This window comes from Humulus lupulus, chromosome X (assembly GCF_963169125.1).
Source record: "Humulus lupulus chromosome X, drHumLupu1.1, whole genome shotgun sequence".
Taxonomy (NCBI): Eukaryota; Viridiplantae; Streptophyta; class Magnoliopsida; order Rosales; family Cannabaceae; genus Humulus; species Humulus lupulus.
The window spans coordinates 20,622,586-20,694,674 of NC_084802.1; the positions used below are offsets into that span (position 1 = coordinate 20,622,586).

The 72,089-nt window shown below is 40.1% G+C and overlaps 3 protein-coding genes across 3 annotated transcripts; 1 reads left to right on the top strand and 2 right to left on the bottom strand.

Annotated features, from left to right (window-relative positions):
* Window positions 1-28,039: 28,039 nt before the first annotated feature.
* LOC133806972 (transcriptional corepressor SEUSS) lies at window positions 28,040-36,189 on the top strand. Its single transcript, XM_062245067.1, has 10 exons — window positions 28,040-28,516; window positions 28,926-30,501; window positions 30,590-30,709; window positions 30,985-31,033; window positions 31,116-31,330; window positions 31,417-31,485; window positions 32,894-32,991; window positions 33,406-33,499; window positions 33,968-34,037; window positions 34,752-36,189. Exons 2-10 carry the CDS (start codon window positions 29,413-29,415, stop codon window positions 35,756-35,758), a joined length of 2,811 nt encoding a protein of 936 aa, XP_062101051.1. The 5' UTR covers window positions 28,040-28,516; window positions 28,926-29,412; the 3' UTR covers window positions 35,759-36,189.
* A 569-nt stretch (window positions 36,190-36,758) lies between these two features.
* LOC133806974 (thioredoxin M-type, chloroplastic-like) lies at window positions 36,759-37,973 on the bottom strand. The gene is made up of 2 exons (XM_062245068.1): window positions 37,615-37,973; window positions 36,759-37,222 (listed from the first exon to the last, which is right to left on the bottom strand). The coding sequence occupies exons 1-2, from the start codon at window positions 37,829-37,831 to the stop codon at window positions 36,903-36,905; spliced, it is 537 nt and encodes a 178-aa protein (XP_062101052.1). The 5' UTR covers window positions 37,832-37,973; the 3' UTR covers window positions 36,759-36,902.
* A 2,123-nt stretch (window positions 37,974-40,096) lies between these two features.
* LOC133805605 (uncharacterized) lies at window positions 40,097-40,684 on the bottom strand. The gene has a single exon (XM_062243784.1). It carries the CDS (start codon window positions 40,682-40,684, stop codon window positions 40,097-40,099), a length of 588 nt encoding a protein of 195 aa, XP_062099768.1.
* Between the last annotated feature and the right edge of the window lie 31,405 nt (window positions 40,685-72,089).

Here is a 72,089-nt window from a genome sequence, read left to right on the forward strand (position 1 = left end):
AAATTCAAGGATAGTTATGGCTGGTTTTGTGGGAATTCAGCTTGTGGGATTATAAGGCTTGACTTGGAGCTGGAAGCAAGGAAGCTAAAGGTTGGATTCTTCATTCAAGGTAAGGATTCTGTGTAATTGTAAAGTTGATTTTTGTTATGAGTTAGGGAATTTGAAGTGTTATTTGGGTTTGGGTTTAAGCTTTTAACTTTTTGGTTTGAATTACTAAGGCATGAAACTCAAGAGTGGATTTTTGGGTGTGATTGAGTAATTGAGCTAGGTTAAGATGTTTATAGGTTGTTGAAGGGTCTGTTTGGGGTTTTGAATTGGTTTTGGGGCTTAGGTGTGAGTTTGGGATGATTTGGGAGTGTCTTGGATCGGGGAAATGCAGGGGAAAAACCCAGATTTCTGGGTTCGCAAAGTTGCGCCGCGGCCCTATTCTTGGGCGCCGCAGCGCGAGGCTGTTTCTGGGCAGGGGAGGCTTTCTGACTTGCTGGGCGCCGCGGCCCTCTAGGGCAGCGCCGCGGTGCTAGGCTACTTTCAGAGCATGAGATTTTGCAATTTTGAGCTTTTGCTCCGGGGGTTCGGGGGATGTTTCCGCTGAATGGTTTTAGGAATTTGGGGATTCTGAGAGTGTGGGATTGATCCCGGGAAGTGGTTTTGGATTGATTAGTGATAAAGGATGTTTCATATGTGTTGTGACTAGGTCTTTGGAGAGGCTCGAGGTAGAGGACCGTGCTCGCGACTTTGGGGCATCGGAAGCTCGGGATACAGGTAAGAAAACTGTAGCACTCGTGTTGCAAGGCTTGGGCCCATTGAATTATTGCAGGGCGCAGCCCTAGATTGTATCATTGTTAGGTTATAGCTTAAAATGAATGATTGTCTATTTGACTGTTATTTGAGAATGCTAAATATGATAAAAGCATAATGAACGGCGAAGGGCCGGGAACGGCGAAGGGCCGAGAACGGCAGTGGGGCCGGGAATGCCACTTAGCACAAGGAGTGCTCGCAGCTAGGGTGAGACCCCAATGGATACATGGGATATCCTTACGGTGTAGACCGAGATCCCAGGTTCTGGTAACGCTTCTGGGATGGCATGGTTGTATATGTGTTAGATTATATGGATTGTCTGACTAGATTTGAGATATCTGCTGCAATGATTGTATATTATGCATATGTTATGTATATGTACTGTTTAAGTTTTCTTGCTGGGCTTCGGCTCACGGGTGCTCTGTGTTGCAGGTAAGGGCAAAGAGAAAGTCAACCAGCCATGAGTACGGAGAGCGTGGGGGCGGCGCGTACATGTTTGGCCTGCCCGACTGCTTTGGTTGGGGATATTTTTTAGGAATGGCTGTAAAAACCCTAGTTTTGATGGTTAATTACTTATAAACTTGTTTTGAGTTGTAAATATTTTATAAACTGAATTAAGGGATCCCAAATGTTAAACTCTTAAACTTTTAATGAAATAGAGTACTTTTTAAAGATTACAACCTGGACTTTCACTTAATCACACTTTTGTTTTCAAAACCTCGTTTAGCGAGTTGATTGCACATTTTAACCTCACTTAGTAACGACTCTAAGGTAGTAGGACGTTACATTGATTGTCTTCGTCGGTTCATTCTGGTCAAGTGGGACTTCCTCCAGGTTTTCAGTAGGTCTCACCCTAGTATCAAAGTCCCCAAAGCAAGGATCAATATTTTCTCCCTCGCTTTGACAAACTCCCTATTTGGAGCTGATTGCCTCTTATGATGAGGCATTACTTTGTTGGTCGATGTTTTTTATTCCCATCTCTGTTGTTGGCTTGCTATTCGTTGGTCTAGCAAATATCATGCTGGTTGTGGCCAAGCCTTTCTTAGCAGCTGTAATGGAAGAATTATAGAATTCCCGAGCTTCTCTCTCATTTCCTTTTGCACATCCGATCTCGGCATTGGTAGGAAATTTCATCATGAGATGAAACACCGATGTTATGGCTTGCAAGTCGATCAAGATTGGTCTTCCTAAGAGGCCATTGAAGGCAAAGGGAATATCGACCACAACAAATGTTGCCATAACCGTGCATTCGTACTGCTAACTTGATCGTTCCTGCTGGAGTCAACCCTTCTCCGGTAAAACCATACAAAGTTTGTGTGCATGGTTCTTGGTCTCGAGCATATAACTTCATTCTTTCAAGGGTTGTTTTGAACAGAATGTTCACTGAGGAACCATGATCCATCATCATTCGTTCCACGATCATGTTGGCAATCTGGGCGTCAATAACCAAAGGATCATAATGCAAAAATCTTACATGCGCAACATCATCCTCAGTGAATGTTATTGGCTTACATTCATAGCGAGGGGTTTTGGGAGTACGCTCCTCGACTGCCAATGCTTCATTCACTAGTTCGTGATGAAGTGTCCGAGCATATCGTTTGAAGGCTTTTCTACTTTCGCCTGCCAAGTGTGGTCTTCCGCATTTGGCGCTGCAGCTTGGGTTTGATAAGTAGGACGTCAAAAATACCTTCTCATGGCCTTATGGTTTTGGTGGATGAGAAATTAAATTTCATCTTTAAGCTGGTTACACTCGTTATTGTCATGTTCGTAGTCGTTGATAAGTCTACGTTAGGGTAGTTTTAGAGTGTGTTTTAGTCTTAGTTTCAAGTTAAATTGGGGTTTTGTGTGGTATTATACTTGTGTTTGTTTTGTTTTCAGATTTTTGCTATGAATTTGCGAATGGAGAGGAACACAGTGGATTTAGTGATGAAATTGGGTATTTTGGGAGCTTTTGACCATTTTGTGTGAGTTCGGGAGAGCCGGGAACATTCGAGAGAATCTGGTACTAAACGAAGGTTGAAAAGGCTGTGAAAGGACAAAGGATCCCAGAAGTCACGACTTGGACACTTGGGTCGCGACCCACATGGAGGCAGAGGCGAATCGGCAAAGGGGAGCAAAAAGACACGGGTCACAACTTGGTCTATCAAGTCGTGGTACCTGAACTTCCAGAGAAGGAATGAATTGCACGAAAATACATGGGTCGCGACTCAGGAATGAGCAAGTCATGACCCGCCTCACAAAAAAAGGGAAAACGTGTTTTCTAAGTGCGAATTTTAGGTCATTTGTGAAAGGTTTTTTTTCATGACGGGATTAGCAGCTGTTAAACTCTAATACTTTATTTTTCTTCAGTTTTATCTCAGTTTTTGGTAGTTTAATTCTATGTTTCTAAACATCTATTTTATTGTGTTAGTCATGTTTGTTATGAACTAAACATCTTTTTTAGGGTTTAGTGTAGTCACTTGGATATTTGTTAATTTTCTATGAAGTTCATATAATTTCTTTTTCGTCTATCATTTCTCTATATGATTTGTGCTTAATGCGTATGGATAATTGATCATTATTTACATGATTTATGATTTTGATTCGAGATCAAAGAGGGGAGAGTTGAATATTCTATAATCATATAGACATAAATTGCATATAGGACGAGAGTACTTGTATGGTTTATGTAGTGTTTAGGGTTTCTATGCTTCATGCCTGCTATATATCAAAACTTATCACAGATACGTAGAAAGTTTGCATATAGGTTGAGATCTTTTTATCTTGAAAAAGAATTAGGATTTTTTTAGTTAACCCCCTATTATGATAGAAATTGAAGAATTATATACGCTGATTAGTAAAATTAATAGGTTGAAAAGTTGATGAAGTTAATACCCTAGGTTTTTAATTATTGAATCAATTTTTATAATTGCACAATTTATTTCAATTTTAAGTTTTAGTTTAAACATCATTCTATTTTCGACAGCCAAATAGAAAGATAGAATTGATTATTGGTACTTGATCGATAGTCTCCGTGGGAATGATTCTTATTTACTATCTATATTACTTGAATCGATTGCGTATACTTGCGCATTATATTTTCGCTATCAGTCGTTATGGAAACGACAAAACTTGCTTATATTTCTCTTACTTATGTCTTTCATTATGGGATTAGGCATCCTATAAGGTACCTCGACTTGTGTGGCTTGAAAGACTTCTGCTCGTGACTCCAAGAGCGTAGAGTAAGTACTCTCGTGTCTTATCATTGGTTTTGGGCCTTTTGTTGTCTTTATTATTGCCACTGTTCGAGTTATTATTTCGTTTTCCACTTTTTTGTCCATTATTATTTCCATTACCATTACAATTGGTTGTCTGATTCTGGTTTGGAGCTCCATTTTCTTTGACTGGAATGACAGTACTGGTATGTGCCTGATTGGCTTAATCTACTCTTCTGATGGCCTCTTCTAGTTTAATGAACTCGTCTGTTTGATCTAAGAACTCTCTTATTGACTAGACGGTTTTCCTCCGTAAGTCAGACCATTGAGGACCCTTTATTTGGATTCCAACCATGATGACCATCAATTTTCCCTCGTCGTTGTCCGTCTTTGATCAGGTAGCCTCTTGCATGAACCTCTGTACGTAGTCCTTCAGAGGCTCATTTGGTCCTTGCTTAATGTCAACGAGGTCGTTGAGTTCAGCAAGTGAGATAAGAGAAACAAAGAATTGTGAGTAAAAGAGCCTCACAAATGTATCCCATGATGTAATGGTTCCTGGCTCCAGTTTGAAGAACCATTGTTGAGCAATATCGGATAAAGTGGCAGGAAAGATCCTACAACTAACATCGTCTCTAACCCCATGGAGATCCGTTTGTATCTCAAAATTGTTAACATGTGAGACAGGATCTTCCCTTCCAATGTACATCTTCCAAGTTGGCATCTTGAACTAGGGTGGTACTATCAGGGCATTGATCCAATCTGAGAAATGAGACCCTTTCTTTCTTTCTTTCTAGGTCAATGTCTGTAAGCTTCGGGGTTGTTAGTTCTCATACCATCTAAGTAAGAGCATCCAATTGCGACTAGATTGTAGGAGCAACTAGTGGCACAATAGTTGGTGCTGCAACAGGGATTGCAGTATCCCTTGCTTGCGATGCATGTGGGATTATCGGTGCGACGGGTCCAACAACATTTGACGTGTTGCCTTATCTAAGATGATTAAGGACATTGTGGAGATAAAGTTCTCTGTTTCTTAGTTTATTAATGACATTTCCCCCCCTTGGTCACCCCCAATATTTTGATTGTTTGCTCGAGGGGACCAAGATATGGTTTCGCGGGGCAGTTCGCTAGCTCTTGCTGCCTTGGTGGGACAAATGGTCCTTCAGGCTACACATTCCCCCTGGGTGGAATATCTTGAGGCCCAGGTGGTCTTGGCGGAACAAACTGTCCTCTTAGATTTTCGTCCTGTTGGTGGTCATTATACTATTGATGGTCACAAGGTTGGTAGTACCAACGTCCCATTCACCATCATCATAACCATCTTTGTAAGTTATTTGATAACTACTGCTAGCCTCTTGGTCATTTCTTCTACGATTATGACCATAGTTGTGTCCGGAAAAGTGAGGTGGTTGGCCTCGATTTTGGCTAGCGGGTCTCTCATCCCTTTGTTGCTGGTACTGAGGACCGACTTCAGAATTTAGAGGCTGCCCTCCTCTTGAGGCTACTTGCCTAGGGTGCACATTAGTAGGTCTTCCAGATCCAGACACTTGTCTGACACAACCCTGCTCCCTATTAGGAAGCACTTGTTCATCTTGGTGGAGCAGTTGCTGCACCCTTTGTTGAGTTCCCCTATGGGAGTGATGGCTCCTAGCAAGTTTAGGAGGGACCACTTAGTCACGAGACCGCGATCGCTGGGCAGGTTCTGCAGTTTGACCAGCTGGTCGCTGGGTTTCAGGATTCACCTGACCAATGTTCTCAGGCTAATGATCCATTGGTTGGGTTCTTGCTACTTGAATCTATGACAAGACGTCCTCTAGCAACCTTGCTACCTCAACATTACGATGATCAGCTTCCTCTTGGCGAGCTTCGAGGGTTCTCTGTCTCTGATCCATCCAGGCTTAAAAATCTTGTCGTTGTTTGTTGAGGGCTTCAAATATAGCCTTTTGATTACCTGTCTGATTTTCATGCATGGCAATGAATAGCTCCTGCATCTACCCCACGACCCCTTTCAGCTGTTCAAGGTCGGGATGCAGTTCTTCTCCTAAGTCCACATGGGGCTCATCATGCCTAAATGTGGCTGGTGGAGGCAGGTTTCCAGGAGGATGAAATGGATGAGCATAGCGCAAATGAGGGATCTGACTGCCCGATGGGCTGTCAGGTTGGGCAGTGTTAGGGTTCCCCCTGTGGCTCTTGACTCTGGCTTCTAATAGTGATAGCCATTGTTTCAGGTTGATCTAATAGAAAAATATCTTAAGTTCAACTCTTAATGAAAGCACCAAAATGTTGACCAGCGTTTTGGTCAACAACACTGAGTCACTTTATACGATAGAATAAGAATTAAACGAACTGAAATAAAGTAAACGACACAAACAATTTTATAGTGGTTCGACCCCAAGAGTTGGTAATGACCTACGTCCACTTGCACTTTTATTTATCAAAAAAGTGTCACACTTAAGATCAAGAAGAAATAGGGTTCAACTGAGTTTCTTAAGTTGACGAAAGAATACAATTCGAAGGATTTTGTATGTAAAGTGCTTACAAAAGAAATCTCTAGCTCTTTCTCTCCTCTTTTCCACTTAGGGTTAATGATTGAATAAATCCTTTATTTATAGAGAGTATTAATGGGCTATGGACCCTTAAAACAAATCTAGACCCTACACGTGTAGGTGTGGGATCAGTACATTCAGTTACATATTCAAATAATATAAGAATAATACAATTTAAATATGAGTTACATAAATATCTTGAAATATTTGATAGTGTCTCGTGAAACCCAGATCTTTGGGTAAATCGTACTGGTTATTAAGCAAGTCTTGTACTCCAAGCAGCTTCATGAGATGGCACTAATCTGCTCCATCATCGAGTAGGCTATTGGCTCTTTATGAAACAACCTTTTATACTCTGACATATGGTATGACGCCACATGTCTTCCCGAACAGCTACTCGACCAGCTTTCTAAATTTAATGTGGTATGACGCCACATGTCTTCTTCGTAGCAGCCACGTCATCCGGTAAAAATTGGGTTCAGCAGAAGGTTATTGACCCAAGGAAAGTTACTATGCTTAGTGATAGACATAATGGAATAGAAAAGACTTTACCTACAATTAGATCTTGTGTTAGGCATTTACATGCCAACTTTAAGAAGGAATTCCTAGATCTTCTTCTAAAATAGAAGTTATGGGCATGTGCAAAAGTCACAACACCAGAGGAATTCAAGAGAAAGATGGATGAGTTGAAATAAGTCAATAAGAAAGCCTACAATTGGTTAATGAAGAAGGCTCCAACTGAATGAAGCAAGTTACACTTTAGAGTGTTTGTGAAATGTGACATACTCCTGAACAATCTTTGTGAGAGCTTTAACTCTACTATATTGGACGCAAGAGAGAAGCCCATTATAACTTTGTTAGAAAAAATTCAATTCTGGTTGAAGTCTATACTATGCAAGAAAATGGAAAGTGTTTCCAAGTAGTTGCAACCTAAAGAAAATCGTATTGTGGATATAATAGAGAATAACAAGAAAGCAGCAAGATATTGTTCATGTATGAGATCAGATGCACACATCTCTCGGGTTACTTATCTTGGTACTGAGAGCTTTTCATGCAACCTAAGTACCAGGTCATGCACTTGTAGATCTTTTGAACTTATTGAGGTACCATGTGCACATGCATTGATATGTATATGGAGTTCCAACCTGAATGTCTATGATTTTATTGATTATGTCTACAAAAAATAAGCATTTAAAGCTCATATATGCAGGGGTTAGTAGGCCAATGCCTAGTCCTGACAAGTGGCCAGATCCTGCTTGAATCCAATTTACCCCCTCACTGAAACAAACCCACCTGGGAGACCAAAGAAGGCAAGGAGAAATGACCCTAATGAAGATGCATCAAATGCAACCAAAAAAGGAGGTTTGGACAATGGAACCATTGCAACAATTGTTACAAATCGGTGATTCAAGAGTAACTAGCAAGAATGCAACAATCACACATGTATTGCTTGTGATTTAAAAGATGTAGGTTTTCAATACTTATGATTCAACTATTTGACATGTGGGCATGCTTTTCTGTAAAGCCCTGGATACTCCAAGACCGTTACTGTGAGCTTTGAATCGTGCTTAACTCTCTAATCAAGTTCTTTGGTTATAAACATGCATCTAAGTGTTATTAATAGGTTAAGGTGAAAAACCAATCAAAATGAAATGATATATTTTATTTAAAACATAAAATTGTTCATGAGCCCATAAAAACTTTTACAAGTTATTTACAATACAAAATGGTCATTACAGTGTAAAATTTACAACCCGCCAACCTAAGCGGCAAAATAGGGTTAACCCCTACTCCTTCTGAGAAATTCCTTGGCCGTGGTGGTCAAGTAGCCGCATATGTACACATCGCCACCTAAGCTCTCCACTCAAGGCTAGGTGAGCTTTTCTTTCCCTTTACCTGCACCACATATCACCCATGAGCCAAGCCCAGCAAGAAAACTCAATACTGCATATATATAATATCAAATGATGATCATAATAATCATCCCGGACTTATAGCCCTAAACAGAGGAGTGACAGTGGTAAAAGTCACTACTGTGGGTTTTGTACCATTTACAAATGAGTGATCGAGTCACTAGCTTAAACAGGATATGTTACTGATGAGCAAGTCACCAATATAAATCAACTGAGTGACCATGGAGTCACTAATGTGGGTTCCGTACCCTTTAGCCATGTGACGATACAGTCACTTGGGCCTTCTGGCCCTGGCTCTGAGTAACTAGTCATGGAACTAGGCAAGCTCTTTTAGTTTTCATCGAACTTGGGGTCGGTCCGGCACTAATGCTCATGATGAGTCATTCAATGCTGATGTCGATTAGATCTAATCTTTTATCGGCTATGCGTTCATGACGCTTATGCCGCTCCTGACTCATAGGTCAGTAACATATGACCAGTGCTCAAAACTACTGTCGAACCTGACGAGTAAGTCACAGCTTCACAGCTAGTTCTGACACCGTTGCCGGTTCTGACTAGTAAGTCAGTGCCATTCACAAGTAAGCAAGATTTGCTATGCATTTGATATGCAATCAATGTCCACATTTAAACACTCAACATGCCTCAATAATAACCATGCATGTCACATATACGGTGCAGTTTTCTTACCTCTGGTTCAAGTGAGAAATAATAAAAGAACGACCCTTGAGAATGATCGACCTTTTGATTCCTTAGCGGTTACTTAGCCATAACCAATATAAACTCTCATCAATAAAATGAGTAATAAAAGGTTCCCGGACCAAGTCCTAGCCTCCGGGACATCAAATCCTACTAAACTGAGTAGTAGGAACGATCCCGAGGCCTAAGGTTTGAGTTCCCATGATCAAAACACTACTTCAGCCACAAAAACCCTCAAGCGTTGCGACCCCACCTCTCTGAGCTGCGACCCCCAGCCATGACAGAGGCGCCAGCCTGAGGCACCTGCACCAAGCGCCATGGCCCTCCTTCCCCAGCACTGCGGCCCCTAGGTCCTTCAGCTCCACCGCCCACCTGCACCAAGCTCGGGCCGCGGCGCCCAAGAACAGGGCCGTGATGTTGGATTAGCTTATACATGATCTTTATTTATTTTCCTGTATATCTAATATTAAACAAATTAATACGAGATAGCGTAAAACATGTTTCTAAAATTGAATTCAAAGAGAAACAAATAATATAATACTTACAGTATACGCAACGGAATTAAGAGTCCTTCCTTCAGTTTCTCTAACTCTTGTATCCTTTCTGTCGCAGAGTATTATCAAGAAACTGAACCGATCTTCTATTTTCTTCACGATCTTCCAATGTATCCTTAGAACCACCTAGACTAGTGTGGGCAATTCTCAACACATGAGATGGATATAGAGAGAAGAAGAGAAAATAACAAAGTGGCTTAGAAAAAGACTTGTGTTTAGAGAGAATATAAAACTATCAGAAAATCTGACTTGTGACTTATCTGTCGTCTCTAAAATCTTCTCTCTAAGCACTCCTTTTATAGACTCAATTAGGCTATTTAATTTAATTAAAAAATCAATAAAATAACAGCCATTTTGAAGCCCTAGGTCGAAATTATCATGGGCTATAGGCCCGTGAAATTTCCCATTTGATTATAAGCCCATTGGACTTAAAATCAATGCCTGTATTATTTTCTATTGATTTAATTAATTAAATAATTATTTAAATCCTTTATCAAATTAATTATTTATAATTTGAACCTTGATTTAAATTTATTTATTAATTTAGATACCAATTTATCTTAATTAATAAATCTGCCATAATTTCTCTTTTCTTCTCAAAATTACACAACTCTGTGAAACTATCCAAAATTGACCTGGTCAACTTTGATAATTCTAATTGATAATTAAATCAATTAATTGAGACTATCTAGATGATTTTATCCAAGGTACAATGGGGACCATGGGCCTATGAAATCAAGCTCCAATAAGTTATCATAAATCTAACAAATAAATTTACTAACTTATTAATTCCTCGTGACTCCACTATAGACTTGGAATTGCACTCTTGAATTCATAGAACGCTCTATAACAAATATAGATACGCTATTAATTATCCATTATTACAACCATAATTGTCACTCAATCCTCTATAGACGGTCTACAATGAGATAAGACTAAAATACCGTTTTACCCATCATTGTATTTTATCCTTAAAACACTTAGTTCCTTGTAAATGATATTTCAGTAAACTAATTTAATTACTGAAATGAGATCTCTATCATTTAACACCTTGAACCAAAATAAAAGGAAACCATCGTTTCACTTCTTCATCAGAAGCTATAGATGTTCATATCTATGATTAACACTCCCACTCAATTATACTACCGAGTTCCCAAGATGTAAGTATGGGCTAGTCCGTAGGGTAAGCTGGTAACGAACAAGTCAAAGAACTCAAATAATACAATCAGTTAGAATACTAACCACTCAGAATTGAGAATGAATTGATCTATGGTCAACTATATGATATGACTAGAATAGATAATAACGGTATGTTTACTTATCTTATCAACTGTCAATATCGGTCCTGCCCGATGTAACATATACATCTGATCTTATCTACTTTGCTAATGTTCTGGAAAGAACATAACACTGTAATGTGTAAGTAGATCATATCGTAGATTGGCAAGTCAGTGTAAATCCGGTGCACTGACTAATCTTAGGACTAACTTATTTTTGAACATATAATCATATTTATATTCCACTGTGATTACGTCACTATAAATAAGATTAGCTATATGCTCGGGATTTAATAGAAGTTTATATTAAACAAATAATCATGAAAATAAAACATGTGAGCAAAGTGATTGACCAAGTCAAAAAATGATTTCTATTCTTTTATTGATAATAAAATGAGATTACAAAGAATTTGGGTTTTAATTAGGGCATAAAACCCCAACACGTGACACCCAAGAACAGGGCCGCGACCCTACCTGGAAACTCAGGCATAACCTCGATTTTCCACTTCTAAATCCTTCCAAAAACCTACCCAAACATCTCCAAATCCAAAAATCAAAGTTCCCAAACATCCCAATGATCCAAAATCATCAAATCCCGAGGCTCAACACAAATCAAAAACTCATTAACACACAAAATCCAAATCAGAGCTTAGAAACTCTAAAACTCAAAACTTAAAGCTTAGATTACCTTTGATTAAGTTGTTTCTCGCTAAATCCTTCGGTCAAGAAGCTTCTAATCTTTTCTAGGATCGCTATGCCTTGATCCTCGCTTGATTCCGACTCCTAAAACCCAAGTTTCCTTCAAAATTGCGATGAACGGTCAAAAAGGATAACGAGTGCCAGAGAAAAGGTGTTTGAACGTAGTTTTCCTTATGACAAGTTACTTCAAGCTTAAGTAATCTCAAATAAATCCTAATGCTCGGGGTCCCAAAAATGTCCCCGGGGGAAAAATAGTCAAAACTCTCGGAATTTCCTCCTGATCTCACTAACTCCCAATATATCATCAGATAATCATTCTCATTATCCTATATCCCAATAATTGACCCCATTATGACAAAACCGCTAGCTTGCATTCTAAGATTGTCTCATGCCGAGTAGCTCGAACATATCCACATAATTATGAGATCTCATCCATAAATTACAACACATGCACCAAAATATACAAATATGCCATCAACGGGCCCAATTACCAAAATGCCCTTATATTGAAATGTGGACCCACGTGCATGCATTTAACATCATATTATAATATAATTTACATAACACATGCATATAATAATTTAATGGCATAATAAATCAGTTATGGCCCTCTCGGCCTACTAATCCAACCATTAAATCTCATTAGGAATTTTGGGGCATTACATTTTTAATTACAGCTTGTAGTTGCTAAAAAAATGGGCAGACCACCTTTGAAGAATCCAAATCCTGAAACTATGAAAAGACAGAAGATGAGAGCAAGAAAGAATGCAAGAGTTGTAGCAACATCATCTGCTCAACAACCACCATCTCAACAAGTCACCGCATCTCCATAACAACACGCACATAGGAGGAGAAGAAGAAAGGGTGCAACAGATGCAACAACAACATCTTCCTCAACTCAACAACATCACCCATGCTAGAATGAATACCTGTTAACTTTTGATTTTTTTTTCTGTCTAGTGGAGTTAATTATGGCCTTTGTTTGCAGACTTTTCTGGTCATTTTTTTTGTACAAATGCATAAGGTTCCACCTTATGCTATGGCCAACTATTTTGAGTAGAATTGTAGTAAGTTTATGTAAGCAAAACAGATTGTTGTGTTCAAATTATGTCTTTATGTTCAAATTATGACTTTATGTTAAACTTATGCTAAGGCTTTATGTTAAAATTATATTGTTGTGTTTTGGTTAAGATTATGATGAATTGGGTAGTGTCCAATTATACCAAAGTAAGCATAATTGCAAGTTGTATTCCTTACACCAAGATAACCATAATTTATACTAATTTCAATATAATTGCAACTTGTATTCTACCATGAATGCATAAAGTTATTCATTAAAAGCTTTACATCAAAAACCACTTTCACAATTGAAATAAACTAGCAATCCTTGTACCAATCCAAAATCACATAATGCCTAATATTTCAAACACCAAACTATTACAAGTACAAATACAGTGAAAACCAATTTTCCCAACTTATATTCATCCAATTTTTGTTAATGAGATGTCCACAAATTCTGCAAACTTGACCCTCCTTCGTCTTTTCCATGTTGACAAAGCTTGGACTTTCAAATTCAATCCCGAACACATCAACATTCCAATTTTCCCTTTTATTTATTCTTCTCCAATGTAGCATCACAACCCTACGACTTTCAACCATATCAGTATCCACCCATTGGAAAAAATCACAACTTCCTTCTGATTAGAATAAGCAATAAGAAAACCCAGACGAAGAATAACCCACATCTCATATTAACCAAACTAAATTTATACACACTTATGTTCATTATGCGACGAGTTCGGAATCTTCTAGCTAGATTGGGTTCGGTCCAACAGGTTTTCAGTACACTATCAAAGCCACAATCACAGACTGGCACTCGATTGCGATTCCCACCCCTAAATCCTCCAACCCTGGCTTTTGATCCACTAGAAAAATATGAACTTTCATCCTCCATTTTTTGCACACTACTCTCGTCTTCCTCGACTTCTCGTCCTTTTCTTTCTTCTGTTAGTTTTGCATTGAAATGGTTTTAAATTTTAAAGTTTTAATTATTTGTTTAGTTAATAATTAGTTTTATTAAATTAAACAATTTCAAATAAAAAAAAAGGGTTTTAAAAAACTGAATAAATGTACACGTTACACGTGTACAATATTAGACAGAATTATACTAGGTACCAACAGAGACAAACAAAAGTGGACATTGGGTATTTTTCCCACAAAAAAAAAGATCGGGTACTAAATCACAATTTTTTTTATTTTAAAATTGGGTACTTTTGACTCCAATTCCCCTTATTTACATCCCATTGCTTAAATAATGTTAACAACTCAACATACATATTTTCAAAAGAATATATATATATATGAACAAAATTTTGTTATCATTTGTTGGATCCCAATATCTTAAAAAAAAAAACAATCAAAATACAAAAAGTATTTAACTAATAATTTATAATTTTTATTTTGAATAGAAAAATAAATAAATTTAAAAATAAAAAGTTCATGAAAAAATAATAATGAGAGATTGTTGACGCCGTTTTTCGTCAACAGACAAAAGAAGAGAGCACGCAAACAATTAAAGACAATGGCCAAAAGAAACAAACGAATCAAACACGGTTTTTTTACGTGGTTCAGCAGTTAAATCTGCCTAGTCCACGAGTCTCTGTTATTAACCTCAAGATTATCTCTGAACAATTCTTTAGCATGAATTCTATAGAGTTTTCTCTCAAGCCTCAGAATTTCGGTCCTTTACAATGGTGCATGCCTTCTCTATTTATAGAGAAGGATGCAGAATACTATCCCACATATTTTGGGTAGTTACTCTTTTGTGAATAAAAATAAATGGCTTTAGATGCCAATAATCAGATATAAAAGGAAACGTCCCCCAAAGATCAGGGGGCGTATAACTGTATTAAATAATATCCCACAATTCTTGGGGATTTACATCAATTAATGAGGGCTACATCTCATAGTTATAATACTTGTAGATATTCAAGGTGGTTATAGCGTATCTTCAAGGCTCCAGCGTTTCTGGTCTCATGTCATTGTGCGAGCCACTGACATCTCCTGAGCTAACGTTTCTTTCGAGATGGGATATCGAGCTCAAGAACCATGCTCCGAAGTTCCTGAAGATGAAGGTGTTCTCGGAGCCACCTTTCGAGATCGAGGTCATTTCGAGATCACCGCATTCGAGATCATACATCATACTTTGCAGGCTCGACTTACAATCCTAGATCACTCTAATCCTCACGAGACCATTTGTTGCGAACTCAGCTTTCGAGGTCATATTTACTATGGCTCGAAATCTGGGTATAACATTTTGCCCCCTCAAAAGTATTTGTTCGAATCCTAAGAGAAGGAAACTTTTGAACTACTCTTTCTGGGAACCATACCGTCACACTCTTGAAAATGGACACGTGCCAGATGGGTATTGCTCACTTTAGGTACTTGAGTACCTTGGGAACACGCCCACGATCGTTCGCCTGACAACTTTTCGGCGCCATCTTGTCACTGATCCCCATCCATTCGATTTGTTGAGGAATTTAATCAACGCTCCTGATTAATTTAGTTTTCACACCTATATATACAAGACCCCCTCTTCGTCTTCTTCACATTTGTTCATCACAAGCCAGAAAAAAGAAAAACACTCCCTAAACTTCTTATCACAGTTTACACTAAGTGCATGTTTTCTAGGCCGAAGAAACAAAGGAATCCTGGTTTGTACGAGTCAGTGAGTTCTTTCTTGCAACCTCTTCTCCACTCGACGATTTCGCTGCAATCACCATCACTGTGTAAGTACGCCATTTTTGTTGTTCTTTTTATACTGTATTTGCTGTGTATGTTAGTTTACGTTCTTAGCATGATACGATAGGAGGTTTTGAACCGATAGGTTTTTATGTTTTCTGGATTATCTTTCTGGATGTCCGCCTCTGGTTTATGCCCAGTTTTGTCCTTTGAACGGAGTTTCAACTTTCTGGGTTTTGAAAATTTTAGGCCATGTTTCTTGTACACTAAGTTTTCGGGCAAAAACCCTTGTTCTTGACAATTACACGAAACCCAAAAATGCCCTTTCCTGGCTAACCGCCACCTTTCTTTCCCTTGAATTTCGGGATTTTCAAAAAATCATCCATGTTCTTTTTCTTCCCTGTGGAACACGCGCTCTGACTCTTTAGTGAAGGTCTTAATACTTAGTTTCTTGTCCTTAGATATCCGAGCTCATCCCATCGAGCTCGTGATCCTTACATGCATGGCCCTCACCATTTTTTCTTTCTCGTTAGATGTCACAGAATCCGGAAAGACGGTGGGGGTCATTACAAGCAGTCCCTTACGAGCCCAAATCTCCGAGCCCGGAATCGGTCTTTGCCCGGAACCAACGTCGGATAAAAGAATACGAACTTGCGCGCGAGCAGGAGGACATTCGAGCCCACTACCGTCGTCAGATAGACGAGGTCATTGAAAAGAAGAGAAGAGTTCTTCGGGAAGCCATCTATCCGGAGCCCAACCCTGGACCTAGGCCAATTCCCCTCGACCCAGCGTTAAAAGTCACGGTTGCATACCACCCAGGGGAACTCCAGTTTTCCTTAATGGCGGAGCCTTCGTCTTCGGAGCCTAGGAGGGAGATGTTTGAAGCCGAATTCTACCAGAGCTCGGTTACCACCACCGACCAAATAACTGATATCTTGGCCCTCCATGGCCTTGGTTCGTTGGACACACTGAAGTGTCGAGCTCCGACAAGGCATGAACGGAGCTGTTTCGCTCCCGGGGGCCACGATTCCAGTGTGAAATACGCGGCCTGGAGCCAGGAACATATAAGGGCAGGAGCTTTGCTGCCCCTGAAGTCCTTTTTCAGAGACTTCATTGATTTCGTTGGGTTGGCTCCATTCCAACTCAACACCAACTCATACAGGGTGCTGTCTGCCCTGAGGTCCTTATTCCACGAGCTGGGGTGGACAGGGCCTTCACCCCAAGAGATTTTATATCTCTTTTGTTTGAAGAGTAATCCCTCCCGAGCTCGGGGAGGAGATGGTTTTTACTATCTTTCGAGCTACCCCAAAGAGACAAAGATCTTTGAAGATCTTCCGAACCACCCTCCTGACTTCAAGAAGGCTTTTTTCTGGACAGACGGTCTGTCCCCGTCTCGACACCGTTCGTTCAGGCGGATTCGTAAGTGTTCTCGTTACTTTCTATTTTTAAGCTCGAAATTTTAGCCCTAAAATCCATATTTAGTTGAAGTGTACCTCGTCTTTCAGCTAACTTTCAGCGTCCCACCCCTGACGAAACAATGAAAGAGCACAGAGAGGCTTTGCTCCGACTCCCATACGGCAGGAGGTCTCTCTCATTTCTATTACATGAGGACAAGCTACGAGCTTGTGGGTTGTTGGGACAGGGCCAGTCAACCTCTGACTGGTCCAGTAAAAAATATGAACGCTGGGAGGAAGTGCCACTGCCCACAGGCATCCTTCCTCCGAGGAGAGAAAGGAAAGCATCTCTCCCAATCCGCTCGAGAAGTCCGCGGTCGGGAAATGAGGCCAATGACGAAGCCTCGAGTTCGGACTCCGGAGGAGGTAAAACCCTTCCTACTTCGCGAATGTGGTCCCCCACTTTGTTAAAACACAGGCCCAATAGACTAGTCTCGTGCCCACAGGATAGATACCACTTCTACATATGGAGTTGGGTAGATGACTGTGTCCATAGGTTTGATAGTGGGCTCGGGAAATATGATACCATGTACACCACGAACGAGGTGTGGAATGGGATAGCGGTGCAGTATGGGACCAATGACTATAGGGACCTCTCGAGGTTATCACCAACTTATAGGGAAGGCACTCCCCCCGCCTCTTCTGAAGACGGGGGAATTTCATGGTCCCCAAGCTCGAGCTTGGGGAAGAGTCTCAGTTAGGTTTTTTCTTCAACTGGTTTACATCTTTTCCCAAAGTTATTATCATTGTTTAACTCACTGTCATTATGCAGGTGCCATGAATCCCGACCTCGACGCCGTGCTCTTTAGTGATGGGGGAGCTGGCGCCCAGAAGAGCAAACGCCCGAGGATACCAAAGAGGCCCGACCGACAGTCCAAGGTACCTAAACGTCACGAGACGACTCCCACGGCCCAGATCACTGCGAACACTTCCAAGGAGCCGACTGCCCAGGTTGATGGGTCAGGCCCTACTGCATCCATCTCGCAGCTTCCCACCGAGACCCGGTTAATAGTTGTTCGGCCTCCGAAGAAACCTTCTACCTCAACGGTTCAGCTGCCAACGGCCCGAACTCATACTGAGGAATATGTACTTGATGGCGCCGCTGGGACAGAAGGGGCGATTCTCAGCTCGGACGTCCTTTCTCGGGTGGGTCAGAGCTTTTTTGGCTTTGGTGCCGACCACTGAGACCTCGTGCGCAAGGCCTCGGACTGCAACACTCTTTATGAGAAGAGTATCGAACTCTCCGCCGCGGTAGCCTTCTCAACTCTATTTAGAGTATTTATGTCTCTGATTATAATTCTGATAGTATGTTTGTGTTTCAGGCCCTTGTTGTTTTAGCACAACTCAACTACAAGCTGACCAACGAGGTGCAAACGAGCTTATCTCTGGCTCAGAAGTCGAAGGATCTCGAGCTGAAGATGGCTGACGAGCTCAAAGACTCGAAGTCTGAACTTGAAAAATTGAAGACCCGTCTCGAGGAGCTTGAAAAGTCAAACGCTGAGCTCGAGAAGGCCAATGCCAAGCTCGAAGAGGAGAAGTCTGCCACCCTCGATTTCATGGAGAGCGAGAAGACCCACCTCCTGAATGAGTCTAAGGAGCAGAGGGAGAAAGCGGTCGACTAGGCCATGTACAAACTTTGGGCCGACAATGCCGAGCTTGACACCAGCTTCCTGGGTCCTCTCGAAGCCACATATGTTGAGCGGTGGAATGCCCGTCTTTTGGCAAGTACAGCTGCTCGAGAGGCGGCCCAGCAGGATAGTCATGCTATTCGTCCTGAGGGATCCGGTGCCACTGATGCTGAGAAGGCCAAGGAGACTCCTCTTCCTTAAATCCGATCTCGGAGAAATTAGTTATCGGGGCTGCGTCCCCTTATGTAATTATTTTATGCCCATGGGGCTGATACAATTTCTTTAACCAATTCTTTTACATGCTTTACATTTCTTGGCTCGAAATATTTTGCACATTTTTATAATTGATGAACCGGTTATGTTTATTTACGCATACAAACATAGTTTGGATTTAGGCTCGAAATTCGATGCCTTCATGCATAGTTTATTCGAATTATCCGTTTCCGACCTCGTTATTTATCAAGGTCGGATATTTCTTCAACCATGAACTCGAAAGTACTTATATGGTATGTAATATGAATGATTTGGTTATCTTTTTAGTCACTTTTCCTCTTCCTCAGTATTTTGGCTCCGAGGTTACGAGTTTGAAACTATTTTTCTTTTTAAGATATTCCAGCCTCGATCTCGACATATTTCGCAATAGGTTTAGGTTCCCATTTATCATCGATCGATAATTTGGCTGGTTTGTTCCAAACCTGTTAAGCTTGCACATCTGGTTAACCCAAACGTTTTAGGCTTTTGGTAGTTCGGTTATGTCCGAACTATCTAAGCCCGCGTATTTGGTTATATCCAAACACTTAGTATGTTTTTGATAACTCGGTTAAGTCCGAACTATCTAAGCTTGCTCGGTTAAGTCCGAACTATTTAAGCTCGCGTATTTGGTTATATCCAAATACTTAGTATGTTTTTGATAACTCGGTTAAGTCCGAACTATCTAAGCTTGCTCGGTTAAGTCAGAACTATTTAAGCTCGCGTTTTTATTTATTATTTTTTATTTTTTAAGCTGGTGGTATGTATACCAATGATGCCCCCTTAATATCCTATGAGTGTGACCATAGGTTATTAAATTAAGAGAGATTGCAAAAATAAAAAAAATAAATTACATGCGAAACAAAGTAGATATGTTATTCAAAAACAAACTAACAGATAAAAAATCATGGTTACAGGCAACACTTTTCCTATACTATTGATAATAAGGTCTAAGGTGTTCGCCATTCCATGCTCGTGGTATGAGGCTCCCATCTAATCTCGCAAGTTTGTATACGCCAGGGCGGATGACTGATTCTATCTGGTATGGTCCTTCCCAGTTTGGCCCGAGTACTCCTGCTGCTGGGTCTCGGGTTGCTAAGAATACGCGTCTCAATACCAGATCTCCTACTCCGAACTTTCGATCTTGAACTCTTTTATTGAAATATCTTGTGGTTCGTTGCTGGTAAGCAGCATTTCTCAGCTGAGCCTCCTCCCTTTTTTCTTCGATCAAGTCTAGGGTTTCTTCGAGCTGAGTATGATTGGAGCTCTGGTCGTAAATCTGAGTTTGAATCGTTGGAATTTCGACCTCAATGGGCAACATTGCCTCGCAGCCGTATGCTAGAGAAAATGGTGTATGTCCAGTTGATGTCCGAGCTGTAGTTCTATATCCCCAAAGGACTTGAGGTAATTCCTCAGGCCATCGTCCCTTTGCTTCTTCCAAATTTTTCTTCAAAGAACTTTTGAGAGTTTTATTAACGGCTTCGACCTGACCATTCGCCTGAGGGTGAGCCACTGACGAAAAGCTCTTTAATATACCGTTCTTGTTACAAAAGTTGGTAAATAAGTCGCAATCAAACTGGGTTCCGTTGTCAGACACAATCTTTCTTGGCACTCCATATCGGCATACGATGTTCTTTACCACGAAATCTAGGATCTTCTTCGAAGTTATGGTCGCCAATGGTTCAGCCTTCGTCCATTTTGTGAAGTAATCAACCGCGACCACAGCATACTTTACTCCTCCTTTGCCAGTCGGGAGCGAGCCTATGAGGTCGATGCCCCACACCGCAAAAGGCCATGGGGATGTCAACATGGTCAGTTCGGAAGGTGGAGCTCGGGGTATCGTGGCGAATCTCTGGCATTTGTCGCACTTTTTCACGTACTCGAAAGAGTCCGTTTTAATGGTTGGCCAGAAATATCCTTGGCGTATAACCTTCTTGGATAGGCTATGCCCCCCGGTATGGTCTCCGCAGAACCCTTCATGAATTTCCTCAATAATCTTCTTTGCCTCGGGAGGAGTTACACATCTGAGCAATGGCATGGAATACCCTCTTCTGTAAAGCCTTCCGTCCAGGATGGTGTAACGAGGAAGTTGATACATTAGTTTCCGAGCCTGATTTCGATCTTTTGGAAGAATTCCATTTTCGAGGTACTCAACTATCGGGCTCATCCAGGTCGGCTCTGTCTCGATCATACACACATCTTCCTCGTCAGGCTCAGTAATGCTGGGTGCTGACAGGTGTTCTACGGGTACAACATTCAGCTCCTCTTTTTCGGCGGAGGTGGCGAGCTGAGCTAAGGCATCTGCATTTGAGTTTTGTTCTCGGGGAACCTGTTCGATTGCATAAAACTCAAAAAACTCTAATGCGGACTTTGCCTTCTCCAGATAAGCTGCCATTTTTGTACCACGAGCCTGGTATTCTCCCAAGATTTGATTAACCACGAGCTGGGAGTCGCTGTAGCAATGTATAGCTTTGGCCTTGAGCTCTTTTGCTATTCGTAGTCCCGCAAGTAAAGCCTCGTACTCAGCTTCATTATTAGATGCTTTAAAGCCGAACCTTATCGCAGAGTGAAATTTGCTCCCTGCAGGGGTGATCAGAATAACTCCTGCCCCCGCTCCATTTTCATTTGATGACCCGTCGACGTAAAGTTTCCACAGCTCGTGGGCCGTGGTTGTTACCTCGTCGTCGGCTATATCGGTGCACTCCACTATGAAATCCGCCAACGCTTGTGCCTTAATGGTCGTTCTCGGATGGTAGGTGATCTCGAACTGTCCGAGCTCAACAACCCACTTTAGGAGTCGACCAGACGCCTCTGGTTTAGACAAGACTTGCCTTAATGGTTGATCTGTCAGTACATGGATAGGATGTGCCTGAAAGTAAGGGCGGAGCTTGCGAGATGAGTGGATTAGACTGAGGGAGAGCTTCTCCATCAGTGGATATCTTGATTCTGCCCCCAGTAATCTTTTACTGATATAGTAGACGGGTTTCTGTAATTTCTCTTCTTCTCGTACGAGCACCGCGCTTATCGCGTGTTCGGTAGTTGAGAGGTATAGGAATAGTATTTCCCCCGTCTCAGGCTTCGATAGGATGGGCGGTTCGGCTAAGTGCTTTTTGAGCTCCTGAAAGGCTAGCTCGCACTCATCTGTCCAGTCGAACTTCTTACTTCCTTTTAATAAGTTGAAGAATGGGAGACCGCGGTCCGTTGACTTCGAGATGAACCTGCTCAAAGCTGCCATCTTGCCAGTCAAGCTTTGAACATCTTTATGTTTCCGAGGCGAAGGCATATCGATCAGGGCCTTTATTTTGTCGGGATTAGCCTCGATCCCACGAGAATTGACAATGAAACCCAGAAATTTTCCTGAAGACACCCCAAAAGTGCACTTCTGAGGATTCAACTTCATGTTGTATTTTCTGAGCACGCCAAAGCACTCTTCGAGGTCATCAACATGGTTCTTATTAAGTTGAGACTTTACAAGCATGTCGTCAACATAAACTTCCATGTTGTTCCCTATTTGCTCTGAGAACATCATGTTTACGAGCCGCTGGTACGTGGCTCCGGCATTCTTGAGTCCGAATGGCATGACATTGTAGCAGTAGAGCCCTTTATCTGTGATGAAGCTCGTATGCTCTTGGTCGGGGGCATGCATGGGAATCTGGTTATATCCAGAATAGGCATCCATGAACGACATCAGACCATGCCCCGCCGTGGCGTCTACGAGCTGGTCAATTCTCGGTAGGGGAAAACAATCTTTCGGGCAGGCCTTGTTGAGGTTCGAGTAGTCAATGCACGTCCTCCACGTCCCATTGGGCTTCGGGACCAACACTGGATTGGCCACCCAGTCCGGGTAAAAAGCGTCCCTTATGAAATTATTTGATTTCAGCCTGTCCACCTCCTCCTTTAGTGCTTTCTTTCTGTCTTCATCCAGCTGCCTTCGCTTTTGCTGCTTCGGGGGAAAGCTTTTGTCTATATTCAATGCGTGGCTTGCTACATTAGGGCTTATTCCCACCATGTCAGAGTGTGACCACGCGAAGACATCCTGGTTTTTCTTCAGAAAGCAAATTAATTGCTATTTTGATTCGTCCTGGAGGTGTTTCCCGACCTTCATCTTCTTTGAGGGATCAGCTTCCTCGAGCTGAACCTCTTCGAGCTCTTCCAAAGGTTGGAGGTCAACCTTTTCCTCAATCCTCAGATCGATCTCCTCATCAATTTCTAAAACTGTCCCATCTTTATTCTGTATGACAACGAGTGCTTGAGCGCTCGTTTGTTTCTTTCCCCTCAAGGAAATGCTGTAGCACTCCCTTCCTGCCAATTGATCTCCTTTCAATGTTCCGACTCCGCTCAGAGTTGGGAACTTAAGGGCTAGATGCCTTACAGATGAAACTGCCCCCAGCCCGACCAGGGCGGGTCTTCCGAGCAATACATTGTAGGCAGATGGTAACTCTACTACCACGAACTCCATCATCTTGGTCACCGAGACTGGATAGTCTCCCAAGGTCACAGGGAGTTCGATGGACCCCATACAGGCGGTTCCTTCCCCAGAAAAGCCGTACAACGTGGTTGCACAAGCCTTCAGGTCGCGAAGGGAGAGTCCCATTTTTTCTAGTGTTGCTTTATAAAGAATGTTAACTGAGCTCCCATTGTCTATGAGAACTCGGCGCACTCTTTTGTTGGCAAGCTGTAGGGTGATGACAAGTGGATCATGATGAGGGAACTGGACATGGGAGGCATCTTCTTCGGTGAAGGTTATAGGTTGAGTTTCAACCTTTTGGCTTTTTGGTGCCCTTGGTTCGGGTTCATAAGGAGACCCGTCCCCTGTCTTCAGCTCATTCACATATCGCTTTTGAGCATTTCTACCCCCTCCTGCGAGATGAGGACCTCCTGAGATGGTTATTATGTCCTCTCCATCTATCGGCGGAGGCCTGTCTTCTTCCCGAGATCGGGAGTTATTATTCTGGGCTGCCGGAAGTGCGGCTACTTTCTGGCTTGCAGTAGTTTGTCCAGTACTTTGGCTTTTGACATACTGCCGGAAATAACCTCTCGAGATCAACCCTTCGATCTCGCCCTTCAGCTGTCGGCACTCATCAGTTGTGTGTCCGGTGTCTCTATGAAACCGGCAATACTTGCTGGAATCCCTCTTGGACTTTTGATTCCTCATTGGGACCGGACGCTTGAAGGGGACCTGGTTTTCATTAGCCAGGTATATATTTTCCCGAGACTCGTTGAGCTCGGTGTGTACTTTATATACGGAGTAATACCTTTCTCCTTTCTTTTTCTTTCCTCCTTCAGCCTCGGGGTTATTTCCCTCGCTCTTTTTCCTCTTAGAGGGATTCACTGAGGTAGGCTGTGAAGCCGCTGGGTCAGCCGAGGTTGAGGCGGAGTTAATGTTTATCATTGTAGTTTCGGTTTGCGAGGTTGCTTTTAGCGTTGACCTCGCCTCCTCTACATTGACAAATCTCTGCGCTCGCTTGTTAAACTCGGTTATTGACCTCACCGGTTTCCCTTGCATGTCATCCCAAAGGGCACTTCCAGGTAACACACCAGCTCGGATGGCCATCAAGTGCCCACTGTCATCCACGTCTCGAGCTCGGGCGACCTCTAGATTAAATCTTGTCAGGTAGCTTTTCAGTGTTTCGCCCGGTTGTTGTCGGACGTTAGTCAAAGTGGATGCTTCGGGCCTGACTCCCATCATAGCCCGGAACTGCTTCTTGAAGTCTCTAGACAATTGATCCCACGAAGTTATAGAATGTCTCTTGTACTTCTCGAACCAACTCTTGGCAGGTCCGGCCAATGATGTCGGAAACAACATGCATTTGAGCTCGTAACCTACGTTACTGGCTCTCATAATAGTGTTGAATGTACTCAAGTGGCTACATGGGTCGGTTTTTCCTTCAAACGCTGGGACGTGAGGAATCCGGAACCCTTGAGGAAACTGAGTGTTAGAAATATTGGGAGCAAACGGCTCGAGCTCCTCATCAGAGTCCTCGTATCGACCACTCCCTCGCTCATTCTTCAAAAGCCTAAAGGCTTTTTCGAGCTGATCAATCCTTTCTTGGACTGGGTCCTTAGGGGGTGTCTGGAATTGATAGTCATTCATCGCGATCCCAGGCTCGCGTCTCCGTGAGGGATCTCTACGCCCGTTCAGATGATTCCTTAGATCCGGATTTGTCTGATCTCCTTTCCCCCTGCTCTGATTCAGATGATTTCGCAGGTCAGGATGGCTCTTGTGATTTCCAGTATTTTTACGACCCCGGTCGTGTTTACTGACGGACCTAGTTTCTCCGGACTCATCACTGGTGAAACTCATTGATCGGTCATATCGTGGTGGATCCTTTCTACGTCGCCTTGTCTCCGTAGTGCGAGATCGGGACGTCTGACTCCTCTCAGATGCGCGCCTCTCCGCCCCTGGAACGTCTCTCTGTTTCCTTGTCTTTCCCCTGTACGCCCTTGATCCTGATCTCGACCAGGTTGAGCGTTTCTGCGGGGAGGTGAAGGATATCTTATGGGAGACGGAGGGAACCGTATAGGTGACGGTGGTTGTCGTCCTTGCCTCGGCCTGGAGGGTCCAGAATTTGCCCGAGATGGGCCAGTTGCGTTCGGTGCACTACCAGGAACCTGAGTCCGAGCCTCGGCAGGAGCTTGGTTGTTCTCAGTTCCTGCAGGCACTTCCACAGGTGGATTAGGCGGGACCCGAGCTCGGGTGCTCCTCTGAGGCCTAGAAGGAGCAGATGGCTCTGTTGGTGCTGAAGGTTGTGCTGGCCTCCTTGTGGCAGCATTTTTTCGTGGACGTCCACGGGGCCTCCGGGGAGGAACGTGCACGTCCCTTGGAGGAGGGACTTGGTCTTCGCGTGGAGGCGGGGGCTGAGCCACCTGCGCCTCTGCGGCTAACCTAGTCAACTCCTCATTACGTTTGTTGGCTTCTGCCAACAGCTGTTTCAGCTGCCAATTCTCCAATTCTACAATAGGGACATAACGCTCAGGGTTATAGTACATGTCCTCATCCCTTGGTTGTGGAGGTGGTCCCCGGGAATCAGAGGACCCACTCCTTTCATCAGCGTCCGGGTTCTCCATTGGCTGTTTTCCAGGACGCCTTGGGTAATTTTCTTCAGGAGTGTTCTGATTGTTTGCAGCCATGAATCTCTCAGGGATGGATGCTTGAGGCTCTCAATGAAAGCACCAAACTGTTGACGCCGTTTTTCGTCAACAGATAAAAGAAGAGAGCACGCAAACAATTAAAGACAATGACCAAAAGAAACAAACGAATCAAACACGGTTTTTTTACGTGGTTCAGCAGTTAAATCTGCCTAGTCCACGAGTCTCTGTTATTAACCTCAAGATTATCTCTGAACAATTCTTTAGCATGAATTCTATAGAGTTTTCTCTCAAGCCTCAGAATTTCGGTCCTTTACAATGGTGCATGCCTTCTCTATTTATAGAGAAGGATGCAGAATACTATCCCACATATTTTGGGTAGTTACTCTTTTGTGAATAAAAATAAATGGCTTTAGATGCCAATAATCAGATATAAAAGGAAACGTCCCCCAAAGATTAGGGGGCGTGTAACTGTATTAAATAATATCCCACAATTCTTGGGGATTTACATCAATTAATGAGGGCTACATCTCATAGTTATAATACTTGTAGATATTCAATGTGGTTATAGCGTATTTTCAAGGCTCCAGCGTTTCTGGTCTCATGTCATTGTGCGAGCCACTGACATCTCCCGAGCTAACGTTTCTTTCGAGATGGGATATCGAGCTCAAGAACCATGCTCCGAAGTTCCTGAAGATGAAGGTGTTCTCGGAGCCACCTTTCGAGATCGAGGTCATTTCGAGATCACCGCATTCGAGATCATACATCATACTTTGCAGGCTCGACTTACAATCCTAGATCACTCTAATCCTCACGAGACCATTTGTTGCGAACTCAGCTTTCGAGGTCATATTTACTATGGCTCGAAATCTGGGTATAACAGAGATAAATTGAATAAAAAGTTATATAAAAAAATAATGCTCGAGAAATTAATAAAAAATAGGGATATTTGCATCATAACCCCATAATCGTATGGGTTTGTTGCATATATACCCCCAATTAAAAAATTTCCTAATGAAACCCCCAAGTGTTACATTTTTGTTGCAGTATAATACTTTTAACTGTTCAGTGTCACATAGATTCGTGAAGTGCCAGCGAAAATACACGTGTAACACCCTATTGGGTCAAGTGTTAAATAGTTAATCAATTATTTTAAAAATAAATTTAATTAATTAAAGAAAAAAAAAAGGTTTTGAAATTAAAAATTAAAAACTAATTAAAATCTTATTCTTTAACTCTAAATAAACCTTCATTAAAACAAAACTCTAAATCAACCTAAATTTGTAATTTAAGTAATAAAATATAAATAAAAAAACCAACCTAGTACTTGATCTCACCCTCACCATCTATGCTCCTCACAAAATCATAATTATCTTTTAAAAAAAATGAATGAATGTATGTTAAAAAAAAGTAATATGGTAATTTTATTAACTTTATCTCTGTCAATCAAACTTCAATTTTAATACTAACAGGAGATTTATTATCATCTCCAACACTTTTCCATACTTGATACTCGATACATCCTTAGATAGAAAAATATGAATAAAATAATGATGCGAAATAAAGTAACGACAGACAAAGATTTGAGGAAAAAAAATAGTAAGATTGTAATGTGATTAAAAAAAAAGAGAATGTGACGATAATAAAGAAAGTTACGTAAAGAAACTGAATTGAGAAAAGAAAAAAATTGACGAAAGATAGATTGGTAATTGAAAATAATGACAAAAATTAAAAATTAAAGATAGAAAAATTATAAGAGATTGAGATCTTAATATAGAAATATTTTTTAAAAATATTTAATTTTGTATAATGCAACAATCTTAGATATTTTATTATCTGTTATAGTTTGTAAAATATGATTTAATTACATAAAACTACTATTTTTGTTATATTGAGAGTTCTTCCTACTATCATTCAAAACAAAACAAAAACGTGAAAAATGGTGAGTACCTCAAGAAGATCTGAGTGAGCTACACAGGAAGAAACTCCACAGAGCAGTGAGGGGTAATTCCGTAATTTAGAAAAGTACATCTAATCATATTTATTATTATATTATTATTAATTTAATTCAGTATGCAATGCATGATGCTTGATGATGGATATATATAATGGTTATGCATATTATATATATATATATATGATATGATATGAGTATGTATGTGAGAAATCTGAGGAGAGAGAACGAGAAGAATAGGATTTGACTTCATTTAGAGAGAGAAAGAGAGAAGAAGCAGAAGAAGAAAGAGAAAAAAAAAAAAAGAAAGGGTAAAGAGGTAATGGAATGAGGAAAATTCAATCCGATCGAATACAATTTTGACGTCCGCTAGACAAACACACTCAGTCTTTCTCTCTCTTCTCTTCTCTCCCTCTCCCTCTCTTCTCTCTCTCCTTTCTATCTGTGATACAGCGAGGTACAGGGCCGTGTGTTTGTGTGTACTCCATGAGAGAAAAAAGAGGAGAAGAAATATACAGCTGAGAAACCCTAGAGTTGAAACTACTTCAAGAAGAAGAAGAAGAAGAAGAAGAAGCTGAGCTCTGGTGTATTCGTTATTTGAGTTTTGAAGCATAAGGGAGAGGAATCCGAGTCTGTGTTTTCGTCTTTTAATCAGCTTGGATTGGAATATCTTTTGGCTTTTATCTATTGGTTGAACTTTTTTTTTTTTTTTTGGTTCCTACTCCGGGTGAGTTCATGATAGTCTGTTATTTGTTTTGTTAGCTTCGTTTTCTTGTATATGTGGAGTTCTGGATCGTTGATTTGGGTGTATGAAGGGTCCGATCGAAGCGGTCTTAATGTGTGCTTTTCACATTTTTTTTTTCTATGGCTGTGGTTGTGCTTGTGTTTGTTCTCTAGTGTGGTAAAGTTTGTTTTTTTTTTCTCTTTCTTTTTGTTTTACACTTTGTATTGGGGCTTATGGGAGTGTAATTTGGGTATGAAGTTGTGAAGTTGAGGTTTATATCTTTATTGTGTTTGTTCAATTTGGTATAATTTATTTTGTTTGCTTTGGTTTTTTTTTTATGTGTTTAGTGTTTTGAGGTTTAAAGATTTGGTTTTTGGCTTAGATTTCTGATTTGATTTGTGATTTTGTTCAGGGTTTTGGATAATAGAAGTGAGGGATATTTTAAATTGGAATCTTGGTTTGGGAGGGAGATAGTCCGATTTGTTGATTGTTTGGCATTTTGTGTTCAATGGTTGAGGTAACAGTGGATCTGGAACTTAGTATATTAAACAGAGATTCACGCGACAGCCGGGGGAAGATTGCTTGTTTTGCGGAGATAGTGCAACTCTAGAATGTTCAGAATCAAAGATTGTTATCTGGTTTTGGCTTGTTTTGGTGTCTGGCTTGTGTTATGTAAAACTCAGCACAATATGCTCTGGCACAAAGCTTTACCATTTCTGTTGGTGCACACTGATGAGTCTGAAGCCTTTGGCCTTGGATTTTGGGTTGAAATACTATCTGGGCTGAGCTCTGTTCCCTGTGCTCTGAAACTTGTTATGTAATCTTAGTTTATTCAATTTATGTTTTAGATAATTAGTCTTACTTGGTTCACCGTTTGTATCTTGTGGTTTTGAGAAGAGATGGTACCTTCAGGGCCGACCCCTCCCATTGGTGGTGCCCAGTCTGTTCCTCCTTCGCTTTTGAGATCGAATTCTGGTATGTTGGGAGCTCAAGGTGGTCCACTACCTGGACAGACAGCTTTTCCTTCCCTTGTCTCACCGCGAACTCAATACAATAATATGAATGTGCTTGGAAATGTTCCTAACGTTTCTTCTTTCCTAAATCAATCGTTTGGTAATGGAGTTCCAAATTCTGGGCTTTCTGGTCCTGGAAGTGGCCAGCGTGGGGGCATTGATACAGGGTCTGAGTCAGATCCACTTTCTTCTGTTGGCAATGGAATGAACTTCAATGCTCCTTCATCAACTTATGTTTCACCAAATATGCCTAACCCTGGCTCTTCTGGTCAAGGTCAGGGTCAATTTTCTAATGCTTCTAGTAACCAGCTGTTATCGGATCAACAACAGTCTCAACAGCTTGATCCTCAGAGTTTCCAACACGGACAGCCGCCAATGCAACAGTTTTCTTCCCCTCACAATACACAGCAACAGCAACAACAATATCAGGCTATGCGAGGAGGCTTAGCTGGGGTTGGACAGGTCAAGTTAGAGCCCCAAGCGAACGATCAACATGGACAACAGCAGCTGCAACCCCAACAACAACAGTTGCATTCCTTGAGAAATCTTAGTGCAGTGAAGATGGAACCACAACAACTACAGACTATAAGAAGCTTACCAGCGGTGAAGTTGGAACCCCAGCATTCTGATCAATCGTTGTTTATGCACCAGCAGCAGCAACAACAACAACAACACCAGCAACAGCAGCATCAGCAGCAGCAGCAACAACATCAACAGACACAGCAATTCCTCCACATGTCAAGGCAGTCCTCTCAAGCTGCTGCTGCTCAGATTAACCTTTTGCATCAGCAAAGATTCTTACAATTACAGCAGCAGCAACATTTCTTATCGACAATGCCTCCGCAACGGTCTCAATTACAACAGCTTCAACAGCAGAATTTGCCGTTGAGATCTCCTGCTAAACCTGCATATGAACCTGGGATGTGTGCAAGGCGTTTGACAAGTTATATGCATCAGCAACAACAAAGGCCTGAAGTACGATAAGCTGGAATTCTTTTTCCTTTTACTATTTCCTTCAGTATACATATATTTTTTATAATCATAATGGCTACTTTTCACGCAGGACAATAATATTGAATTCTGGAGGAAATTTGTTTCTGATTTCTTTGCTCCCCATGCAAAAAAGAAATGGTGTGTTTCTATGTATGGAGCTGGTCGGCAAACAAATGGTGTTTTCCCACAGGTATGCTGCTGCCGTACTACGTTATGACATTTTATTGCCAATGATAGGTTCACCCCAAATGTGATTATATTTTCTCGTCTTTTTAAATGCTCGTGCACTTGAAGATTTACACAAAAGAAAAAAAAAACCATAGTACATCTACTGGTGGATATGAGTTTTGTTTGTTTCTAATGCTTGTTGTTGCTCACTGGTAATTTCCAGGCTGGTGCTAAAAAAAATAAAAAAAGTTGTTGCTCACTGGTAATTAAGTTAAATTTTACTTTCTAAATTTGCAGGAAGTATGGCATTGTGAAATATGCAATCGAAAGCCTGGCCGTGGGTTCGGTACGTTACATTACATACATTTTTGAATTTTAATGCTTATTGCCTATTATAACTGTTGATTTTATGCTTGATGTTCTTTCAGAAGCGACAGTAGAGGTTCTCCCCCGGCTTTTCAAAATAAAGTATGAAAGTGGTACTTTGGAGGAACTTTTGTATATTGATATGCCCCGTGAGTACCACAATTCTTCAGGCCAGATTGTCTTAGACTATGCGAAGGCAATACAAGAAAGTGTTTTTGAGCAACTTCGTGTTGTTCGTGATGGCCAACTACGAATAGTTTTCTCTCCTGACCTCAAGGTTGTGTTCAGAAAAAATGTTTTCACATATCCTTTGGCTTCACTTCTTTAAAGGCGTTACTTATGTATGTTCATTCTTAATGCCAGATATGCTCTTGGGAATTTTGTGCAAGGCGTCATGAAGAGCTAATCCCTCGAAGATTGTTGGTACCTCAGGTAACTTGCTAACAATTTTTCTTTACAACAAAGGAAGCTCTAATATCTTAGTGCGCTGAAAAATTCAAGTAATGGTCTTGTGGATTTATCTTGGCTTTGAGTAGATACCTGTATATGAATGGGTGATTGATAGACTATTTGAGTGGGTTTTTAATTGGTAACACTAACAGGAAGACACTTAATGATCAGGAGGAGTAATCAGAATGAAAGGGAACTTTAGATGGGTTTTAGTTGATTTAATTGGAAGTGTTTGAGATTGCAGTGAAAAAAATGTGTTTAATTTGTAGAATGTGTGTATATAAAATAATAATGTGTTTAATTTGTAGAATGTGTATATATGTACTTTTTGCAAAAGAAATAATAATGAACAGCGTTCAAGTGTATTGGCCGTGAGATTTTGAACAATTTTGTTCTTTATATTATATTATTATAAAATATTTGTCAAAACTGAAATCAGTTTTAACGGTTTTTAGTGCTTTGGCATGGCTTTCAATGTCTTAACTTAGCCTAATGGGGCCTAACTAGCAGTGTTTGGATGAAGTGCTATAAGGGTTTTTTGATATTTTGATGACCTCCCAAGTTACATTACTAAACAATTATGTGTTTTGGAAGTTGTAGTCTCTTCCAATGCGGTAAGAAGTTTCCATGCAAATGATTTTTTATATTTTTCCATGTCTATCTTTTATGAAAACGAAAATTCCAACTTTTTTCTGTTGATTCACCTTCATCTTTTGACATTTTTTCTTTTAAGAACTCAAACTTCATTGATAGTTCTACTTTTAGTTTTAGTTTTATTTTTCTTTCAAAATACATTATCCAAACTATATTTTAAATGCTATTGCTATTTTCCTTTCTATATTTGGAAGCAAAATGTACAAGTTATTCCAACTGAACTCATAGCAAGAATATTTTTTTTCCTAAATAATTTTGTGATGATGTTTTACTATTTAGTGTTGTATTTAATATTATTATTATTTTATATAAAGTAGTTACCAAGGCATGAGTAAAGTAGTGTGCTTCTTGCTTGTGGACATATTTTTGAATCTATAAGAGTGAAGCATATAACAAAATTTGGGGACTGGTACTGAGTATACCTTTTCCTTTTACTTGGGTGTTCTGTAAATTAAATATTTATAAAAAAATTGTGTATATTGGCTAATAATTTGACCTATACAAAAAATCTAGAATTGAATTATAGTAGAATTTGGATTTCTGAATTCAGTTTTGTTCATGTTGATTATAGTCAGTAATGATTTGGATTCACACAACCGTAGTTGCTGATATATTAATTAAGATGTGGATTCCCTTGTAATTCTTTTTGGAATTAAGATATGGATGAATATGAATCATATGGCATTTTTTGCTGTTATGTTAGTCAGTGGTGGCTAATGTTTATTTTGCTGTACAGGTTAGTCAGCTTGCTGCTGCAGCTCAAAAATATCAAACAGCTACTCAAAATGCTTCTTCCAATCTCTCACTTCCAGAGATGCAAAATAACTGTAATATGTAGGTTTCTGCACAGTTACCCATATGATAAATGTATTTTATTGATTAAATTTTGGCAGTTAATGAATAGATTCTGACATTTCTAAATAGGGCAAGTATTCTTAGCTTAGTTCTTTATAGAATAATGCATTTGATAATGTTTTTCCAATTTTTCTCAAGCTCCCTTGGGTATTTTACTTAATTCTGTAGTAGGATTATTTATTTTGACATATTTAGGTCTTAATGTGAAGTAGTTCTAGCTGCTTTCTATATCTTCAGTCTCTGTGTTGGATAATTTTCACACCAATAAGGGTCACGTATTTGTTTAGATCATTGGTGTTCAATTTGTTACGACTCCTATGCATTATGACTTTAATGATTTGACTTGATTTTAAATGTCCTGACTGGATTTAAATGGGGCTAATTGTATGTTAGGTTTGTGGCATCAGCTCGCCAATTGGTGAAAACTTTGGAGGTGCCGTTGGTGAATGATTTAGGCTATACGAAGAGATATGTACGCTGCTTGCAGGTAATTTTTTCTTTAAAGGAAAATGTATATCATTAGTGTTTCAGTTTTTGTTTATGATTGTGACATTTAATTATTTGTGGGTGTGTTTTGGGAATCTGCTAGATTTTGGTGAGATATCATTAAATGTTATCAAGACACAGTGCCAAAAAGTTTCACTTTCACCTTTATGTCATCTTTATAGCACAGTAATATTTCAAGTAGTTTCTTTTCACAAGTTTGGAGTGTCCAAACAATATCATATAATATCTCATATCACTTGTATTTTAGTTACAACCATCTTTCCAAACAGGTTTACGTTTCTAATACTTTGTGAATGCATATTGAGAAAGACTTAGAAATGTTATAATATATGACCAGACTCAACTCTAAGACAACTTTTACATTAGTAGCTTTTTGGTTACTGTTTTATTGATTTTTTGTTTTTTCCCTCTCTTTTAAATTCTAATTACATTTATGCTTGCCTTTCAGATTTCTGAAGTGGTTAATAGTATGAAAGACTTGATCGATTACAGTCGAGAAACAGGGACAGGACCTATGGGTAAGTTTAATGCAATCTAATCCTGTTTAGATTTAATTATCTATTATTTTTTTCGTATGCATACTTTTTTAAAGTTGAGATCTACGATTGCCTTACTCCACTTTTCTTTTTATTTATAAATTAAGCTTATAACAATGTGCAAAGAATTTGGTTGCAGAGTAGAAAGTTATGTCTACTTTATTATTCATGTTATGTCTGCCATTTGCATATCACATTTCCCTTTTTTTTAAAAAAAAAAATAATACTGTTCAGGGATTTGTGTGAAAGTTAAATAGCTTGGGAATTTAAGTCTGAAAATGTCCTCGTGAAATTTATCTGTGGTGCATTGATAAGTTTTAAATAACTGCTATGGCCAACTCTGTTACACAAATGTTAATGTTAGTTTACAAGTGAAGTTGCACTAGTGGCCAACTCATCAATTTTTTTCTTGGGAAAAAGGTCAATCTTTATAGTCCAACAAAGAATCAACCGAATAATTTATTAGCTGTCTAACATGAGTGACTCTCCTCCACATAATTTAATAATAAAAACAATAAAAATTCATGCAGGCTTCCCTCACAAAACATTGACATGATATTGTATTCTCTCAATGTCTTTTAACAACTTGAGCCAACCAAGTTCGTTCAGTTATTGGATTAGATTTCTTATGAGAATAGTTTCATTCTTGTTAGCATGCAGTTTTATATTTGCTGCTTATCTTTCTCTATTTTTCAGAGAGTTTGAACAAGTTCCCTCGAAGGACTAGTACGCCATCTGGGGTTCACAGTCAAGCACAACAATCTGAAGAACAGCTACAACAGCAGCAGCAACAACAGCAACAGCAGCAACAACAGCATCAGCAGCAGCAGCAAGCAATGTCCCATAATTCGAACGGTGACCAAAACTCTGTTCAAGGTACCATGCAACTTGCTGCAAGCAATGGTGTGGCTGGTGTAAGTAATGCTATGAACACAGCTTCCACATCTACCTCTCCAAGTACCATTGTTGGGCTGCTTCACCAAAATTCCATGAACTCGAGACAGCAAAGTTCTTTGAATAATGCAAGTAGCCCTTATGGAGGTAGTTCAGTGCAGATTCCATCGCCTAGTTCTTCTAGTACGATGCCACCGACGCAACCTAATCCTTCGCCATTTCAGTCACCAACACCTTCATCATCTAACAATCCTCCACAACAAACATCACATGGCGCCTTGTCAGCTGCCAATCACATGAACACCACAAACTCACCCGCAAATATGTCCATGCAACAGCCGGCTCTTTCTGGTGAGGCTGATCCGAGTGATTCACAGAGCTCTGTTCAGAAAATCCTACATGAAATGATGATGAATAACCAACTTAACAGCACAGGAGGTATGGCCGGTGTTGGATCCATGGGGCATGATGTAAAAAATGTGAATGGTATATTACCAACAAGCAACAACACAGGTATAAATAATAGCAACTGCCTAGTGGGGAACGGCATGGCCAACACTAATTCGGGTATGGGGGTTGCAGGATTTGGCAATATGGGTGGCGGACTTGGCCAATCCGCCATGGCTAATGGAATTCGAGTTCAAATGGGAAATAATTCCATGGCAAATGGAAGGGTAGGAATGCCGTCTTTAGGTCGAGACCAGATGATGCATCATCAACAGCAAGATTTGGGAAACCAGCTGCTTAGTGGGCTAGGAGCTGTTAATGGGTATAATAATCTTCAATTTGATTGGAAACCATCCCCTTGAGAAAAAAAGCTCAATGTGAACACCTTTGACATTGTGGTCCTTGATTATGGCCTGCTTGTGCAGCCTGAGAAATTGGCAGAATTGCCTGTGGGTGGCCCTGTGGGAGATAGATGGTCAAAAACAAGAGCTGCTGATATATACTTAACAGGGCTGCTCTCCCACTTTGTACTAATCTGAAATTTATATATAAGAAAAGGAAAATCTGGTGGCTGGTTGTGTTGCTGATGAGGGCTAATTTTTCTTGTGGTTTTTTTTTGGTACTTTTATATATTCTTTTCCTTTTTTTTTTTACTTTTCTTGATATATTACAGTAATAGATTTTGCTCCTTCCAGTCTCTTTGTTTTCCTTTCCCCCTTGTGTTAGCGGATTGGACAGGGCATATGATTGACCAAAATAGTATATTCTAGCAAAACAAGCTTTGTTTTTCTTTTGTAGCTCTTTCAAAAGATATTGCTCTAATTCCAAATTTAATATTTATATATATATATTTGACCAAACAATAGAGCATAATAGAGGTACATATTTATTTTATATATTCATTATACTTTTTTTGCAAGTCTCATCAGAATTTAGTTATTGGGGTTTGATTCAACATCACAATGCAAAGTGATTTTGAGTGTAATTAGAATAGAATCCAATAAGGCTATTATTGCCCCCCCCCCCCCCCCCCCCAACAAAAAAAAAATAGAAGCTGAAACATAAAAATTCATTTGCCACATCAAAATAGTAAAAAAAAAGGTGTAATATTAAGAGATAATTTAATCAGAAAGGTGGAGATAATTTTAATTAACTTGATATTTCACTTCAAACAATTGTCATCGATGTGAAGGGTAGGAGAACAAACCACCTAATAATAATATTGCTTAAAAATTTGTCGCCTGTACTCATATATTGTGTAGTTGTAGTGATTTTCATATTGCTCACCATAACAACATTTTTAATAAATAAATGACAAATATATAGACAATTGAAAATTCATCAGAAAATATGGGTCAAACATAATAACAATGAATATGTATTTATACTTTTTTTCTTAAAAAAGAAAAATATAAGCACAAAGACAGGTTGAGAATAATTATTGATGTTTGTGTTTGTTACATACATACACTGGTTGTGGTTGTACTAAAATGTTTTGGGGTGTTTTCACTGCTCTACATATTTGTCAATGGTAGCAGATAAGGTGGACTTAGGCACTGCTCCAATGACACTCTCTTTCTTCTCACCATTCTTGAAAAACAGCACTGTTGGGATGCTTCTTATTCCATATTGTGTGGCAATGTTGGGGCTATCATCAGTGTTGAGCTTGAAGCAATCAATCTTGCCGGAGTACTCTTTGGCCAGCTCGTCGATCACCGGCGCAATCATCCGACATGGTCCACACCATGGTGCCCAAAACTCCACCAAAACTGGATTCTCACTTGCAATCACAAGGTTGTTCCAACTTGATTCTGTCACCACTTGAACTGCATATAATGTTAGATTAAATATCAGATCAACATGTACTTACTAAATTTCTTTTATCTTTAGTCTTGGGTATGTTTCGGTTTGAGGAAATTCCTTCTTGTATTATTATTATTATCATATCAACACACATATTTCCATGTAGTTATTTGAATCTTGAATCACACACTCACTTATTAAACCTCTTGACCTAATATGTTACCTTTTTAAGAAATCTACTCATATATTAACTCTTTTATAACATATTTACAATACAAAAGAAATACCAAGAATTGAAACATGTAATAATTATCACATTTTATAGAAAACTAAACAAAATCATAAGATTTGAATTGGGTTTTACTTCGAATACACAATACTATACATAAATATATAATGATATAGATATATATACCTGTATTTAGAGCTTCACGAGCTTGGCAAACGAAGAGGGATTTCCTGGATGTGGTTTTAGAATAACCCAAAGAAGGGAAAGACAAAGCAGATTTCTTCAAACCTTTGTTGAAACTTGGTAAATTAAGCTTTTCCCTTGAAGAAAATGTACGAATATGGCATTGTACAGCACCACCAACTCTTGTTGTACTCACCTGCAAACAGTTCCCCAAGGCCATTCTAAAGAACTATCTCAATATTCAGTTTTTTATTTTTGGGCTTAATGGAGTTCTAAAAAGAAAAAAAAGGAATGTAAGTGTTTGTATACCTGGTGGACAGGTGTTTGGTGTTGAGATTTGTTCTCAATTTTAGATATGAAGATTTCAAAATCTAAAATTGGGTTTTCTTTTTATTATTTTTATGTATTTATTATAAAGTGGATATAATGCTAGGATTTGTATGGTGCTAACAAGTGCTTGAATATATGTGGACAATACTTTTTTGTTTAATGAACCCCAATATGTTTAACTATAGAAGAACAAAATAACAAATATATAAAAAAATGTATCCTTCATAGCCCTTAAAATTGCCCTAATAAACTTATTTGAAGTGAGGAAAATTCCAAATGGTATAAAGAAAAATCTCCAGGGCATATATAATAGTGTGGTGGTGTGGCTACAGACTTCTTACTTCTTATCCATATTGGAGCATAAAATTGGCTATTTTCTTCTTTGGTATTCATTCATTCCAGTTATTTTCATCATAATTAATGCCATATTCCACTGTAAAGAAATTATTAAAAAAAAATGTATATACAAACAAGGTAGACAATTAATGAGAAAATGTTCCCTCCCTCTATCTCTTTCAATCCATTTTTCTACTCATTATAGTATTTTCTTATCTTAACATCTTTTTACCTGCATTTTTTCCTATTACTTTATGATTGGCATGTGGCTTTTGGTATCAAGAAGATTACCCTTTTCACATACTATTTTCAGATAAAATCTTTTTGATTTTCTTAATAAATTTACATTTTTTTTTTCACTCAAAAGGTATTATCCTTCACTCAAGCAATACACAAACCACTGTTATTTATAGGGTTTTTTTTTTACTGGGAGAAGTTCCAAGAACACAATTTTATACACAAGTTTTTACATCATTTTTACACCATTAGAATAAACTAGATCTCATGGCTAAAATTAAATCAAACGGTATTATTCGAGAAAATTGAGTCTAAGGACTAAAATATTATTTTGATATATTTTGTAAAATATAAGATTCGAATTATTATTTAACAAAATACAAGAACTGATTTCGTATTTGAAAAAAACACAAATGTCAAACTGATTTTTTTCTTAAAAAAAATACCATATATACATGTATATTTGTATAAAAAAATTATAAATGGAATTACAATTATATGTATGTTTTTCATCTTTGCATCTCAAATTCATTTATAATTTTTGTCCATAATTTTTTTTGGGTCATTATATTTACACCCCAAAAATATATATAGAAATCCCATTAATTAAAAAAAATTAACTTTTTAAATCATTTTTAACATTTTTTCTCAATATATTTTTTGATATTCTTTAATGTCTTTTTTTTTGTCAATTTTAATAATTTTATTTTATCTTGTTTTCATAATTTCTTTAAAAATAATATATAATCTTTTAGAAAAAAAACTTCTACTTTAATAAGTTTTTTTTATATATATATTTTATTTTATTTAAATATTTAAAATATATATTTTTTACATGAATTTTTTAAAATATGAAAAAGAGTTTTTTTTTTTTTTAAATGTGAGCATAAATTGAAAAAATATATATTGTATATTAATTTTTAATAAAAATAGGGTCTTAATCAAATTTTGGGTACAAATATAAAATACCCTTTTTTTTTTTCCTCTCAAAGTCTTGAAATCAATATTATTAATAAGCTCATATGTCATAACTAATTTAAAATTATATGATGATAATAAAATATATTAAAAACATATGAATAATAAGGAACAGTTATCCATTAAAAAATGTTATTAATTTGATAAAAATATCATGATTTAGAAATTTGAAAATTTAGTGCTTTTTTTTTTGTCTTAAAATCATATGGTCGGGTTTTGTTTTTGTTTTTGTTTTCTCTATCTTAAAATCACACACATACATCAATCATATGTGGTACTAACAATTATATAATTTTTACAATATTAATAGCAAAATTTTAGTTTTCTTTTATTAATGAGATGCTTTCATTAATAACTGCTATCCTCAAAATTCAAGGATAACAAAATAGAGGGAATATCATCCCCTCTAAAAATAAAATCTGAGGAGGAACAAGATTCTCTTGCAACATGATGAGAAATTTTGTTCCCAGATCGTTTAACAAAGACAATAGAAACATTGTTCAAACTATGGAGCAGTTCCATACAACCATTTATCAATAAACCTCAAGGAGATATTAAACATGAAGAGCTTGTAATAGCTTGGACCACTCTTAAACAACCAGAGTCAGCTACTAGGCCAATTTTTGGATTTAATCCAACTGAGAGCCTCCTTGACCCCCATTGCTTCAACCACTTCAGGAGTGACAACTCCATTCCTGCTGCGTCCATGAACTTCTAGTAGCAACCCTGTGTGATCACGCGCAACCCAACCTAGACCAAACGTCCCTCTACCAATAGCGATAGAAGCATCCACATTAACCTTGATCGTATTCTCCTGAGGCTTTACCCAATGCTCACTCCCATCCCCAGGCACTATCATACCTATGGGCGGTTGCTTATCAAACTCTTGAGCATTAATCCATTGATCAAGACTATGTTTTGCTAAGTTTACTGTCTCATCAACAGAAGAATGCCTTTGCTGCCAAATAAGATCATTCCGCCCTTTCCGTATTGCCCAACACATCATCCCCATCCTAGCCGATTCCTCCTTAGAGTACCTACATAGAGATGATCTGAACCAAGACGCAAAAATTGATGTCTCACCTGCATTAAGTTGAAAACCAACTTTCCGCCAACACTGAGAGGCAAAAGGACAATCTACCAAACAGTGGAAAATAGATTTTGCAGAGAGATGACAGCTTGGACAATCCATTACTACACCGACATGCTTTATGCGAAGTTGAACCCGAGTAGGAAAGCATCCAGTAGGAGCACGCCACAGGAAATTCTTCACCTTTGGAGGGACTTTTAAACTCCACAGTTTCCTCTATAATGCCAAGTCTGCATCTAAATGTTGTTCTTCTTTCAGATTTTGAAGCAGGTGATAAGCACTTTTGACCATATAATGCCCTGTACCATCCATCCACCAGTACCACCTGTCATGGCCTACAGTAGAGCTAAGAGGAATAATGTAAACCAACTTAATATCTCTCTCCTCAAATAAGTAATTAATCAGATCCTCATCCCAAGCTTTTTCTTCTATCTTCCTCAACGTACTGACCTTTTGATGCTGTTGGGTGCATTGAAACAACCATCGGATGGAGCCTATCAGGTAACCACGGTGTTGATCCCAAAAGAGGGTATGTTTTAATATTTAAACTCGCAAGTGCACGAATCGTTTCAGAATATAATGTTCATGTAAGTACGAGGTCGAACCCATGGGAGTTGACTAACATCAAAAGAAACTATTTCAAACAAAGCAATAATATTCTAACCTAGTTCCAAATATTTGATGAGATTTTGTTTTAGAAAAATAAAAGACAAGTAATAAAAAGATTTAAGATTAAATAGAAAAATGGTTTTCGAATGAGATATGTAAAATAAGATTATTAAGATATTAGAATCCACAAAATGCAAGTTCAATAGTATTTATAAGTATATTGATTCCCAAGTTTAGATATAGTTGAAATAAATCACACTATATTTTTTCTCAAAATACATTTTCTATTCAAGCACAAGTTTTTTTTAAAAAATGTAGGATTTTTCTTCACTTATATAAGATATAATTTTTAAGCATTAGTTGTGTTACAACCTAATGAAACTACAAAAAATCAAAGAGATTATGTTTAGGCAAAATATGATACTTATGCTCTAAGAATTAGATGTGAACAATTTAATGAAAAACATTTAATCAAAGAATATCATATTTTTGCATAATGAAGAACTAAGTGTAATATGCTTTAACACTCAATAATAGATGAAAAATGCATATCTTTGATAGAAAAATCCATAAACATTGTTACACAAATAGGAAATCAACATACAATAAAAAAAAAATACTATCTAGTTACATTTTGCTTCATCATCATCTTAATAACATTTGAAAAAGATTAGAAGCTCATAACTAGATTGCAATAAAAATTACAAAATAACATACTTGACATGCTCTTCAAAAGATGAAAATGGTAGAGAAAATAGTGAAAAGAAGAGAGAAAAATATGTGTAGAAGATGTTGAAAAGATGAAGAAGAAGAGCTCCCCAAATGGTCTTACAAGACTCTATTTATAGGAAAAATATGGAGATTAAATTAATCAAATTAAAATAAATAAATTGATTAATTTAATTGTGTTGGGAAGTGGTAGGATAAATAGAGTAAGTGTAAGAGTATTGGAAAGATGAAATGTTTGGTTGGGTAAAAGATTAGTGAAAAGCTAGGGTAAAAAAAATAAATTAGGAATGTTTATTTAGGTAAGAAAAATAGGGAAGAGTGAATTGATATTTGAGTGAAAAATATTGGGAATAAAAATGTGAGTTTTGGCCTTTTTGGTGGCTATGTTCAGTTAATTCGGTGGTGGGCCGAATGGAGGAAATGACAGTTGGTTGACTTGGGCCAAAGGGCTGGGTTTAATGCAACAGGCGGGCTGGTGGCAGGCCCACGGTGGGCTGCTTTGCTGATGGCCTGGGCTTTAGGCGTGACAAACAGCAGCTGAAGTGATTCGGTTGTGTAATGGAGTTGTGTTGCTGCTGGGTGTTGAGGAGAGTGGATAGGTGGCGGCGTGATGAGGTGAAGGAGGCTTGGAGTCAATGGGCAGCCAGGCGTGGCTGAATGGAGGTGGCATTTGACTTGGGGCTGAAGCTGGCAGGCGTGAAGGCTGAGAGATGTGGTTGGGCCTGGGCAGGTGCGGCCCAATCCGTGGGGTGCTTTGGGCCTTGGTGTGGGCCTGCTGAAGAAGATGGCCTTGCCAATTTTTGCTATTTCTTCTTCACAAATGCCAATCTTCTTTCCTTCTCTTTATTCTTCAAACACAACAAAGATACAACATAATTCCTACACCATAAAAAATTAAATTAAATAACAATCAAATATTTTCAACTATAAATAAATCATATTAATTATTTGAAAATACTTAATTAAAACTTAATTTAATTTATCAATAAAGATCAACAAAATTGCACTTTTATTTTACTTCTAACTAAACTATATTAATTACACATAATTTAAACTACAACATATTATAATAAAATATCTATAAAAATGTATAAAAATCTAGAAAATTACAATAAGACTAATAAATGTAAAATTACTTAAAAACTTAATAAATCAATTAAGAACTCAAGAATTAAGCAACAATTAGCACATAAAAAGTGGTAAAATAACTCTATTTTGTAGAGTTATCACACGGTTCCCCCAAGACGTTGACATTGTTGCCCGAACCAATACTCCATCTCATACCACTTCGCAATAGTTCTTGAGTCTCCCAAATACTTCTCCAAATGAAACTTGGGTTGGCTCCCAAGTTGGCATTGATAAAAGAACTCCGCAGAGAATACCGAGCCTTAAAAACTTTCCCCACCAAAGATTCCTCTCTCTCCATTAACCTCCACCCTTGTCTACTTAAGAGAGCCAAATTGAAATCTCTTAGATTCCTAAATCCCATCCCTCTAAAACTCTTGCTAGAACTCATTCGCTTCCAACTCATCTAATGAATACCTTTCTGTTGTGTTGAGTTTGACTGCCACCAAAATCTACACATATATCTTTCCAAGTCTTTACACATCTCAAGAGGCAAAAAGAACACACTCATAGCATAAGTGGGAAGAGATTGAATCACCATTTTCAACAAGATCTCCTTTCCCGCTCTAGATAGAAGCTTACTATCCCAGTTATGTATCCTTTATCTCACCTGTTCCTTTAAAAAACCCAAGATGACATTTTTATTCCTTCCCATGGTATTCGGTAATCCCAAATACTTACTGCCAACATTAGCCTCTTGAATACCTAGCCTATGGCAAACTAGATTCCTTGTCATATCCGATGTATTGTAACTAAAGAAAACCGAGGATTTATCAAGGTTCACTTGCTGCCTTGAAGCATTTTCAAAGGTCTGAAGTAACGTTTGGACTCGAGTTGCCTCATTTTCTGTTGCTTTACAATACAAGTAACTATCATTTGCAAAAAAACATCTGAGAAATTGTTGAGGCACCTCTTGCTACCTTGCAGCCATGAATCCACCCTTTTCAGACATAATGCTTAATCAATGCTGAGAAACGTTCATGAAAAATAATGAAGAGTGTTGACCTGTGAGATTGACCAATAGTCGTATGTACAGTATACGACACCTTTTGAATGAGATAAATATAAATATACGACAGAGTACAAATATCTAAACAAAACACACACAAATATATAGTGGTTCAGCCCTGTTCTGATGAACAGTAATAACCTAATCAACTTAGTCTTTAGTATTGAATCACCCAATTGACAATTACAGAGATGAACTGAAGAGTTCACTTGTCACAAATTTGCCTAGAGTTTCTCCTCCAAAAAATATTTGTCTCTTGTAAATGAAGCCCTGGGACCTTTATTTATAGTACCCAGGGGCTGTTACATGATGAGTAAGACTGGGGATCGTGGTTTGGTACACGATCATTGGGAGTGGAGATACGTGTCCACCTCCCCATGATTATGAGATTGTGGATCTTCTCGTTGTTTATCTGGATCGTGGTTGACGATGCACAACTGAAACCTTCAGGAAAACACTAAGTCTTGGTTGGTCTATGAGACTTAGGTGCTAGGCCGGATGACCCCTTAGAGCTTGGGTGCTAGGTCTGTTGATCTTTTGGGTGCCAGGCTTGTTGATTTCAACTTGAACAAGTGTGAACTTTATCCAGCGAAGTGTATTTGGGAGTTTAGGTCGGCCACCCTATGAAGAATAGGGTGGGTCGACCATCTCATGTAGTTCTTGAACATGCCAGGCCGACCACCCCTAGGGGTTGGGGTCAGGCCGACCACCCCTATGGGTCTAGGGCCAGGCCGACCACTCCTAGGAGGTTTAAGCCTGATCGACTTCTCTATAGGTCCTGGACCTATCCATTTTTGTTCATCGATCTTTTTTCAATACTTTGTCATTTTTCCATGACTTGTGATGCCACGTGCTACTTTCTCATTCGCCACATCATCTCTTGAATTTTGAGGGATGACATTTGCCTCCCAAGTTTATCGTACTTTGTTCAACATTATGGTAAACTTGATCTGGCCCGAGAAACATATCGTAGCAGTACTCTAGCAGCAAAGTCCCTTAGGACATTACGTAGTACTTTTATCAACTATTGATAATTTGCTCAGCACGTATTTTTCAAGGATAATTGTAATTCCTAAAAATAATTATATTTTTCAAGGAAAATTATTTTCCTAAAAATCTAGTATATTTATCAAGGAATTTTGAAGTCCTAAAAATATAATAGATTTTTCAAGGAGTTTTGAAGTCCTAAAAATATAATATATTTTTCAAGGAATTTGAATTTTTAACAATACCAGATATTTTTAAAGGAATTTGAATTCCTAAAAATATGCTTAGCCTGAGAGGCTATAAGTAGGGCCTCACTCATCAGATCCATGACCCATGCGCCTCCTTCAAGAAATTCTGAGCTGTGGAATTCTCCAATTCTTCATCAACTCTGCGTATCTTCTCTTGGGTAAGCATTCTCTCCTAATCTTTACGTCTTTGATGAATCTGTTTGAATTTCCTTGCTTTTCTCTATTTTGATTTAAAACAACTGTGTGGTTTGAATAAAAAACTTATTTTTAATCAAAGATTGACTTGATCCTTGTTTCTTTTTGCGTGATACTTTAGGGTTTAGAGGTATGTAGGCCGACCACCCTTAGTTTTTCCTTACCTGGACGATTTCTAGGCCTACAAATCCCTCATAGGCCAACCACCTCTAGGTTTTCCATGGCTTGTGCGATTTCCAGGGCTACACATCTCATCATGGGCCGAGCACCCTTAGGGCTTCTTTAGCCTGGGCGATTTCCAGGCTTGTAAACTTCATTATGGGCCGAGCACCCCTAGGGCTTCCTTAGCCTGGGCGATATCCAGGCTTGTAGATTTCATTATGGGCCGAGCATCCCCATGCTTCCTTGACTTGTGTGATTTCCAGGCCTACAATTCCCATCATAGGCCGACCACCTCTAAGGTTTCCCTAGCCTGTGCGATTTCCAGGCCTACAATTCCCATCATAGGCCGACCACCCCTAGGGTTTCCCTTGCTTGTGCAATTTCCAGGCTTTCAGATACAGGCATAGGCTGTTGGGGTTTTATGCCCTAATTAAAACCCAAATTCTTTGTAATCTCATTTTATTATCAATAAAAGAATAGAAATCATTTTTTGACTTGGTTAATCACTTTGCTCACATGTTTTATTTTCATGATTATTTGTTTAATATAAACTTCTATTAAATCTCGAGCATATAGCTAATCTTATTTATAGTGACGTAATCACAGCGGAATATAAATATGATTATATGTTCAAAATAAGTTAGTCCTAAGATTAGTCAGTGCACAGGATTTACACTGACTTGCCAATCTACGATACGATATGATTTACATTACAGTGTTATGTTCTTTCCAGAACATTAGCAAAGTAGATAAGATCGGATGTGTTTGTTACATCGGACTGGACCGATATTGACAATTGATAAGATAAGTAAACATACCGTTATTATCTATTCTAGTCATATCATATAGTTGACCATAGGTCAATTCAATCTCAATTCTGAGTGGTTAGTATTCTAACTAATTGTATTATTTGAGTTCTTTGACTTGTTCGTTACCAGCTTACCCTACGGACTAGCCCATACTTACATCTTGGGAACTCGGTAGTATAATTGAGTGGGAGTGTTAATCATAGATATGAACATCTATAGCTTCTGATGAAGAAGTGAAATGATAGTTTCCTTTTAGTTTGGTTCAAGGTGTTAAATGATAGATATTTCATTTCAGTAATTAAATTAGTTTACTGAAATATCATTTACAAGGAACTAAGTGTTTTAAGGATAAATTACAATGAGGGGTAAAACAGTATTTTAGTCCTATCTCATTGTAGACCGTTTATAGAGGATCGAGTGACAATTGTGGTTGTAACAATGGATAATTAATAGTGTATCTATATTTGTTATAGAGCATTCTATGAATTCAAGAGTGCAATTTCGAGTCTATAGTGGAGTCACGAGGAATTAATAAGTTAGTAAATTTATTTGTTAGATTTATGATAACTTATTGGAGCTTGATTTCATAGGCCTATGGTCCCCATTGTACCTTGTATGAAATCATCTAGATAGTCTTAATTAATTGATTTAATCATCAATTAGAATTATCAAAGTTGACCAGGTCAATTTTGGATAGTTTCACAGAGTTGTGTAATTTTGAGAAGAATAGAGAAATCATGGCATATTTATTAATTAAGATAAATTGGTATCTAAATTAATAAATAAGTTTAAATCAAGGTTCAAATTATAAATAATTAATTTGATGAAGGATTTAAATAATTATTTAATTAATTAAATCAATAGAAAATAATACTGGCCTTGATTTTAAGTCCAATGAGCTTATAATAAAATGGGAAATTTCACGGGCCTAAAGCCCATGATAATTTCGACCTAGGGCTTTAAAATGGCTATTATTTTATTGATTTTTTAATTAAATTAAATGGCCTAATTAAGTCTATAAAAGGAGTGCTTAGAGAGAAGTCATGAGTTAAGATTTCTGAGACGACAGATAAGTTTAATCACTTGTAATCTGATAGTTTTAGATTCTCTCTAAACACAAGTCCTTTTCTAAGTCTCTTTGTTATTTTCTCTTCTTCTCTCTATATCTATCTCATGTGTTGAGAATTTCCCACACTATTCTAGGTGGTTCTAAGGATACATTGGAAGATTGTGAAGAAAATAGAAGATCGGTTCAGTTTCTTGATAATACTCTGCGACAGAGAGGATACAAGAGTTAAAGAAACTGAAGGAATGACTCTTTCATTCCGCTGCGCATACTGTAAGTATTCTATTCTTTGTTTCTCTTTGAATTCAATTTTAGAAAATGTTTTAGGCTATCTCGTATTAATTTGTTTAATATTAGATATACACGAAAATAAATAAAGATCCTGTATAAGTTTTCCCAACATAGGCGACTCCCAGGGTTACAAATCCAAGTCTAGATTGCATTTCCCATGTCTTGGGTGATTTCAAGGGTTCCCAGGCCTGGGTGGTCGGCCCAAACCTTAGCATAGGTTGATCACCATACCCCCTGGGAAGTTTTTAGGGATCAAAGATCTTGGATGGTCGGCCCAACCATAGGCCGACCACCCCGGACCCTAAATTTTTTTCCCTTTAATTTCTTCACTTTTTCTCCTTAGTAATAGACATGCCCCCAACCATTGGCCTATATGGTTTGTGGTAGGGAGTTTCATTATGAAGATATACTAACTTTACTTTTTGTCCTCTCTTTGTTGCAGATGTCCAACTCCTCTTCTTCTGACAAGTCTTTGAGCGAGCGTACTCCCCAAGAGTTGTTGGAAATGGTGAAAAGGGCTCTCCCCCATTCTGCTCTATATTTATTCAGTGACGAAAATTTCTTGAAAAAGTATAGCCCAATGGTGAGAGTAAAACAGACAACTTGACAACCTTTCGAAGATAATCCTTACATTACCAGGCACATCACTCAAGGCTTTTCACATGACTCTTCTCAGATGTTTTCTCAGCATAGTACTCCTCGTGGCTCTTAGGCCATATCTCAGTGGAGTCTGTCTGGTCAGCGAGACTCCTCTTCTCAGCGAGAATATATCGAGGGCTCTCATCGCCAGGGTATTCACCCTCAGGAGCATTCTATTCACAAGTTCTGACCTAAGGTGGCTCACCGTTATCCCAAGAGCAAGACAGTCTCACCAGCTGTGTAGCGGAAGAAGAGATGACAAAAAGAGTTCCACTCATCAGATTCTGGGGCCACCTTTGCTAGTGAGATCATATGGAAACCGGTTGAGAAGTCATGCTATGCTGATTACGAGGTAGTTTGGTTCAAAGGGGCTGCCTCTGACATGACTGAAGAGAAGGTAAAGAAATTAAGGAAGGCCTTCGACCTTTCTGGTGTTTCCATTACTATCCCTGGTCCGGATGACAGAGTCGAGGACCCCCCTTTGGGTATGTGCGCTTGTACATGCTCTATCATTAAGTCTGGCGCCCTACTTCCTCTACATCCATATTTCTAGAGCATGGCAGATTATTTTGGTATTAGTCCCTCTCAGTTGGCTCCCAACGCTATCTTGATGTTATCTGTGTTGTACATTATCTATCATCGTAGAAAATGGGCTGCTCCAGTACCTCATGAGATCCACTATTTGTTTGATCTAAAGACGAACCCTTCTCAGCGCAACTCAGGGTACTTCCACTTCCACCATTATACAAGTGAGGGTACCGACACCTTCTTGGAAGAGATCTCTGGAAACAACAAGGCATTTAGATATGCTGACAACTATTTCTTCACAAAAGATGAAGAGGTCAACTACTCCAAGTTCAAGCATGTTGGGCCTTTTTATATACCGCTCCCGACCCAGGCCATGATTTTTAGGGCCAAGGTATTGATTGCCATGACCCCCGAGGAGAAGAACGTCAAGGTTCTCGTTACTTCAAAGAACCTTAGGAAGGTCAGGCTGTTTACCTCTACTATTGCTGATGTTCTAGATGAAGATGGTACTGAGCCCATGAACGCCATAGACTCCTTGGGGCCTATTCATATCGAGGAGGTACCCTCTTGGCCTGTGTTAGCAGGATAAGAGGGAGATGAGGTGGGTACATCCGTGCACTCACTGCTTGCTTCATATGACTTTGATGAAGCCACATTCGAACCCGAATCTCATTCAGAAGGTTCGACACTTTTATCATCTTAACTTTATGTTTCATCTGTGTTTGATATCCTGCTACTATTTGATCTTCTTTTGTAGGTTAAGATATGTTCGGCTTTGTTCACACCCAACAAAGGTTGACTCCAACCGAGACTAGCCTTTTCATCTCAGCGGCAAAGAGGGCCAAGGTTGAGCAAGAGCTGCTAATAGAGGTCCCTCCTGAGGCACCTCCTTCAGCTCCACTGGCGTCTAGTCCTGTTGCAGAGGTAGAGCCATCCTTGCCCATGTTGGCTCCTCCCAGTATCACTGATGCGGGCGCCTCCTCCTCTGCGCCTGCTCCCTTATCTGAGCCACACCAGTCTACCATACAGAATTTAGGTGCCATTATGGACCAAGCATCCCATCTGGAGCAGACGAAAATGACCTTTAATGGGATTAAGAATGAGGACATGAGCACCACCCTCACGAAGTCACTCCTTGACATTTAGAGTGTAAGTCCTCTAAAGTTTTCTTTTTGTGTGGTTAGCTTGTGTGTTGATGTTATCTAACACTTGTATGTTTTTTGTAGGTGCTGATGTTGGTCTCCCATGCCTGTGATAGGTCTGTGGAGTATACCTCTATGTTTTCCAACCTTTGTTTTGATCTTGAAGATGTCCGCCAGGAGGTACTGTACCTTAGGCGCGTTCTTGGCTCTAGGGATGCAGATATTACTTTGAAAGATGAAGAGATCATCACTCTCTGCAGTACCGTGGAGCTCAAACAACATGAAGTGAGAGAGTTGACTCTCAGGGTAACCCAAATGGAGGGGAAACTTGCCGATCAACTCAAACAGTCCGAAGCTGAGAAAGAAAAGCTGATTGCTGAAATGGCCCAACTGCGGAAGGATGCTCTTGTCGAGAAGGAGCAAGAGGTCAAGGCTGCCCGGGACAAGGCCCGAGAGGAATATTCAGAGACTGCCTTCTCTTGCTTCTACTTGATCTAGAAGTCCAACAAAAATCTGAACTTGGATTTCCTTCTTGAGAAGACGCGAGCGAAGGAGCTTAAGAAGTGTTTGGCTCGTGAGGCTACCGAGGCTCAGAGCGGTCTTTCAGAGGATACTCCTCATCCTAGTTAGTCTTCTTTTGGTATTTTATTCTTTGTCTTTCCTTTTGTGCCATTGGTGGGGCACCTTGTACTTGACAATTTTTACATACTACATTTTATGTCTTTATGCTTTTATGTTATGAGAACTCAGCGTATTGATTGAATTTTTTTTTATTTCCAATGCTTACTAAGTATATAAACTCACAACCCTCATTGGTTCAAGTATCAATATACTCTGAAAACATGTATTTCATGCGCCATACTAACCTTACTCCTTTTACGTTTTTCATGCTAACAAGCATGGTAATGTGAGTAGTATGATACTTCACTAAGTACCATGAACAAAATAGTCAGGTCGACCACCCCATGGGTGATAGGTCGAACACCCTATAGGGTTGATGGTTTGGCCGACCACCTATAAGGGACATGGCTACGAGTCTCCCTACCATGCCTTTTTTGTTTTTGTTTTTTGCACTTTTGGAACATATGTTGAACAAATGTCCTAGAAAAACTTGAGCTTGCTTAGTACTTAGGGTCACGTCCTCATTGGTTGTGTATACCCCGATCGGTATGTATTATATGCTCCCTAAGTGATCATGGGTTTAAAATCCTTGGTCACTTGCTTCTTGACCATGCCTTGCTTCAAGCGTTTAGACACATAGTAATATCATTTTCACCCAATGATGCAAGTAGCAAATGCTTGTCCCTCATTGGTAGTCGCGTGATGGTTTCATACTCAGTAGCAATGATAACTATACATAGATGCAGATTATGTAGCAAGTGTCAATCACGATCTACGTAATCTCTTGTGTACTCATTATAATGATTGTAAACAGAAGTGTCTAAGTTGGGCCAATCGGGTCTTGATGGGCTAATCAAGCCTGTAACGAGTCTTACATAAAATTATCGATCGATCCCTCAAGGACCAGATTTGATTATGACCCGATGATGGCGATTGGTCTTCGAACAAGTATTTTTTTTTTATCGTATGGGTCGATAGGTTCCTCAAGAACCATGATCGAACATGATCAAATAATGGCGACTGGTCCTCGAACCAGTCTCTTTTGTTGATCGTATGGGTCGATAAGTTCCTCAAGAACCATGATTGAACATGATCAAGTAGTGGTGATTGGTCCTCAGACAAGTCTCTTTTGTTGATCGTATGGGTCGATAGGTTCCTCAAAAACAAAGATCAAACATGATCAAATAATTTGGCAACAAGGTCCTAGGACCAGTCTCTCTTTTTGGATAGTATGGGTCGATAAGTTCCTCAAGAACCAAGGTCGAACATGATCCATAATGGTGACAGATCCTCGGACCAGTCTCTTGTTTGGATCTTATGGGTCGATAGGCCCCTCAAGGACCAGAATCGAACATGATCCGATAGTTTGACGACAAGGTCTTAGGACCTGTCTCTCTTCTGGATCGTATGGGTCGATAGGTTCCTCAAGAACCAAGATCGAACATGATCCATAATGGCGACATGTCCTCAGACCAGTCTCTTATTTGGATCTTTTGGGTCGATAGGCCCTTCAAGGACTAGGATCGAACATGATCCATAATGGTGACAGGTCCTCGGACCAGTCTCTTGTTTGGATCTTATGGGTCGATAGGTCCCTCAAGAACCATAATCGAACATGATCCGATGGGGTTGACAGGTCTAAAGTGACCAGTCCCTCGTTGAAAGAAATTTAAAGAATTAAGCAAAACATAAGAAATTAAATTCATTAATTCACCATAAGCACAATGGCTGTTACATAGATAATTCGAAAACAATACATTTGCAAATTAAAATTTATGTCGCTGCTGAACAACTTCACTAATAGTACTGGCGGAGATGTTCGCCATTCCAGTAGTTTTTTATTAGTTTTCCATTCAATTGAGCTATCTTGTATGTCTCTGGTGGGATCACCTCCTCCACAAGGTACGATCCTTCCCAATTAGGTCCTAGTACCCCGGATGCAGTGTCCTTAGTGTTTAGGAACACCCTTCTGAGTAAGTCTCCAACTTGGAATTTTTGATCTTTCACCCTGGAGTTGAAGTATCTGGCCACTTTTCGCTGGTGTGCTTCTACTCCGAGACTTTCCTTTTCTCATCTTTCTTCAATCAAATCGAGCAACTCTTCTATTAGTTGATGGTTCCTCCCTTGATCGTATGTCTCTCGTCTATGCGATGGAGGAGTGAGTTCAACTGGCAACATGACTTCATACCCAAATGCCAAAGAGAATGGCGTATGGCTTGTTGCTGTTCGAGCGATTGTTCGATGTGACCATAGGACCTCCGAAAGTATTTCTGGCCAGGCTCCTTTGGCTTGCTCAAGGCGTTTCTTCAGAGTGTCTTTGATAGTCTTGTTCACTGCTTCTACTTGACCATTGGCTTGGGGGTGTGCTATCGAGGAAAATCTCTTTGTGATTCCATGCCTCATACAAAAGTCGGTGAACATATCACTGTCGAATTGAGTCCCATTGTCTGAGACTATCTTCTTCGGTAGATCGAATCGACATATGGTATTCTTCACCACAAAGTCTAAGACTTTCTTCGAGGTGATAGTGGCAAGCGATTCTACTTCAGTCCATTTGGTGAAGTAAGCTATGGCTACAACAGTAAATTGGACCCCTCCTCTTCCCGTGGTAGCTTCCCTATCAGATTGATTCCCCATACAGCAAAGAGCCAAGGGCTTTGCATTTGTGTTAATTCATTAGGTGTCGCCCAGGGTATCTTGGAGAACATCTGACACTTGTGGCATCTTTTGACATACTCCATCGAGTCTTCGTTCATCGTCAGCCAGAAGTATCCTTGCCTTAGAATTTTCTTTGATAGGCTCTGCCCCCTAGCGTGATCTCCACAAAGCCCCTCGTGTACCTCGATCATTAACGACTTTGACTGGTCTGGTGTAACACACCTTAGCAGTGGTAGGGAGTACCCTCGTCGGTACATGACGCCTTCGACTATCGTATATCGTGCAACTTGTCTCACCAACTTCCTTGCATTGTTCCGATCACTGGGTACCACTCCTTGGTTGAGATAGTTAATAATAGGGGTCATCCATGTATTTCCTAACTCAACAGGAAGTGCCTACTGCTCGATTATGCTTCTTTCCACCAAGTATTCAATGTGAACGATATTCATGGTGTCCATGTCTTTGGCACTGGCAAGCTTGGATAAGTCATCATCATTGGCATTCTGCTCCCTCGGGACTTGTGTAATTGAGTATCTCTTGAACTGTGACAACAAGTCCTTCACCTTGCTCAGGTATTGCACCATCCTAAGTCCTTGGCTTGATACTCCTCCAGTACCTGGTACACTACTAGTTGGGAATCGCTGAATATCTCCAGGGATTGTGTGTGCACATCCTGAGATAAGCGTAATCCTGCTAGCAATGCCTCGTACTCAGCCTCGTTGTTTGAAGCATTGAATCCAAATCTGAGAGCATAGTGGATTCGATGATTCTCTAGAGTGATTAGTATGATTCCTACGCCTGAGTTGTGCTCATTGGATGCTCCATCAACATATAGCTTCCATATAGGAGTATCTCCTTCTTTCTCGGTATCTCCATTCTCCGATTAGTAGGAAGGGTCTTCAAGGTTGGTGCCCTCGACTATGAAGTCTACCAATTCTTGTCCTTTTATCGCCGTCCTCGGATGATAAGTGATATCAAACTGTCCTAACTCCATCGCCCATTTGAGTAACCATCCTGAGGCCTCTGGGTTCTGAAGAACTTGTCACAATGGTTGATCAATTAGGACTCGGATCGAGTGAGCTTGGAAGTATGGATGCAGCTTCTGAGAGGAGATTACTAAAAAATATGCTAGCATTTCAAGAGGGGAACACCTAGACTCCACACCTACTAGCCTTTTACGGATATACTACACAGGGTGCTGTACCCTGTTCTCTTTTTTCACCAAAGTAGCGCTGATTGCGTACTCGGTGATTGCAAAATAGATGAATAACACTTCACCATCTATTGGCTTCGCTAGGATGAGAGGTTGAGCGAGATGCTCCTTCAAGGCTTGGAAATCTTTCTCGCATTCCTCGGTCCATTGGATCTTCTTGCTGCCCCTAAGTAAGTTAAAGAAGGGGACACACTTGTCCATAGACTTCGATATGAACCTACTGAGGGTAGCTACTCTCTCTGTTAAGCTTTGCACTTCTTTGATTGTGGTAGGTGACTTCATGTCGATCAATGCCTTGATCTTCTTGGGGATTCCATGTGAATTGACTATGTATCCGAGAAACTTACCAAAACTAACTCCAAATGAGCACTTGAGAGGATTTAACTTCATGTGATACTTTCTAAGTATTGCAAAGCATTCCTCCATGTCTTGAACATGCTCTCCAGCTTCTTGGGACTTGATCAACATGTCATCGACATATACCTCCATATTTTTTCCGATCAAGTCTCAGAACATGCCATTCACTAAACGCTGGTAGGTGGCTCCTGCGTTTTTCAAGCTGAATGACATTACCTTATAACAGTACAATCCCTTGTCTGTCCGGAAGCTGCTATGTTCCTTGTCGGGAGGGTGCATACTTATTTGATTATACCCAGAATATGCATCCATGAATGAGAGTATTTTATGATCTGCAGTTGCATCGACCAGTTAGTCTATTCTAGGTAGTGGGAAACAGTCTTTGAGGCAAGACTTGTTCAAAAGTCCACGCATGTCCTCCACTTCCCATTTGGTTTTGGGACCAGCACGGGGTTTGATACCTAGTCTGGGTAGTAGGCCTCCCTTATAAAACTGTTTTCCTTGAGCCGCTCGACCTCCTTTTTCAGGGCTTAAGATCGGTCTTTGTCAAGCAATCTCCTCTTTTGTTGCACCGGTGGGTAGTTTTGGTCCACATTGAGGACATGGCTTATCATGGACTGTGAAATTCCAACCATGTCCTTATGTGACCAGGAAAAGACATTCTGGTTCTTCTTCAAAAATTCTACCAACCGTGCCTTAATTTTTACCTTTAATTCCTTCCTGACTTTGATTACTCTAGTCGAGTCCTCCTCATCTAGTAGGACTTCGTCAAGATCTTCGACTGGTCCTACCCCCATGACATCATCCCCAAAGTGAGGATCGATGTCATTTCCCTCGCCTTGGGAAACTTATTACCATAACAAATCTTCGTTAAAAGGAGTCGCCGTCTCCAGTAGAGTGTTTCCTTCAACGTCAACTTCCATGTTGACAACCTTATTGGTTCCTTCATTCCCTTCGTAATAGGTCTCTTCCATGTTTCTTAGTCATGGTTCTATCTTTGCTTTGACCACCGACGCGTTATAGTATTCCCGTGCCTCCCTTTGGTCACCCTGTACGAATCGTTGCCCTGCACTTGTGGGGAACTTCAAAGACAGATGCCAGATAGACACTGCTGTGTGTAATGCCATCAGGTGGGATCTCCTGAGTACTACGTTGTAAGACAATGAGAAATATTCCACCAGGAACTCTGTCATCACAGTCTCGTGCCTAGGGGCATCCCCCACCGTGACCGGTAGTTTGATAGTTCCTGCTGGTGCTAGGCATTCTATTGTGAACCCATATATCACTTGGGAGACAAGGTGTCAAGTCCTTGACCGTGAGCTTTATCTTCTTGAGGGATGATTTGTAGATGATATTTACTGAGCTTCCCATATTCACCAAGCATATCTTCACTCGGGAATTGGCGATTTTAATGGTAAGGACCAGAGGGTCATTTTGGGGGTACCTCACGTGCCTGGCGTCATCCTCTGTAAAAGTGAGAGTTTCACTTTCATACTTCAGATTTTTTAGAGACCACTCCTCGACTGCCATGCACTGGGAAGACTCCCCTACCTCATGTCTTAGGGTCCTTGCATATCGTTCACGAGCATTGTTACTGTTGCCTGCTATGTGGGGCCCCGCATATGGTGTCAAATGTGAAGTCTACTGCTGCTAACTCCAGTGGTGGACTCTTTTGCCTTCAGAATTCTGGATTCCTGCTTGGGGTTTCGGTCTTGAATCGGTACCTCGAGAGCTTTCCTGATCAGAGGAGAAACTCTATCTCATCCTTCAGCTGTTTGCACTCGTTTGTGTCGTGCCCATTATCATCATGGAACCGACAAAACTTGTTCTTGTCCCTTTTTCCTTCTGAGCGTGTAATGACCCGACTTAAAACCCATTAATTTATTAAATACTCCATATTTAAGTAAATTAATGTTTACATGAATCTCTTTAAGAAAAACAAAACTTTTATTGAAATAAACATGAATTAACACCTTTTACAAAACATGCAACTTGAGATCTCGATATTTTAAATAAATAATGTTTTACATGTATGACATAAGTAAAAATACACATTTAAGACACAACATAAACCAAAGGATAAAACCTTCATAACAATAATACATAAGTAGCAACCCCTTGACCCCCAGGTCAACCAATCACGACATGCACACATCTAATCGAGCCGGCTCCAACTCATCGCCTCATCAACTACGCTTATACCTTTACCTGCAACACATAATACATGTGAGCTAACGCCCAGCAAGAAGAGCTATATAAGACACAATCCCCAAGCCCAAAAATATGAGATATGTAAAAAAAACATAAAGCGTCAAACATAAAACACAAAACATAGACATAAGCTAACTCATATAATCATAACCTAAAACTTATACTACTCCTAACTTATAACCTTACATAAATTATAAAGTTCAACAATAATTGATATTGTAACGTATCATTCTCGTAGCCTAACTTTACATACCATAGTATAGCATAACATACAAAAATCATAGCATATCACAAAACATTCATAACACGTATTACCAGTGTCGCTCTGGCCGTAAACCAGTGCTAATCTGGTCAGTTGTGCAACCGAGCACGAATTAACATAAGCATGAAATTTGTCATAACGTGGGCATGAATTTTCATATCGTAAGCATGCCACGCAAACATGCAACATATTCTCACATAATACAGTCACACATAACATGCATAACCCATAACATACCTCATAACAAAACCCATGACATAATTTCTAATGTAACTCATAACATAATTCACATCATAGTTCATCGCATAATTCTTAGCAAAGTTCACAACATAATTCCTGACATAATTCATAGCATACAAACTTTACCATACATAAGTATGTTGAGAGTACACCCCGTGTGCATGTGTCCACTCTTCTTACCTGCATTCCAGCAATTTAGTTGATAAAACAACCCAAGTGTGATTCTGTTCAAGCGTCTCTAGCCAAACCTAAACAAAACTGATCAAAATCGATTAATACCAAGCTTAGTTCATAATTCCGACTCCAAAATAATAACATCTAAACTTGGCTTAGGTTCTAGTACTGTAGATCTTTTCCCAAGCTTTCCAACCATATAAAGAACGTCTAAATCCGACATCGAGGTCAAAAGTTATGGTCAAAATACAAAAGCCAAAAATTATAACAGAAAAATGTATTTAAGCCGTGGTGCCCTCCCAAAAGGGCCTCGGTGCTACCGAAGTCAGAGATCGTTTCAGAGCCTAAATGAGATGCATTTGCGCCGCGGTGCCACTGTGAAAAAACCCAGAAATATCAACGATTTTTCAACTATTTCGACCCCAAACATCCCAAAACACTAGGGGACTCAAAACCTGCCCCAAAACAACTATCCTAACATGTTTCTAACCCCTAGAACCCAGATATTAACATCTCTAAACTTATATTAGACATTCATCAACCCAGAAAAAATAACAATAAATCTCAGAATTTCAAAAACTTAGATTGACAAAAACTTTAAACAGAAGTTGAACACTTACAGATCAAGATCCAGCCACCAAAACTCAGACCTTTGCTGCCTATGAGATTCCTAGCCCTTCAATAGCCCAGGTTGGTGATCTCCTTCAAACCTCAAGCTTTTAAAAACTTAGATCAAGAATGATAGATTATTCTTGGTCTGTTTCCCCTTCAGTCTATCGCCCAAAACCAGAGTCTGAAAATCGTATGAAATCTAAACCTAATTTTCTTATTAATAGATTATTTAATTTGACTTAATTTGTATAAAACCAAATGAACTTTCTGTCCCCAACCTCAAATTTATCCTTAATAATCACTTAAGACCCTTATTGTAATTTCCAACCAAAATTAATAGTTTTAACTTTTCATAATTACACTTTCTATCACAAAACCCATAATTATACTTTGACCCCCATAATTTAATTTATATCGCACTTAGGCCTATAATACTTGAACAAACTAATGTGTGTGGACTACCTGCCGGAAAACATAAAATAAACATACACCATAAATCATGCATATCATAGTTCGTGTAATTAAACACATAAGAACATACAATTTACCATAATACCCTGACCCAAGCCAGATTACCATAACACCCTTACTAATAGAAGCAGATATTACAACTATCCCCTCCTAAAAAGAAATTTCGTCCTCAAAATTCATGTTATTAAATATTTCCTCTAGCACTTTTAGTATTTTCCAATGTAAATATCTTACACTGATATAATATAATATCACATATACATATTTATATAATCACATAATAAATAATTTCACAAAATTATAAAAATACCCCTCAAGAGTATTAAATTACCAAATTTCCGTCACATGAAAAAATTACCAATATACCCATGAAATGAACAGATGGATAATATAGAGCGCTATGGTGGTGGCTTTCGGTATGGTACCTCCTGGTATGTTGCCAAGTAAATCTCAGCCCTTGTTGCAATTAGGACAATATAGTTGTTGAACCTGGGCTATAGGGTTGGTGCTTAGGCTGTTTGTCGGTTGGTGCTGACTTAGCCTTCTTTTCTCCACTCTCCTCGGCCCCTGAGGTACTTCTCTTCTTACTGTTGCCCCATTGCTGCCTTGAGGGTTTGCGACGTTCTTGCTTGCCTTGATAGTGGTTGTATGGTTTATGCCTTTTTCTTCCTTCATGATAGCGTCATCTAGCTTCATGTATTTTTATGCTCGATCCAGGAACTCCTGCAAGGTGTTGATGGGGTTTTTGTGGATGCTATCCCACAAGGGACTATGATAAATGATTCTTGCCGAGATGGCAAAAAACTTCCCTTCATCTCATACCGTGGATGCTTGATTTGCTTATCTCATGAATCTTTGGATGTAGTCCTTCAGGGATTCATCCTTCCCTTGCTTGATGTAAGCTAGCCAATTGGCATAAACTAGTTGAATCCATCCGGCAATGAAGACCTTGCAAAATTCCTTCCTGAATTGCTCCCAGGAAGTGATGGATCCAGGTTTGAATTTCCAATACCATTCTCGAGTTGAGTCAGAGAGAGTGGTAAGGAATACCCTGCACCTTTAATCATGCTCCACACCGAGTAACTCCATCTAATCCTTGAACTTTCCAATGTGTCGCAATGGGTCCTTCATCCCAATGTATGTTGGAAGTTTCAGGGTCTTGTACTTTGGTGGTGCTTGAGTAGCTTGGATCTTGGCACTGAAGGGACTCCCACTTCTACGGGCCAACTCGATATCATAAGGTTTCTTTGTCAGGTCCTAAGCAGTTGTGGTGAGTGCATCTATCTGAGCCTGCACTGCTAGTGGGGTCACTGCTCCAGGTGGGGTAGACATCCTCAGTACCCCCTCTTGAGCGCTGGTTCTCTTGTTGATGACTTCCCTTAGATCCAAAGGTTGTGCATCTTTCCTGAGCCTATCAAACACGATATTGGTGTTGTTCATCGATTCCTTTCCCTTGCGAGACTGAAGGTGTAGGGGTGGTAGGTCTGCCTTTCTCTTGCCAGTGTGATCTTGTCCCCGAGCCTTTCCTCCTAAATGACTTTAAGACTTTGAGAGACCATTTCCATTCCTATCACGCCTCTCAGATGTCTGACCTTTCTCTTTTGTGTCGTTTCATCTGTCCCCCTGGGAAGGGGCCTTCGGGTCGGTAACACTTCTACTCTGAGAGGAAGTGTTATTCTTCTTAGTCATGGAGGAGGCAGTGTTGGACTATGCCTCTTCATTCTGTCTCTGGGAAAGTGGCTCTAAGAGCGTCCTTAGGGTTCGAATCCTCCCCTGGGACTCCCTGTTACTGCTGTCTCGCATCCTTGCTGCTTTGGCCTGAGCCTCCCTCATCGCCTAAGCAGCAGCTTCAGCATTAGCTCAAGCTAACTGGGTAGCCACCTCCAGGACCACAACAGCTTCCTGGTGCCTCCGGTCATCTTTCTGCTCCCTCTGGATCATCCTATGGACCTGCTCATATATCTCCCGCCATTGTCGTTCCATAGTCGCCCTCTGGAGAGTAATTTCTGCAGTAATGGCCTCTTGCCTCGCCAGAAATTGTACCATCTTCTCCCGGTGAGCATCCTATGGATCTTCCGCATCAGATTGATCTCCAACCTCCACCTGAGGTTTGTTAATGGGATCGACGGGATCCTGATTGGTGGAATCCCTAGGAGTTGTCTTCTTCATTTGACTGGGTTTTGGAGGCATCGTAAAACTGATGAAAGTGTGTTTTTATTTTTATTTTGTACTCTCAATGAAAGCTCCAAAATGTTGACTTGTAAAATTGGCCAATTGTTGTATGTATGGTATACGACACATTTTGAACGAGATAAATATAAATATACGACATAGTACAAATATCTAAACAAAATACAAATTTTTTTATAGTGGTTCAGCCCTGTTCTGATGAACAGTAAGAACCTAATCCACTTAGTCTTTAGTATTGAATCACTTGATTGACAATTATAGAGATGAAGAGTTCACTCATCACAAATTTGCCTAGAGTTTCTCCTCCAAAAAATATCCGTCCCTTGTAAATGAAGCCATGGGTCCTTTATTTATAGTACCTAGGGGATGTTACATGATTAGTAAGACTGGGGATCGTGGTTTGGTACACTATCATTGGGAGTGGAGATACGTGTCCACCTCCCCATGATTATGAGATTGTAGATCTTCTCGTTGTTTATCTGGATCGTGGTTGACGATGCACAATTGAAACCTTCAAGAAAACGCTAAGTCTTGGTTGGTCTATGAGACTTAGGTGCTAGGCCTGATGACCCCTTAGAGCTTGGGTGCTAGGCCTGTTGATCTTCTGAGTGCCAGGCTTGTTGATTTCAGCTTGAACAAGTGTGAACTTTATCTAGCGAAGTGTATTTGGGAGTTTAGGCCGGCCACCCTATGAAGAATAGGGTGGGCCGACCACCTCATGCAGTTCTTGAACATGCCAAGCCGACCACCCCTAAGGGTTAGGGTCAGGCCGACCACCCCTAGGGCTAGGGCTAGGCCGACCACTCCTAGGAGGTTTAGGCATGGTCGACTTTCCTATAGGTCATGGACCTATCCATTTTTGTTTATCAATATTTTTTCAATACTTTGTCATTTTTCTATGACTTATGATGACATGTGCTGCTTTCTCATTCGTCATGTCATCTCTTGAATTTTGAGAGATAACAAAGAGGTAAGGAGAAAGAGGACCACCTTGTCAAATCCCTCTAGTAGGCAAAATCAGACCCAACTCTCTACCACCATGGATAACCTTGTACTTGACATATAAGCCATACACCACACCACCAACTTAATCCACCTCTCCTCAAATCCGATCTTACCCAAAATTGCCTTCATATATCCCATTCCACCCTATCATAGGCCTTACTCATATCGAGTTTTATCGCCATGAAACAATCTTTCCCTACCCGCTTCTGCTTTAAGTAATGAAGGACTTCAAAGGATACCATAATGTTATCAGTTATCAAATGACCAGGAATAAAAGCACTATGAGTGTCCTAGATTATCCCATTCAACACATGCTTCAATCTGTTTTCCATCACTTTAGATGCCACCTTGTAAAGCACATTACAAAGTGCTATAGGCCTGAGATCCCTCATGCCCTCTGGATTACACTTTTTTGGGATAAGTAAAATATTAGTTTCATTCATTTCCTCAGGAAACACAACTGGAGTTAAAGAAACTCTTCACATTAGCTACCACATCATTACCAACAATATCCCAAAACTTTTGAAAAAAACCAGGACTCCTAGAGATTTTTCTGGATTCATATGAAAAAGCGTTGTTTTGATTTCCTCATTAGTCAATTGTTTGAGAAGATCTTCATTCTGAGAATTTGTAATAGAAGGTTGAATACACTCCAAGATCTCATCCCAAGATGTGTCTGAAGCAGTATAGAGATTCTTAAAATAATCTATAATAACTCCATCAAGTTTAGACTCCTAATCCACCCAAACACCATTCTCATTCTTTAGCCGATGGATGTGATTATTTCTTTTTCTTGCACTAGCCGATGCATGAAAAAACTTACTATTTTGATCTCCTACTTTCAACCATAATTGTTTAGACCCTTGCCTCCAAAAGACTTCTCTTTGATTAAACACTTCAAATAGTTTCCCCTACTCTTCCTTATAATGTTCTATTGACCAAGCATCTCTTTTTCCCTTAAGCCTTTTCAATTGATGTTTATGAATCCCAATATGTTTCTTGAAATCACCAGTAATGTCCCGACTCTAGCTAGATAACTTCTCACCACATTCTTTCAACTTAAGATTCAAATTAGACAAAGCCCGATTATGCCACACATCAAGCACAATCTGACGGCACATAGGTTCTCTACACCATGCATTTTCAAATTAGAATTGCTTAACCAAAGGCACAACTCTCAATTGATTTAATTCAAGACATAAAGGGAAATGGTCATAAGTCATACCTCAAGATTTAGGAGCGTAGCCGAATCAAATATATCTAGCCGTGACTTTTTCCAACTGAAGCGAAGTCAAATAATTAATTAGAGAGATTTCAATTAGACAATCAATGAGCAATAAATGAGCCAAGAACCTAGTAATAATGAGCAATAAATAATAAAGAAGACCAAGATTTATAGAGGTTTGGCCCCAAAGATTGGTAATGACCTACGTCCTCTTAGATTTGTATTAATCTTGAAGGTTTACACAAAATCACAAGGGATTATAAGTGGGTTTCTATGTGTAAAAGACAATACAATATGGTAGAATCATTGCTAAGTACCAAGCCAAGCTGCTCGGTATGTTCCTGGTGTTGGTCGGTAGGCAATTTCTCTGAACCCCCTCCACTGTGGTGGAGAGTTTGTATTTATAATGCTCTGTTGGCTCAGGGGTTGCACACGGTGTAACTGATGGTAAAAATATCCCATTATTCTCACATATAGTTACAATCCTATTTGTTAGGAGGATTGACCAAGTTTTTAGGGTTTTTAGGAGCTCTTTACGGGTGGTTGGACGATTCATGCAGACTGTTGATGGTGAGTGTAACTACTTTCATCCAGGCAGGTATGTCTGTTTGTCATACTGACCAGCTACTCTCCTAGAAATCGTACTGAGCAATGACTGTTATTCATTTGTCAAGTATACACCAACCAACCTACCAGGGGGTCTGCCCAGTCTACTCCACATGTTCAAGATTAGTGCCACATCAAATATGCCAATTTTTAGGATAACATTTGCCCCCAAGTTTGTAATGGTGCTAAGTAGCATGAAAAATTTCTTCTGGGGACCACTCGTCCAGCCTGTTTCAGGGGTATACGCTCCTTGCTACGTGGCATAACATTTGATATAGTTAATAGCCTTTGTATTTCTTCAAGTTTCCAAGAAATATTTTTTCAGTTTTTCCCACCTCTTTTTGGAACCATAAAGCACCATAATAGTCCCAGACTTATTGTACCGTGTAGTTACCGAAGAGTGGCTGTTGTATTTGGTAGTTGAGGCAACGTGATTGGAGAGTTATGCGTGCGTATGTACTGACGTGTCTGGGGAGACATGCCTGCGGTGGCTGAGGGAACTGCTGAGTGGATGGACGCATTGAATTCCTGCAGGGAGGAGCTCATTTCTCCTTGCTTATAAATAGGGGTGCCCTTTCCTTTCCCCTCTTTTACCTTTTTTCTACTTAAAACAAACCAGAGCTGACCTGGAAAACCCTAAGTCTCCATCTCCCAGTCTGTCCGAGAGAGCTAGCCTATGTTTTGATCCCTACGTCGCACCACCTTCGCACCACGAACCCATCTTCGGCGCCATAATACTGCAACAAGTAAGTTTTCTAGACTTTTCTATTTCATTCAGCATTGTGTGTGAGGAAATGTTTTCCTTTTTCTTTGCATTTTTTCATTGTGACTGTGAGTAATTTTCTTGATGAATCATTAGATTTCTTGAATGCATGTATGTTGCTTGAATATGTAAATAGATGAATATTTTGATTGGCCCTTGGCCTGGGTAACCTTTTGAACCTCTGATTTTATAAAAACTGGGTTTTTACATTCGGTGTTCTTGAAGAACATGAAGAACACCACTCAAAAACTGTTATGGGGAAAACCCTCCACTTTCTTGGGTTCCCTTGTTTTTAATTTGATCTACCCTCTATTCGGCATGTTATCCCGTGCTTGTTCTGGGCTGGTCGGTATAACTTATGATTCCCTACCGACCAGTATTGTTCGGTGTTCTCGCCTCACCCTTCCTTTTTTCTTGTATACGCATGTTGACCCTAGATTTGGACAACTGACACGGAGTCACAATTTGCTTGACGTGTATGAATGCGTTGAAAAGAACGTAATGACGAAAAGAATAAGAACACGATATTTTATAGTGGTTCGGCCCCAGAATCTAGTAATGACCTACACCCACTTAAATTGTTATTAGATTGAGATTCAAAGGAGTGATCAAAGAACTCGGGTCCAATGAGTTTCACTAGCCTCTGAAGAAAAAATACAATATGGTTTCTATGATCTTTCTAATCACAAGCGATTTAGAAGTCTGAAAAGAGAAAATAGAGCCCGATCCCCTTCCCTGAGTCCTCTTCCTCTATTTATAAGCTCAGGGAAGATTTACATTGATTTGTTACAGATATTATTTCCTAAATAATCGGATACTCAAGAAATCATGCGAGAGAATCTCGGATTCCCTCATAACCGCCCAAGATCTTTTCCACGTATAAAGTGCATACGACCAGTCTGGTCATATGAAAAACTGATCGTTTGATACAGGGTGCTTTCTTGGTCGATAGTCGAACACGCATTCTTCCAGGTGTCAGCCATGTGTAATTAATGCTTGCCACGTCATTCGCTTCTAATTTTTTGGATAACATTTGCCCCCCAAGTTTGTTTGTTGTGACCAGTAACGAAGAAACTTAAGGGAATAACTGTTCATATCCCCACGATGTCTGTCAGAACCCCCGTACGTTCTTGTAAACCGTGACATAATTATGTCTAATCAAGCCTTTTCAGTTTCCAAAAAGGTAATTTTGACGGCTTGTCCACTTCCCCACGTCTCGAAAATGAGAAACGATGATTACCGCCTTTTGGCTGTCCCTTTGCTTTTTATAAGTAGATCTTCCTTCTCCTTCAAGAAAATTTTTTATTCTTCAACTTTGCTAAAGTCTTCAAGAACCCGCACCAGTGTTCAGAGCTCCGAAAACCAGTCCGACGTTGTGTTGCAGGTCTTCCAATTCAAGTTTTTACCTTCCTCCGAATCATCTTCTCGCCCAGGTAAGAACTCTGTTCCTTTTTGATCTGTACTACACCATGCATGCTATTTTTCTACTCTGATGTGCTGCGTTCTTGAATAGGGTTTTTAGGGTTTTTGATAGGAACCACTTGATATTCTGTAGAAGTTCTTCTTTATACCTGGTATGGGTCTGTTTAGGACTTTGATAGGTAGAGTTTCTGATTTGGGTTGTTAGGCTGTTGAAAGTTTCACCCTTTAGGCTAGACGAAAGAAAAACTGAGAAATTTTACCGCCATTTAGGAGTTGAAAAAGGTTCTTTTTAGAAAATGTTTTTCTTTCCTTTTCTGATTCGATTTATCCACGTTGAAGTCAGCGTAGGATTAGGATGCTGCTGGCTACTTAGGCACGAGCAACGTTATCCCAGCTTCCCCACACTACTTCGCGGATTGTGTCTGATCTCCTCCAGTGTCTGTTTGCAGTTCATATGCAAGACCCTTGGGGGGGGGGGGGGGAGAGACCTATCGAAGACGAACTCCTAGCCCAGCTGCTTGAAGGCGAAAAGAATCCATCCACATTGATTCCAGAAATCCCGTTTTCACGCCCTAACCCAAATCCTCCACCAGCTCCTGCCCAAAAAATGGCCAGAACAAAAACCAAGGCCAGAAAAAGACGCGACCCTCCTCAAAGTCAGCCTCCTGCTGACGCTCCCTCAACCAGTGGTCGAGGAGAATTTCCTCCTGAGACCGAAGTTCAGGCACGTGCCCGACCTCGCCATGCCAACCAGACGGCTGTCGAGTGGCACGTGGTAGCTCCGAGCACAGTGACCATTCGAATGGTCTCCAATTATTTAACCAAGTACAATCTGACGGGGGTGACCCTAGTCAGACCTACTGTCGACCAGCGAGCCAACCTTCCAGGTGGGGCTTATAGCGCCTAGTCGAGATACCACCTTGAGGCGGGTGCCACCCTGCCTTTGCATTCATTTTTTCAAGGGGTGGTTAATTACTTTGGGGTGGCTCCTTTCCAGATTACCCTAAACGGATACAGGATACTGATTGCGCTTTACATCCTTTACAAAATCCAGAAATGGCCAGCCCCCTCCCCTCACGAGGTCAATTATTTATTTGACCTCAAATCCAACCCTAACCAAGACGGTACGGGGTTTTTTCATTTTTGCCATCAAGAGACCGGACTCACCTTCCTGTCCGAGACCACCCATATCTCTAATGCAGGGAAGTATCACTTGGAGTACTTCCTCACACCTGATATTGCTGCGAAAAACCTGGCGTTCACCCGAGGAGGTAAGGAAATTAATGAGCCTTAAACTAGTAGTTCCTGCCCTTTAACTTTTTCTTGTCGTAACATTCTACTGTTCCACTATATTTCAGGTCCATGGTTGCGCCCGACCCCCACTCCAGGAATGGAGTCGAGGGCAGCACTCTTAGCGAGTATGTCCAATGCTGCTAAGAGTGTAAAAAGTTTGATCACTGAGGCTAACCTTAGGTTGGCTGGCCTTAAAGGCTCTCCACCTACGACCAATGAACCTGCGGCGGGTGGTGTTCATGCTGGGGGACGCGAGCAGGGTCTCGAGCAGCAGCCTCAGTCACCTCCTAGGAGGAGGCCAACTGGGGTTACTATCAGGGAGCCTGCTGCTACCCATCGAGCAGCAGAATCGTTGGTCCCCAAGGGCAAGGGGAAACAAAAGGCTACTGAGCCTGCCGAACAGTCTGACGACTCGTCGGATGTACACGGTACACAATTCTCATTTTTAAATAACTTGCCCATTCCCATCCATCTATTTGACGGGGACGGCAACTTTAGGAACGCTCCTTCTTTAAATCCAGATTTCTTCCAGGAACCAGGTGGTTCTGTAGATAGTGTTACGACCAGTAGGCATAGCTCGGGTACCTTACTTTTGCAACTCTTACATCTTTTGTTTCTTTGCGATCCTTTAAACTTATTATTTGAATGTTATCCTTTGCGTAGGCATGAATTCAGGGGACTTCTTTGCACACTATCAAGCTGCTGCCGAAGCTTCTGTCCCGAAGGATGGCAAAAGGGTCCGAGGGGAAAGTAGCAAGACCCCAACGAAGAAAGCCCGAACAGAAAATGCTTCCACAGACGTTCCCTCCAAAGATAACTTAACACATCCGCCTGCTCCTGAGCAGCAAACTCCCTCTCCTGCTGATCCTCGGTCCTCCTCGAAGGCCGTAGACAAAGAGGCCATGGATCATTTGTCCGAAGGCTCCCTGCCCAGCCACGTAGTTGGCATGGCCAGGGAGAGGATATATCGGCTCTCCAAGCATAAGCGCTCCCAGGTCGCCATCAATGACACTGCGACAATGGATATCCACGGCATCATCAACAGAGGGTTGAACGAGATAGCCAGTGTAAGTTGTCTCCTGTTGCTTTGTCCTTCATGCTAAACTTCCTTACTTAACCCATTTTTCCTTCAGGGTTTTTATCCTTGACTGCTAGCTGGCGACGAGCTGGGGCAATGGTCTCTCGAGAGAAGAACTTTGACTCCAGGCTTGCCTAGGCTAAGCAAGTGCTTGAGGATGAGAAAGCCAAGCTGCTCGAAGAAAACAGCAAGCTGCTTGTGGAGAACAAGGAGTTGTCTAAGCTAAACGAGCAGTTATGCGAGGACCAATCCACTCTTACTCGAGAGCTTCAGGAAAGTGAAGATGCCCGAGAAAAAGCCAACGAGGAGCGGAAAAAATGGAGGGAGAGTGCTGTCCTCAATACCCGAGAGTGTAAGCAGTTGAATCTTGATCTGACCGCCAGCAAAGATGAGGTAACGAGGCTCGGGAAGCAGGTCAAGGAACTTGAGGAGCGCATTCAAGAGCTCGAGGAGGATGGTGCCAGAAATCTGGAGAAGTATAAGGAAGCCACCTTCCTAAGCTTTTATGATTCTGGAAACATAACCAGGGGGCCAAAATCGACTACTTGGCTGAGAACTTGCAATAGTCGCTAATGGCGGAATGCACTGCTCGGTTTGAGGGGGAAAAGAGGGCCAAGGCCCAGACCCCTGCTGCTGGTGCCAAAGATGATCCTCCAGCTGACAAGAATACTCCTGCTCCGAAATAACTTATATTTTTATCTTTCACAATTTTTGCGGCCCACGGGCCTTTTGTAAAGACAATTTCCTTTTATTGCTGCATGGGCAGCTAATTTTACTTATGTTTGAACAATTACATCCGAGCAGTACTGCTCGCAATGTACGGATTTTCCTTTTAATTTCATATTTACATCCGAGCACTAATGCTCGCGGTGTAAACGGTTGCTTTAATGATATTATAATATTTCTATTATAATACCTGTTCGCATGACCGAACTTAGCATAGTACTTTGGTTTGATTTAACAAAATCATAAATTTTGAAAAATACTCTAAGTACTGTAGCATGCTTTCACTTATTTTGTTCATGTGTTTACATACCTCATGGTATGCTTTGCTATCGATGTGCCTTGTATGCCCCCCAAGTGATCGAGGAGCTTTAGGTCCTTGGTCACTTGCCTTGACCATGACCTGTTTGAACATTTCTGCTCGATACGAAATTCAATACTTGTAATACAGCAAAACAACACACGTAATGAACAAATACTTGTAAAAATAAATTCACAAAAGTTGGCAAGAATGACTGGTTGTGCACAGTCCCTTATATTCTCGTATTAAAAATGGACTAAACATGTCTTTACGAGTGATTCTAAAATAGAATCTTATATATACGAGCGATTAGCCATACAACGTGGCTAACCCTCTTTGCTAAACTTGTAAAAAGAAATTTTTTATACAAGCCAGTTCTTTAAAAAGGACTGTTCACTGATAATACTTGCGCAGGTGTTCTCCATTCCAATAACGTGGAATGAGATCTCCATTTAGGCGTGCAAGTTTGTAGGTGCCCAGAAGAAGGACTTATTCGATTTGGTACGATCCTTCCCAGTTAGGTCCGAGTACTCCAGCAGTGGGGTCGCGGGTGTTTAAGAAAACTCGTCGTAGCACCAAGTCACCGACGTTGAATTTTCTTTCTTTAACTTTGGAGTTAAAGTACCGGGCGACTTTTTGCTGGTATGCAGCAACTCGGAGTTGGGCCTTCTCCCGTATCTCATTAATTGAGTCTAGGGACTCCATCATTAGTTGGCTATTCTGGTCCTGTTCGTATGTTATACGTCGATGTGAGGGGGGATCTAACTCGACAGGTAACATAGCCTCATATCCGTATGCTAGGGAAAATGGGGTATGACCTGTCGCTGTTCGGTGAGATGTTCTATACGACCAGAGGACTTCAGGCAGCTGTTCCGGCCATGCTCCTTTGGCATCTTCGAGCCTCTTCTTTAGTGTATCCTTAAGAGTTTTATTCACGGCCTCGACCTGCCCGTTTGCTTGGGGATGCGCAACTGAAGAGAAGCTTTTAATAATTCCGTGTCTTTTGTAGAAGTCTGTAAATAAATCGCTGTCAAATTGGGTTCTGTTGTCTGAAACTATCTTTCTGGGCAAACCATATCGATAAACAATGTTCTTGATGACAAATTCAAGAACTTTCTTGGTCGTTATGGTAGCGAGTGGTTCAGCTTCGGCCCATTTGGTGAAGTAATCAACTGCCACGACTGCGTATTTTACTCCGCCTTTTCTCGTTGGCAGAGATCCAATTAAATCTATGCCCCAAACAGCAAAAGGCCACAGACTCTGCATTTGTTTCAACTCGTTTGGAGCTGCTCGTGGAATTTTGGAGAACCTTTGACACTTATCGCATCTTCGTACAAACTCCATCGAATCCTCATTCATGGTTGGCCAAAAGTAGCCTTGCCTCATAATCTTTTTTGCCAAACTTTGCCCCCTAGCGTGATCCGCGCAGAAGCCTTCATGCACCTCTTTCATGAGTTCCTTAGCTTTTTCTGGTGTAACGCATCTGAGTAGTGGCATTGAATATCCTCTTCGGTACATAACACCATCGACCAGTATGTATCTAGCAGCTTGCCTCTGCAGAGTTCTGGCTTTGTTTCTATCTGTTGGTAGCGCACTGTTTGTCAGATACTTCAAGTAAGGTGCCATCCACGTATCCTTCGTTCGAATTTCCATACTGGCCTCAACCGCCTGTATGCTTGGCTCACTCAATCTTTCTACTGGTACGATGTTCAAAGTGTCAGCATCTTTCGCGCTTGCGAGTTTGGCTAAGGCGTCTACGTTTGAATTTTGATCTCGCGGAATTTGCTGGAGGGTGTACTCCATGAATTGGGCTAGCAGATCTTTTGTTTTATTCAAGTAGGCCACCATTTTTAAACCTCGCGCTTGATATTCTCCTAGAACTTGGTTCACGACCAGCTGTGAGTCACTGTAAATATCAAGCGTCTTTATGCTCATGTCTTTCACCATTCTCAATCCAGCGAGGAGTGATTCATTATTTGACGCGGCGAAGTCGAACCTAATAGTGCAGTGAAATCGATGCCCCTCCGGCGTTATCAATATCACTCCCGCTCCTGCGTGGGATTCATTGGACGCCCCATCCGTGAATAACTTCCACGAATGAGCTTTCTCTTGAGGCTCAGGCGTACTAGGCGATCCGCACTGCTCGCTGTCTGGGAGTTCTGTGAACTCTGCAATAAGATCAGCCAATACTTGTCCCTTTACTACTGCTCGCGGTGAATAAGTTATATCGAACTGCCCTAGTTCGATTGCCCATTTTAATAATCGCCCAGCCGCCTCTTGTTTTTGGAGGACTTGCCGTAGGGGCTGGTCAGTTAAAACTGTGATAGGATGGGCTTGGAAGTAAGGGCGCAACTTCCTAGAGGCCAGGATTAACCAATATGCTAACCTTTCAATGGGCGGATATCTCAGCTCTGTCCCGATCAGCCTTTTGCTTACATAGTAGACCGCTTTCTGTACGCCTTCTTCTTCTCGTACTAGCACCGCGCTCGCAGCAACTTCTGTAATCGCCAGGTAAATAAACAAAGTTTCTCCTTCGATTGGCT

Excerpts from the sequence above, each read along its gene's own strand:
- LOC133805605 (XM_062243784.1), bottom strand. The coding sequence starts at position 40,684 with ATGGATTGTCCAAGCTGTCATCTCTCTGCAAAATCTATTTTCCACTGT.
- LOC133806974 (XM_062245068.1), bottom strand. The coding sequence starts at position 37,831 with ATGGCCTTGGGGAACTGTTTGCAGGTGAGTACAACAAGAGTTGGTGGT. Across the intron at positions 37,223-37,614 it reads TCGTGAAGCTCTAAATACAG|TTCAAGTGGTGACAGAATCA; the intron begins GTATATATATCT and ends CATTATATGCAG.
- LOC133806972 (XM_062245067.1), top strand. The coding sequence starts at position 29,413 with ATGGTACCTTCAGGGCCGACCCCTCCCATTGGTGGTGCCCAGTCTGTT. Across the intron at positions 31,331-31,416 it reads TTTTCTCTCCTGACCTCAAG|ATATGCTCTTGGGAATTTTG; the intron begins GTTGTGTTCAGA and ends TCTTAATGCCAG. Across the intron at positions 33,500-33,967 it reads GATATGTACGCTGCTTGCAG|ATTTCTGAAGTGGTTAATAG; the intron begins GTAATTTTTTCT and ends CTTGCCTTTCAG.